Raw genomic sequence first — 60,948 nt, 5'->3', positions numbered from 1 at the left:
TGAAATCTGATTTCCTCAAGTGTGTCAGTGTCGGTCGGGGCTGAAGACTACGAGTTTGAAAATGATAAAAATCTGGAGGTGGAGGTTTGAGCTTCCCAGACCTCTGTAGCCCGCTCCACATCTCTGCTTGAGGCTAGGGGCTTGAGGCTACATTAGCCGCTAGTAGCATAACACACCTGAATCTGGGACCGAACTGTCTGTGGTCAAGTTGCATTGTGGGTAATGTAGGTTTGACAAGGAAGAAGAATGGGTGGAATCAAAAAAGACGATATCTCTGGTTCTCCTACATCAATTTTAATCATGTATTTTAACTGTCCATCAAGAGTCCGACTTCGATGAAGCAAAACTATTAATAAAGCCATTGATTACAGCTTGTATACCATTTAAAAAGGGTCTCCTAATTAGAAAATGGTACCAGAAAACACTTCATGAATACATTTAGATACATTTATACCTGAAAAACTTGTAACACCACTCCTTTCTCTGGTCCCTGTATCCCAAACCCTCTCTTTCCACCCCATCTATCCTTCAGGACAAGAGAAACAGAGACAAGGACACGGGGACGTACAGTTTCTCACGGAGGAAACTCGCCAACCAGTCTACTTCCTGAGATCACTACTGCAGCTGTCTATGAGCTGCACTGAGGCAGAGGAGTGGACTTTCCAACAATCCTGACACACGGAAAAATCCTGTTGAAGCTCCCAGCAGCAGCAGCAGCAGCAGCAGCAGCAGCACCATGTCCTCTCCTTCCCTCCCCATGCCCTCTCTCCCCCCCAGCCCTCTGGCCATGGAGTACCTAAACGACTTTGACCTCCTCAAGTTCGAGGTGAAACCTGACACTCCTCCTCTCCCTCCTCCGTGTTCATATCCCAAATCTGGCCTCCCCCACGACCCCTCCAGCTCCCCGTACACCAGCCATCCTCCGCAGGACTCCAGTTTGAGCTCCAGCCCTTACAACTCGCTGCCACCCTCGCCGACGCTCAGCGACGCCCACCCGCCACCTTCAGGATCCTCCTCCCTCTCTTCGTCATCCTCCTCCATCTCCTTCCCCCTCTCCATCTCCAACAGCTTCACCTCCTCCGGCATCAGCTCCGGCTCTCAGGGGAACGTGGAAGGCAGCCCGGCCCACGGCGGGCCTCAGGGTCCCACCCCGGCCTCGCTAGAGGACCTGATCTGGCTGGCAGCGCTGCAGCAACAGTTCGGAGGCGAGGTGACGGGCCCCGCCACTTTGCTGGGGGCCTTGGGAGGAGTGCCAGAGCGAGGGGACAGAGAGAGGGGGCCGGTTAACGGCTTTCTGGGTTGTGAGGATGCTGTGGAGGCTTTACTGAACTCAGCTGCTGCAGCTGTCAGCTCACAGGTAACACATCTGTGATTTATGATTCTTCTCTCTTACACAGAATGTATTCATGAAAGGTTTGACTTTTATCTTCTCCCCTCTCCTGCCTCTTCATCACCCTCCGTATCCGTTCCTCTCCACAGTTTCCAGGTCTTTCTCAGAGTTCGAGCAGCAACCTGGGAGACTCCAGCAGCGACAGCGGCGGTGACATCTCTTGCGCCAAAGGGACAGACATGTGCCATCGCCCGCTCGTCTTCCTCTCATCGGCCCCTCCCTCGCTACCCAACGCCGCCCCCGCCTCGGCTCCCTACCCGCAACCCCTCAGCCCCCAGGGCCGCCTTCATCACCACCAGCATCACCATCATCAGCACCACCCGCACCACCCCATGCATGGCAACCATCACCATCATCACCACCCACAAATGAATCAGGTACACACAGGGGCGTCACTCGAGATTCAGATTGGGTGAAATAGGTTGATGATGACGCTGGAAGTGGAAGAGTTCATCAATAAAACAATAGGAGAATTTTTCCTGGAGGTGAAAGACTTGATGTGAGAGAACAGTGACACTGGTCGCATTAGAGGGCTGAGCGGAAGGAGAGAGGGATCGTGCAGTGAAGGATTAGGATTAGGACATTAGAACATGGTTATTAATGTCGGCGTCTATCTGAAGTATCACTGTAAGGATCGCTCTCTACATGGCAACAATAAGTGAAGCTAAATCTGTCTTGGAGGGCGCAAAGAACACCCACTTAGCATTTATAAGCCCTATATAAACATTTAATACATGGTTTATAAAACACTATAATGTTGTTTAAAGTCTTAATGTACAGTATTTGTCAGCAATAGTAACGTCTCGTATGAAGACATATTTTATATTATTACAACTGTGTTTTACTATATTGTCATTCATTATCTGTTCATACACCTGCATCCAATTATAGGTTGCCCACAGGAGGAGTTGTTACAGTTAAAAAGATTTTTAAAAAATCTGTATTTCAATTTCATTTTATAACGAGCTTTTAACATTTACACAAGCCAGTTCTTAATCTTTCTTTCAGTTCTAAACCAATTAAATGGATAATTACCTAAAAAGTTTAAATGAAGAAACACTTTAAATGACCGAATGTGCTTGGAGGTGAAATCACTTAATCAAACCCAGGCTTGAATGCTACTTTCTGAATGTGATTTTAATTGGTAAACAAACCTTGTAATCTGGGTTCTGGTCGATCAAGATGTCTGGCCGGATCTCTATATGGAGCACAGTGCGAGCTTATGATAATATCTGCTATTATTGCTGTGCGTAATCCTGATAACTGTCACCCACACTTAGTCAGATTACATGACAGATTATGGACATGTGGTGTTGAAATGTGCCCCCTGACAGACACACACACACACACACAGGCATCACATGTCCACCAGTCACATCGCAGTTATATATTTAAGTCTGAATCTTGGATAAATCCGCTTCACACTCATCTAAATGTACACACTTCTCAGATCATTTCTCAAGCATGTGTCTCGTTGCCAATTAACATTGAGCATATTCTCCCTGTGTGCTTCCTCCATCTGTTCGGCAGTGTGGGGCGAACGAGCGCTTCTCTGATGAGCAGCTGGTGAGCCTGTCGGTGCGGGAGCTGAACCGACACCTGCGTGGCGTGAGCAAGGATGAGGTGGTGCGCTTGAAGCAGAAGCGCCGCACGCTAAAGAACCGCGGCTATGCCCAGTCCTGCCGCTACAAGCGCCTACAACACCGCCACGCTCTGGAGTCAGAGAAACATGTGCTCACACAACAGGTACACACACACACACACACACACACACACACGTTCAATGAGGTCATTCATTTCCTGGAGACTTAACCCTAACCACTACTTGCCTAACCCTAATGTTAACCACTGACCCAAAAATCAGCCGTTTCCCAATTGGGGACACGGCTTTTGTCCCCAGTTGGACAAGCCATCCCCGTTTGGTTTTTAGTCCACGATGTGTCCCTGAAGGTAGCCTAAGTCAGAAACACACACACTCTCACTGACAAGCTTGAGGTTTCCTCTCTCAGTGTATGCTCATCCAAGCCTTATCTGACCCCAAACTTAATCCTAAATCTAATTTAATTTTAAAGGAGGTGAGGACAGCAGAAACATCCAGTGTGTGACACTCTGACAGTCCTAAATTCCTTAAACTTCCTGACAGTATATGGCATGAATGATAAGTGGACATATTTGCACTGAGGCTCAGCAAAGCACAAAGAAATGTTAATCTCTTCTTTTTTTTTTTTTTGCCCTTCCTCAGTTGGAACAGCTACAGTGTGAGCTGACTCGAGTGCTGAGGGAGAGAGACGCCTACAAGGCTCGCTACGAGAAGCTCCTCAGCACGAACCACGGCATCGGCGGCGACGCCCCACCGACCCGCACCAGCAACCCACCTTCCCCACCCCCTGACTACTTCCTCTGAGTTTAACCCACAGGGAGAGGAAGAAGAAAAGAAAAACACAAAACACAGAGGAATGAGTAACAAGACCAGCCAACATGGCGCAATCAATGATGAGTAATCAGACTTGGGGAAGAAAACAAGGATGTGTATGTGTGTGTGTGTGTGTGTGTGTGCATGTGTGTGTGTGTGTGTGTGCATGTGTGTGTGTTTGTGTGTGAGAGAGAAAGTGAAAGAGAGACATTGGCAGGCAGTTTTGGGGCTATACAACTGTGAAATCCACCCTTGAATGATTAAAGGGGAATTGACTGTTAATTCATAGGGTTAGACTCAGCTCTAGGCGGCTTCACGGACTCAAGTTTTACTTCACTGTGAATGATGGTTGCACACAAACTCGCTGAGAGCTCTTTCGCTTGTGATATCGGTGCAACAGTGGACAAACAAGACTATGAAAGTGGAACGAAAAAAAGCTTTATCTCGCATTAAAACGTATCAATAGTCCCTGACACCGCTGACCATATTTATCTATGCAATATTATATAGCTGCAATGTACTCACCAAATGAGTGGTTGAGGCTCAAACTGTAGTTGTGTGTTTTTTTTATAATAAGCTGCTAAAGCTGCAGAGGTCTGAGTAGTGCAGTGGTGCTGGATGTGGAGTGGTCTGGGCTTGGATAAAGTATCCACGGCATGCAGTTGTATTTGCCAGCTAATATTTCACAGTTGCCTACCAAAGTGTTTAAGCTCACCAAGACTTGTTATTCTTTGTAAGATGAATAATCATAGATTAAAGAATGTACAAGGATACCTTTTCATGGGAATCTTCCAGTGATTGTGCTAAATGAATAGTGGGGATATTGCTCTTGTGTTTTTGCAAAGAAATCTACCTTTTTGCAAGTCGGAAATGGCGACTTATGGCCATTAACAGCGACAGAAAAGACTTGCTGCTTGCTCTCAAAGATGGGTTTTTACATGCGAGGAAGTGGAGCCGGTGGTGTGCTTGACTAAAGTGACCGTGCACGGCAAAAGAGAGAAAGAAACCCATAGCAGCAAGGCGAAAAAGAGTGTGGCATGATTTGTGTGGCTGTGTCCAGTTCTCCAGACGAGAGAAGCTATTTTTGGGCAAATTAAACACCTCTGTAACAGGGACTATCACCAAACTTACGCAACATGCGACACCACAGAGCTGGTCACTGTGGGCTCGGGTACTGTGGGCTACGGATGCAACAGAAAATTAACGGTGCAGGGATAAAAAAAAAAAGAAATGCAAAAAATCTCTTTGTGGAGACACCTTCTTAACTGTCCCATGAAATCATTGCCAGGGTTCATGCATTAGAGCTATTTATTTTGTTTGGGTGTAGGTTACATAAATTGTTCTTTTATTTATTCACTTATTTATTCAGTATTTATTGTTTATTTATGTACTGATTCCAATTATTTTACTTTACTGGTTTTATTCCATTAGCGTGTATTTTTACTTTCCTACAGTTTATTATTTTATCCAATTGTGATTAGACTTAACATTATTACAAAAATGATGGCCATTATCATGGTTTCCTGCTCCTGTTGTAGTGTGGTTTCATATGCATATGAAATAAACAAAGTACTTTACCATCCCTGTCACGCTGTGGTGTGTTTTTGTGCACCTCTCTTCCATTCACCTATCTGGGCATCTCCCACTTTCAGTCTTCCGCAGGCCTTTTTTCTCTACAGCTCGCCCTGCAGCCCCCATGCCCTGCTCCATCCCTCTCTTTATCTCTGTCCCTCTATAGTGAGGCAGTGACCCTGGGTGTGCACTGTTTGGGATGACCTCATCTTCAGCTCTACCTCCCTCTCTGTGTCTCTCGCTCTCTCTCTGGCCTGTATAATAGGAGCAGGATTAGGGCTATAATAGCGCCCTGGCTGCTCACTGCCGGAGTCTATTGTGGCTTTGTGTGGGAGGGACGCACCACCGCTCATGGCCACACTCACATTTTGACAGAAAACATGTCCAAATACACTCCTTGGATCAGGGACTAATAATGACTTGATTTCATAAAACGGAAATGAGCCAGTCGCTGAGAAGGTCATGTGTGTCTTCAGCAGGACACAAGGGACAAGAGGAGACAGACAGACTGGGAGACTTGGTAGGCAGGGAGTCATGGCCCTTTCTGTCAAAGGAATACCCAAATAACACATTTTAAACATATATCCCCCGAGGACACACACGTACACACTCACACAAACAAAGCCAATTAGTGAGGAGAAGACTTGTGTTATGCGGCCCCCTAGCGGCCACTTTCCATATCGCATCCATCTTCCAGGGGTCAATGAGAGCTTCGTGACACTGAGCATCTATCTTTCCACAGCACTGCTTCCTGCCTGCATCACCGCTCCACTCTACTTATTATTGAGCTGCGTGCACCTGCAGCAAACACTTGGAGCGCGTGAGCCCTCTGGGTGTAGCTGGTTTCAGTCTCTCCTCTCAGTGAGTCATACTCGGTTTGGAGAGCGGTGATGAATGACGGTGCTGACTGCAGAACTGGACCTGGGCCCTAACCTGAGGAGACGGAGTGATAGTAGAGAGAGATAGAGAGAGACATACGAGAGAGAGAGAGAGAGAGAGAGAGAGAGAGAGAGCGCGTGAGGCAGGGAAGGAAGAGAGAAAGAGAGAGAGACCGTGCTTACTTTATAGTTGCCGAGAGCCGCGTGACAGGTGAGAGATCATACAGTGCTGCTGGGGCTCATAAAGTGAGTGGGGTGAGGAGGAGGAGGGGGTTTCTTGTGTCTTTTGGAGTCCTCATTCCCGGTCGCTTGATTTCAGTTTGCAGATGCCGACAGATGTGCCCGAAGACAGGCTCAACAACGAGGAGAAAGCGACCAAGGTAGGATGCACGCACGGTGCTGCGCGAGCTCGGGACAAACAGCTCAGTATTTAATTAGCCAATCAGGTGAGGGGCAAAGTGGTGGTGTCTGATATTCTGGAGGGGTTTATTGAGCTGCCAGTGTGTGTGTGTGTGTGTGTGTGTGTGTGTGTTTTAGGTAGGTGGTGTCCTGCATTCCAGTCACTTTCTCATTGTAATCACTAAAACCAACTTTTGGCTACTTGGGGAATTATTTTTGCTCCTTGAGCGTCATTAAAGCAGCTTTATTCAGTATTTTTACAATAACACTGTATCAAAAGTGAAAATTGGCCTTACGTTCATCAGGTGGACTCAAACACGACTTCAAATGAATAACAATGTTGCTCTTCATCTGTGTAAATAACCGACTGTTTGTTCACAAACCCTGATGATGATGTTGTTAAGAGTCATTTTGAATCGGGCTTGAGACTTCAAATATTTGACAGAAAGCCTGTGTTATAGCCTAAACTGTGGGCGTGACGTTTGAAAGATGGAGGCATTTAAGAGGCAGGGAAAGTCTAATAAAAGACTCTAGTGAGTTGTACTATGGGAATTGTAGAATCCAGTGTTTGTGAAGCTTGACTCATAAAGGCAGAGTATCTCGGCCTCTGCGGCACATATTTTGGCCATTCAGTCTCTTGCAATTCCCCTGCCTGACTTTGTGGAGGTGCAATAGCAATACTAAATAGCTGGAGTATCACACCATCATGCAAACCGGGCTTTGGGGAAACACCATATCTGAATCCAAATGAGCTTTAAGTGTTAGGAAATGGAGAGAGTGTCCCTCCCTATTCCTCTCTCCTCCAGTGTGACAGTATGACACTGTCCAGCACCCCGACTGTGCGCAGAGGAAGCACTCCTCTGCCAATTAAGCACCAGCTGAGACGAGAAGAAGCTGTCCATGATGACTGCGATTGGACGTCAGGTGCAGCTGGACCTTCTGCTTCACCAATCAGCTTCAGCCCAGCCTTGGATGACACTCTGACTGTGGCTGTGGAGGGCAGACCCGATGGGCCTTTGAGAATCGCCCTGCTCGGCCAGAACGGCGTGGGGAAGTCTTCTCTGGCCATGGCCCTCGCTGGGGACATGGACAGGACTGCGTCTGTGGATTCTGAAGGTACAAAGCTTCGTGTTTGACACGACTAATGTGGCAGTATATTGCGTTGCAGTTGCTTTCACAGTGAGCAGCAGGTAAATAAATCACAGCACCCATCTCCCATCTGAGACCTAACTGCTGCTCTCCCTGTCCCTAGGGGAGGGTTATGTGCGCACAGTCACCGTGGATGACGAGGAGAGCACCATCATTATCTATGACAACTGGAGACAGGTGAGCCAAACAACACTTCCCCGTTCCCAGACTCCCTGCCCCTTGCTCCCTCATTAGGCCAGTGAGCCCTCTCTGCAGCTGTATACAGTGTGCTCAGCTGCTTTTTGGCATTTCACTGTGGTATATACATCTGCTCCTGTCAGAGGGCCTGAGGGCTGCCGAATCCTTTTCAGTTTGGATTCTTAATTTACTCTTCCTTTGTGTGCTACACATGGTAATAATGAGCTTTATCTGGAGATAAGCTGGGAAAATAATACCTGGATTTCTGGCAGAGAAAAACCTACAGCATCTATAAATCCATCCATTCATACATAAATTGGAACTTGAGCATATCCCAGCATGCACGGGGCAGAAGGTGGGGTACACCTTGGACAGATTGCTAGGACAACTAGCACGTAGCATAAGAAATTAAAGGGAAAATATATTGTTAAATGAAAGAGCTAAAACACCTAAATGAAAGGGACTACAACACATAAGCAGATGCTTCCTGCGTGTGTAGCATAATTTAGATGTGTTCACATTGTAGATCTGCAACACATTGCATTGTTTATTGTACTTGACAGCGCTATAACAAAAAATTGATGCCAAGCTCAGAGAACTGCTGTGGCAAAAAGAGGACAATAAATCTGCTGCATCTGCATCTGGCTGACTGAGGAAAGCTCATTATCAGGTTGTTTTGCACACTTTTTCCTCTTTTCCCTCGAGTGCAGTTCAGAGAGTGTATGGATGTGAGAGAGACAGTGAGAGAGAGAGAGAGAGAGAGAGAGAGTGTGAGCTGCCCACAGAGCAGATGTGCCAAATGACTGCTTAAATGTTCTTGATTTAGGTGGACGTGTTAAAAAAAAACTGAATGCAATCTGTCTTTTTTGATGTGGGAATTTGTATGTGTTACTCATTGTATAATGAGTTACATATGTTATGAGAGACACTGTAATGGTCGCCTTGTAAGGGAAACCCTTATATAATTGTAATAGTTCATCTATTTCTATCATGCAAAAGACTTTTAAATGAAATTAATGAAAATTAAATGAAAAGTCAATGGACCTTGGCGGCTCCAACTAAAGACAGGATGAGGTCAGTTTTCTACAGTATAAAGGATTCCACTCAGGAATATTTTATTCTTTGGGATTTTTGTGTCTCTCCTGCTTGGAGAGGATGAGTGTATGTGTGTGTCAGCAAAATGTGAGGTGCTATCTGCAGTAGTAATTTCTCACTAAACCACAGGGGATTTTAGATAGAGCACTCAATTGTCTGCTCTTTCTCCAGGCAGCACTTCCACTGTTATTCTGCACATAACGCTTTGACAACAATGTTCGTGAGAGCAATGGAAAGTCAAATGTCTCTGTCCAAAGAGTCATGATGGTGTCACCTGGTGTCATTTGACTGCTTTACAATGTGTCTCAGTATGTGCTAACTAAATTTTAGTCATTAGTGTATTAGTATATATTTAAATGGCAGCGACAGTATTGTAACATACTGTGTGTCTGCCTCTGTCTGTCCCTCAGGACCTGTCGGCTCTGCTGTGTGAGGTGTGTGTCCTGGTGTTTTCAGTGACTGACAGGCGTAGTTTCCACCGCACCGCTCAACTCCGACTTCTCCTGAGGGAGACTCAGCCCCAAACTCCCATCATCCTCGTCGGTAATAAGAGTGACCTCGTTCGCACGCGTGAGGTCACCTCTCAAGGTAAGACGAGACTCCATTTTCATCTTTACCATGTTAAAGATTAGTGACAGTACTGTAAAAAATTATAATTTCCCCCTGGGGATCAATAAAGTATTTCTGATTCTGATATTGCCCTTTTCCTCACCTGTTTTATTGTTTCCTTCCGTTGTGGCTTTTATCTTCACGGTTGGTGTTGACATTTTCTCTGACTTTATCTCTGTCAGTAAACACTAACGTAGGGTGAAATATGTGAAAATTTAAATGTCAGTGTCTCAGCTTCATCATGTGGGAGTGCGAAGGGAGTCACAATTACAGTAAAAGCAGGAGAGCATTCACTGCGAGTGCACTGCAGGTCCGCATTTTTAGTGCAGCTATATACAAAATACAGCCAGCATGTGGTGTACCTCCCAACTTAAAGCCCCTGAAAACTTGGTTTCAAACCTTAAGTATTTCTCTACAAAATTAAATATTCATGACTAAATAAGCAACAATCAAAGTTAAAGTTTGGAAAAAACATCCACAGTTGTTCTTTATAGAGTTGCTAAGTGGGAGGAGTTCCCATGGTTCTTTGATAAAAAGTCAAAGGTACAAGCATGTGTACATAAAAACTTCAGCGGAGTGCAGTTAATCTCTGCAAGAAACATTCAGTCACTAAGCTAAAGTTCTGTTATGTGCATCGCTAATGGCAGATGGAAACCAAAGATTGCGGTGTTGAGATAACTGAAAACACAATATGCATCTTAGGTCAATTCACTTTTGATTTGTGGATCTGGAAACTAAGGTGAAATATCCGCAGTTTGTGTAGATAAAACTGATGTAGCATCATCTCTAATATGCATTAGGGACTGCTAGCAATGAAAGTCCAACATTGCTGCAGTTAACACTCGTCACTGTCACCCTAAATATGAACTTTAAAGCCGTGACAGCTGCCTTTATTCATCTTGTCCCCTCTTGTCCCTCTCTTCCCTCAGAGGCCATGTCCAGCGCCGCCCTCTTCAACTGTCTCTATCTGGAGATCTCTGCCTCTCTGGACCACCGCACCCCGGAGCTCCTAGAGTGCGTGGTGCGGCTAGCCAGGGGCCAGTCCCCCTGGCCCCCAGGTACCAGCGTGGAGGACATGAGCGGCGGAGGCCAACGCGAGAGCATCACCTCCCGCGCCAAACGTTTCCTGTCCAGCCTGGTGCCCCGGTACCCGCGAGAGCGAGAGGTGGGCAAGTTCCTGAGGCAGAAGTCCCGCTCGTGCCACGACCTGGGGGCGCTGTGATCAGGCGCCGCAGGGAGTTTGATGTGTAGATTGTTAACAGAAGTAGCTGGAAGTGATGTAGTATACCAACAGAGAAAGGAAGAGGGAGTGATACAGCAAAGTAACAGAGGAGGTGTGAAGGTGCCAGAGTGATGGCAGGACAATGAGTGATCGTCAACAGGGAGAATGACAACAATGTTAGTGATGTTTATCCATAGGATGACATAGAGATTTTGTACACAGGACCAAACAGCAAAGAGAAGATAAAATACTGTTGTAGAACACATGTAAATATACTATAGTAGTAATACATAACTGCCACCCTCATAGCTTTGAGCTAAATAAATTGCTTTTTTTGAGTCTTGAAAAAGTCACCGCATGTTGTTATTAAACAAGTTGTCACATTCTGCCGATTTCAATGAAGAGAAACGTAGTAATCACTTTTGACAATAGTTCAAGACCAGGATAAAGTCATGACCACACACATTCAGAACTCATTAGTGGGTTAGACTTTGCTGATGATTCATGTTGTGCTCATTTACTCTCAGCCTTTGTGGTATCCATGGGGACGGTAAGCAGTAAAATAGTGAAATGCCAGCGAGGATGGAAGGGAATTAAGGCGATAAAAAACTGGACTTACAGAGCTCAGCATGGCAATAAGAGAAGGAGCAGAGAAGGAAAGCCAGATTATTGTATATAGAGAGATTGTTGCCATGTTACGGTTGTCAAGGAGACCTGGAATCACTGAGACATACACATTATGTCCATTTCAGCTCTGTGGCTATACCTCTACTCTTTATGCTGCATACAGATTTAGAGATGAGAGGGCTGATTCCCATGCAGCAAATTGTATTTTTAAACCTGAAATTTCGATTCCAAATTAAAATGCAGAGGATTTTGTCAGATATCAGCTTTTCTGCACTCATCTGTATCACTCTCTACCCTCAGCACTTCCATCCTCCCACTCCCACCCACACACGAACAAAGATTTAGCACATCATAGGTTGTTATACCCATCATTTGTTATCAAAGGGAGAGCTGGCCTATAATAGAAGTAAAAAATAAAATGGTGGCATGATATTCTGACTCATTCACTTGGCTGCAAACTACTGGAACAGATTGAAAGGTTAAGATTTTGGATTGTGCACATGAGATGCAAGCTCCCTCTTGTGGCTGAGTTGAGGTCCCACAACTGAGCGGACGATGAAGATGCATGAATATGGTTGAATTGGCAAATATAAAAAGGGAAAGGAGCTCTGATAGTCGTCTGAATTTCTAAAACAGTGCAGTTGTTGGTATCAAGAGTCATCAAGAGTATGCATGTAAAAATGCAGACGAAATGGGACGCTGTGAACGTTTTGCTGATTTTCCTCTTGATCCCTGCTTTGACAGCTAAATGAAGTCCATATTCCACAAGACATGTCAACAGTATCTCATCAGCTCAAATTCACGATGATAAAATCACAGGCTGACCACTAGCAGGAAAAATCCCAAATCTGGGCCATAGACAAGGTTTCATAAATACTGAGGTCCAAATTCCTACGCTGCAATCCACCTCCGCAAACCTTACTTGAAATTAAATCCTCTATTTTTTTTTCAGTTTCCAGTCCTTATGCTTAACTATGCTAAGTGGCTGTTGCTTCAAATTTTACAAATAGGAGAGCGATATCAATCTTCTCATCTAACGCTCTACCAGAAAGAAAATAAGAGTAAATCCCACAATGTCTAACTATTGCTTTAAATGAAATCAAAGTTGGTGTGCAAAAATATACCTTTTTCATGGCATTTTGACTCATCATAGCAGGGAAAGCAAAGATGAAACTAATTTTGTTAACGTTTTTTACCGTTATCAAATTACACCTGCACTTTTCTTGCGGTGACATGTCAAAATGTCTGACGTGAAAAAGGCCTGAACCTCCTAAGACCCAAGCTCTATCTTAATTTCTCTTTGCTATTTGGGCTTATTGGGACCTGATAAGTATAAAAAGTAAGCATCATCTGTTGACATGATGTGGTTCCGCATACGGGGACAATTTTGAATTTCCATATAAGCAGAATTAAGTATTATGGTATAACCCAAAATGTGATGTCCATGCATGTGGATGCCAGGTCTTAAGAGGTTAAATGGGATTAAACAACCACAGAAGCCTTTAATTAAGAAGCTTTTATTCGTTTTCTTTTGTAATGGAATGATTTACGTGTTAGAAAGTACATATTAGTGGGTTTTCATGGGAAACAAAGACATTGACGGACAGTGGAGCCCTAAAAGAGCACCCTAGGCTCAAAAGGGGTCTTGAGCCACTTCAGAGGCTGCAGGCCTGTAACTTCTTGTCAGCCAGCTTGAGAGACACCCAGGTGTTGAGCATGGAGGCCCTCAGTTTGCACCACACCAGGTGATCGGTCAACCCGAAGATTTGCGCTGCAAACTGAGCGGCGGCCTCAGGGGAGAGGATTGTGGAGCAGCCAAGACCTGCAGGGGGGAGGGTGGGGGGCAGAAGGAAGGCTCAGTTACTATGATGCATAAACTCACATGTGACCCCATGTGAAGTTAAGACGTAACACAGGAAGCTTTATGCTTACCGCTTGGCATACGGAGGGATGACCAAACATCTTGAGCACCCCAGTCTGGAGTGAGAGGCGGGCAGTTGATGACGGGATACGCCGTGTTTCCAGACATCACCGGACCGAGGCCGTTACTCCTGCCGGCGACAGCCACAAACACAGTGGGCACGCCGTCACCTGAGGAAAAGCATATAGATATTATGACATGATAGATAATAAAATCCTCACAACAAATCCGCTCAGGTTGAAAACAAATACACACCTTCATATTCTGCTTTGATGCGGAGTGTCTCATCTGGACCTTTGTGCGCCGAGGTGACCCTCAGGATGCAGGGGATCCCGTATGAGGTACAGGCCTTCCTGATTTTTTCACAGTGAGCCATGTCCGAGATGGAGCCCATCAAAACCACCACCCTGCCGCTGGCCTTGGCCTCCAGCAGCAGCTAGAGACACAACACGGCACTCATCAGGCTCCGCGTCCCAGTCCCAGTTTGCATGTCCACTTAAAGCGAGCCTATGTAACTTTAGCTGACCAGTGGCCCCTGTGGCTACATGTGACAATGATAAATGCTAAAACCTAACCCTAACCGCGAACTGACTCTCTAATGTCCGTTACATAGCAACATCGAGCAAAACTTTGCTAACATAAGCTTCTGTAAACTACTGGTCCTTCCAGACCAAATAAGGCTGTAGCAGTAAAACTACTGAGTGTAATGAATTGAGAGAGTATGTTTAATTGTTCATGAATTCGACTTTTCATTTTTAAGAGAAAAAAATGTTCCATTTATTCTTTCAAAACAACAAAGAGTCACTTTAATGTATGTTTGTTGAAACAATCTTGAATGTAAAAACTATTCCTGCATCCAGCTCTTTTAAGAGTTTAAGATTTGAAAATGATAAAACTGGAGAGCAACAAAGCCCAGATAACTAGTTTATAATGAACTGTGTGTGTCCGTTATAACATGTTGATTAAAAGCCCGTCCTGACAAAGAGTAGATTGGGAAAATAAGTTCAGTGTACCTTGACCCTTTCAGAGACCCACTCAAAGTTCCTCTTCACCATCTGCATTGCCTCAGGGGTAACTTCTTTAAGGTCTCGGTACACCTAGAAAAGAGGGGCAAACAAGTTATTTCTTTCATCTTGATTCTTAAAAAAAGCATCAAAATGAAATAGCGAGACCAAAAGAGAAGTCCTGACCTGCTTATCCTTCTGCTGGCTTCGATCTCCAGCTGGCCACAGCCTCCATGAATCGTTGTCGATCACATCAGCAAGGACGATCTCTTGAGTCTTCACGTTCACGCCAAACTCGATCTATAAGCAAAGAAAGATCACCCTCCTAAATTGTGAAGCAGTCGGAGAGGCGGTCACACTAGGGTGCCAGATTTACCAGCAGAGGGCAGCGCTGCACCGCATACCTTCATATCCACCAGCGTGCAGTTCTGAGTGGCCCAGGCCTTTTCCAGAATCTCAAAGATGGCCACGGTGCTGCGATTCATGATGTCCACCTCGCACTGGCCGATGGTGAGCCCAGCCAGAGAGAATTTGGACTCCAGCAGCTGCTCCTCTGACCACTGAGGATCATTGTTGGCATCATCCTACATCAGAAAGCCACAGATTACATAAAGATGGATGTGATTTGACCACTTTGAGTCAAGTTGCAGCACTTAAAAAAAAAAAAGACTGAGAACACATTGGAGGCGGCCGAGGATGACGTCTCAGACTCACTTTAAAGAACATCTCCATCTTCAGAGGGGTGAAGCGGTAGCCTTCTTTGACGCCTGGATTCCTCTTGAGGAATGAGCCAGTCGCCACTCTCCGACACACCCACTCAATGGGAATCATGTCACAATGGGCTGCGATGAACGCTGTGTCCGAGTGCTGCTTCACAAAGGCAGTCTTAATGCCTGGAAGAAAGGGTAGATGTTAAAAAAAATGATAACACCCCCCCCCCCCCCCCCCAGTGCTCCAAAACCTCTTGATTATGTCAAAGTAGAGTAACATCTGAAGCTCATTATTATAGTTTTATACGTCAGTGGATTACAGATAGATGTTGAAACACACCATTACTGTGAGGGGGGTGAGGTTGGCCACAATGTGAATTATATGCGTCAAAGTTTTAAGTCACAAGGCAGCCATTACCACAGCTTGCCACACTCATGAGTGGCGTGTGGGTTACAGTTACCCAATTACTTTTAAATGAAAGCATGGTGGAGAGTCATGTTGGTAATCTTTTTTTTGGACCTAATGTCGAACATGCATGCACCTACACACGTCGATATCACTGGACTAGTTCTGGGCATGCATGTATGCATTGGGTCAGGTCAAAAGAGTTGAAGAGATCATGTGCACTTGAAAAAAAAGATCTAGAAACAAACAAACAAAAAAAGTGATATGACTAAATTTTAAATCGTTTTGTCATAAAGACTCAACATTATCATGTGTTCTCAGTAGAGCTGAGAATTAGTCAATTGTTACCAACAAAACCTCTGGTCCCAGTTAAAAAAAAAAAGTGAGTATTTGCTTATTATCTTTGACTTCAATGATATTCATTTAGACAAAACAAGCAATTTGAATATGTTAATGTAGGCTTTAAAGAATTGTGCGTGGCATTTTCTTTTTACCATTTCCTGAATTTGAATGGACAAATTATCAATAAATAATGTTAATAACTAACTACGGCTGGGAACTAGGGGTGCAACTACAAACATATTTTAAAAACGCTGCAACTGGTAAAAAGGTCTAGTTTCCCAACAGCTAACAAATAAAATAAATAGACCAAAGGTGGTCTTTCTGTCTGAATATAATAACCTCACTGACCTCTTATCTCACTCACAAAAGCCTACAAACAAACAAAAACTAGAGGGATAAAGTTGTGTGCGAGGGAGTGCTCATAAAAACGCCTTCATTCTACAGTAATTACACCGCTCTGGTTTTAATCCACAAACAAAAGACAGTTTTCCATCATGTTGGAAAGTTGCCTGAGGCTGAGTGTGACACACATCACCTGGCAGAGTGCACACTGACTATAACAACCTCACAGGCTCCTCACCAGACTCCTGGAGAAGCTTGAACACGCAGCTCGTCGTTTTGTTGGCGATGGCAGCCTTGCCCTCCATCTGGTCTTTCCTCACCGCATTCCCAGCGGTGATCTGGTCTTTGGACTGGACCAGAACCAGTCCGGGCTGGTCCGCGAGCTCATAAATCTGCTTCGTCTTTCCCTCGTTTAGCTTCTGACCGATCTTCAACTCTAAAAAAAACCCCGAAAAAAATTAAAAACGCACACACACACAAAATGAAATCCCCCAAAATGACACGCTGCACATGTATGTTATGTATTGTTGTACTGTACCTGGTGTGGAGGCCATGTTGGTGTTCTTTAACAACCTGCAGTCCTGAAAGACAAAACACAAAATGGACTGAACGCCACTTTTTGAAAGTTGTAAGTTGCAGAAGAGCAGAAGAGGGAAGTGGAGTCGGTCTTACGTGCTCTGATAACCAATCACACCCCTCAGCTCATTCACAAACCCAATCACAGAAGCGCGTTGGTCACCACGTGGGGGGAAGATGCTCCAACACCAACACCAACATTTGCAAGGCGAAGAACTTTTTGGAGTTTATCCACCAAACTACCCCCATTTTCTCTCTGACAAAGACGATTGATTTGGCTAAACTTCATCAAGAAAAATCAATTCACCGCTTGACCTAATCGATTAGTCTGATTGAGAGTAGCTGTTGCCCTCCTCATCGCAAAATCACCACGTGGTGTTTGATTATTTAATGTTAGAACAGTGATGGTGGCCTGTTTCTCCTGTAAAAGCTGCACTAAGTGAGTTTTTTTCGTGTCACTAAGTTTGTTTATTTATTTATTTATTTATTTATTGTGATTTAACGGCCACTTGATCAGTTTCAGTCGAGTTTATGTTGTTTTAAAGAGCCACGTTGTACGTTGCAGTCAACCCTCGCCGCACGTGTTCGGCCTCTACTATCTGAGCGCGCACAGGCACGCACGCGCTGATTGTTGAGGCAACCAGGCACGCGACTGTCAGTCGGGTTAACCGAGGACCGTCCGGGGACAGACCGCGGCCGAGATGGAGTTTGAGGCGTCCGGTATCGGGGAGGAGTGCGGGGTTTTCGGGTGTGTGGCAGCCGGAGAGTGGCCCACACAGCTGGAGGTGGCTCAGGTCTTAACTCTGGGACTCGTGGCGTTACAGCACAGGTAAGTAACGGAAAGGTGTGTGTGTACGCTGGTAACGTGAGGGGGTGTTTATCAAAATAACGGATAAAGATAAACGGGTCAGTTTGGGAGCCATTTCTACAGCTGCACAAGGGGGGTGTTCAGGAACAACTGTGCCACCAAAACCTACTTTTGAGTCAAGTCCAAAAAGTTACTATTAATATTGGCTAAAAACAGATTAGCGCATCTCCTGATTCAAGTAGAAGAGGAAACATTAGTTGACATTTTTTAACTCAACAAGTCACTCTTGGATACTACAGGAAAACAAATAGTGTTGCATATTTGAAGAAAATATTTGCAGCCGTGTTTTTCAGGCGTTGCGTAGAGGGTGAAAACAAATACTGTACAGCTACAGATTCGCTATATGAGCAAGAAAAAACAAACTAATAACGAGTTCCCCCAAATTAAGTGTGATAAATGTCAACATAAACTCAATATTGAGTAACAAATTCACTCTCAAATGTTAAAAGATGTAGAGGTGCAAGTAACTGTTGTTTTCATTATCAATTAATCTGCTGATTATTTTCTGAATGAATCAGTTGATTCTTGGACTTATTCAACTTGCTTGTTTAATTCGGCCAATAGTCCAAAACCCAAAGATATTTATCTTATTATCATATAGGACGAAGAAAAGCATCAAATGATCATATTTGAAAAGTTGACTAAAATGATTACTCAGTTGTCAAAAGATCATGCTACATGATCAACTAATCATTGCAGATCTTAAAGATGGTGTACAGACTATCCTGAAAGACAGAAAAGGGCTGTATAATTTGTGAGTTTACAGCATTTCCTCATGTGTTTTCTGGACTCTTACAGCCTGTAGTAAGAATCATTGATTGAGTTTATCTTGGTTGTGTAATGTTTGTGCTATTTGTCACATGAGATTAGTAGATATTACCTGTCTCGGTGGGGATGGATTAGGGGAGGCCATTGAACGGACTGAGTTGATCTTTATTATCGGGATGTGATCCTGCTCTTCTTTACACCGTGCCTTCACGTTATTGGCAAAGTTGGAGCCAGAGTCCAGTTTTTTTACTGGTGTCTGGAGTGTGGGGTCTGAAAAAAGGGAACAAAGGCAGGTTTAAATTCAGATCATTATTTTTAAGTAAAAAGTAATGGTAATACAACATTTCAGATCTTCACGGGCAAGCAAAGTGTCTTTTTCTCTTGGTCTGACAGTGGATTTCATCATGAGTTGTGCCTGCTGTTAGCGGTTATAGCCAAACCCTTCTCCGTAATTTCATTATGAGGCAAATCATGGGACTGAGTCAGAAATTGCAAAGGCTTCAGTCAATTCATGTGACACACAAAGTGATTACAGAGGGAGGCAAATTTCAAACCTTGATCCACGGCTTTCCTCTTCACTCTTCTGTTTGATGAATAGGTGTCCTCTTTTTCTGCCCTAGTTTCAGAAGAGCCTGCAAACAATATAAAACGGTTACAAGACAGCATGTTTTCACTTGTTGTTTGAATTGATTTGGACGGACAGACTTGTGACTTCTTCAAACTAAACGACATTTTTTTAGAGCTGCTTCACTGCCAAGGAATAACTTGCAGACCTAGAAGTTGTTACCCAGTTTTAGTTGGGCATTTTTATTATTGTTATACAATTATTTTATTATAAAACTGTGTTAAATCTAATTTTACCTCTAGTGCTTACTTACTTCACTGAATGGAAATGTTTCTAAAATTAGTTCTGAATTACTAGTACTTTCTTAAACTAAGATGGGGGGTCCAAATTACAAACCATTAAAAACACCATTAAAAAACATTAAAAATGTTTTAACATTTGTTTACATTTCTTTGTCCTTGTCACTCAGGATAATCCACGTTGGAACTTCTTTCCACGGAAACAAAAAGTCCCTATAGAAACAGTTGACAGCGAGGTTTCTTGGCAATTTGGGTGAACTGACGCTTTAAAAAAATGCCCTTATTGGTTGAAGTTTGGGAGATCATGAATTGGATTTAAGGGATGTAACATTCGAGTTTTGTGAGTCAATGACAGCACTTCTGAAGACATGAGAGATGAATGTTTTTTGAATCTCTGTTTCTGTAGGTTTCATTAATTAATTAATAAATAATGATATTGGGCTCACTCATTGATCTGTGCTGTTGATCCAAGCGAAGCTCCTGGACTGCGTTCAGCCTCAGTTCTTCATCGTTTGGTGCAACATCGAGGCTTATAGACAAGACCGAATCAGGACTGCAAGTCCTGTCCACCGTCGCTCCCGCCAGTGTGGTCACTGTGTTCATCTTTTTCAAATAGACCTCTACGTGATCGTTCTCCTCACAGTCCTCCAACATCGCGAGCCTGCCTGAATCTGCTTGGTGGTCTGCAGCTCCTGTGTCCTGTGGTGAGCCGTTAGTTGTGCGATTCATAATGGCGTCCACCTCATCGTAGAATCTCATGAGGCGTCTTGGGTCGGCTTCATCGGTCTTTCCTCTTTGTAGGGAACGGTAAAGGTACTTGAGGTTTTTGTACTTGGTATGGCACTGCTTCCAGTCGCGTTCAATGCCCTGCTGCATTAACCGGTTGGAGATCTGGACAAAGATGTCCCTCTTTCTGGTCGAGCTCTCCAACTGCCTGCACACACGCTCATCGGACCAGACTTGGACCAACGCTCGCACCTCCTGGTCGCTCCAGTTTCGACCCGTGTCCGACACCGTGACCACATGGAACTGTTCAGAGCTGGATGGGTCTGAGAGTGTTAGTTGAGCATCTGGAGCGAAGAACAATAAGTTAAGGAAAGAAAAAAGATTTTGTATACTGTGAACTTCACAGGTTATTGATGTAGCAGGGTTAGGGTTACCTGATCCTCTCCATTTAACTTCCATGTCTCCGTCCATATCGTAATCGTCACTGTTGTCATCTGAAAATAAAAAAAGTAGAAGAAACATGGATTGTTTTTTTAACCTTGAATATGAAACCACTATGGTCGCTGCAGACTGAATACATACCATCATCAATTTCAATGACGACCTCACTTTCTGAGGCTGATGTCTGTGCTGGTGTTTGTAGCCTCCCTGCTCCCATCTCTCCATCATACAACTTCTGCTGCATCTCCATGGTCCCGTTTTCCAGTCCCCGGTCCAGCAGAATGGCTTCCACCTCGTCGAAGAACTTCATGTACTTGCCCGGGCCCCCTGCGCTGCTGCCCCCAGCGGCGTGAGCGCTCTTAGCGGTCTTGTAGTCGTATTTCAAGTTCTTGTACTTTGTCCGACATTGTTTCCAGTTGCGCACCACCCCAAAGTTCCTCTGCATCTGACGGGCCATCTCTTGGAAGATGGATTTGTTGCGTAGCGTGCACTTTAAGCGCTCTCGAATCCGCCGGTCGGCCCAGACGCACAGCAGAGCCCGCACCTCGTCGTCCGTCCAGTGGCGGCCCCCCTCCTCAGCCACGCTCGGAGTGTAAGGAAGAGCCCGGTGGATTCGACTCCTGATGCCTGCACAGACAAGCACACACTGTGGCTCAGTTTTGATTTTTTTTAAAATAAGATCGAGCTTGTGTGAAAATGTTTTAAAATGTGTAAAAAAAAAAAAAAAAGTTTAAAATGAGCAGTCAGACGTCAAAATTTTCTACTTTAGGTTAAAATTAGTTTGACTTATCTTCTGATCTGTCAGTTGAGAAAATACTACAAAGTGTTGAGCGTTGTCGTATGTCGTGATGATCGGCACTACAGTTGGGGTTGAACCTACATTTACCTTCCTGCATTGGGATAGTGACTGAGGAAGGGTAGATTCCTCTTTGATTACCCACATCTTCCACCTCTTCCTCCCAGCCCTCCACCGGCCCTCCATCCACTCCTGGGCTGTAGTCTGCTGAAGGGCCTGCTGCTGCGTCAGGCTTCCTGCTCTGAAGTCCCAGGCTCCTGCACTTGGCCTGACACTCCCACCAGCTGCGCACAACGCTGAGCCTCCTCAGACGCTCTGAGATCAACTCAAACGTGGTTCTGCTCTCAGCTACGTGCTGAGCTCCCACCTCGTCCCACACTGACATGAGAGCCAGCACCTCTGCCTCCCCCCACTGCCTCTCCACCGAGCCTTTTTCCTCTGCCACCTCCCTATCACCTCCTCTTTGTCTCTCTGCTCCTCTCTCCATGTTTGAGCTGACCTGGAAACGCTTTCTTTTCCCCAATCCGTCTCTCTCTGCTGCCCGGTTCCCTAGGCAACCAGGCGGCTAAGCCTGAAAGCAACGCCTCCATGCAGAAAAGCAGCCTCACCACTGGCTTAAGCTGTGTGCTGAGGGGGCGGGACCAACTGTAATCCGAGAAGCAGCTTGGTAAATAGGCTGAAACCGCAGCAAGACGACTCTCCATATATGGCAGCCGAGAGGCACACGCTTCTGTTTCTTTTGCTCCTCATTCCTGCTTTATTTTGCCCGTATCAAACCAGTTTGGTTTGCCTCGAGGCTCATAGCAAGCTTTTACAGCTGAACAAGTTTATTCACGTTTAGTCTCGAAGAGACTGAGAGATCAGTCATTCTAAAACTGCCCCTGAAATATTTTAATTTGACATGTGATTGTTTGTGTCTGCTCAGGGGTCAGGAAAGTGCCGGGGTGGTCACAAGTAATGGAGCCAGTCCGCCCACATACACAGCCCACAAGGTAACACCGATCATGGCTAGAAGCCCCTGGTGTCATTATAGACAGAAGCATAGTTTAACTCACGCTGTCACACAGTATTCAAATATAGGAAACATTTGAGCTGAGGTGCTTCATACATAAAAAAATCATTACAGCCACACACACACACATGTATACACAAACACACAGTTTGACACAGTTATTGTGATATAATTGTTATTTAGGACTATGCTGCTTCAGAGCTCACTCTCAGATTGTGGCCATGTTTTCCTCTCTACAAAAACATGATAGCAGGATATTACTATTTACTCTGTCATTATTTGTGCAGATTGTGTAACGTCTCTCACTGATTCCTCTTGCCATATTTTTTTTTTTTTTTTTTTTTTTTTAGGGAATGGGATTAGTGAGCGCTGCTTTCCCACCCGAGGCTCTTCTGAAGCTGCGCTATGGTAACCTCGGTATTTGTCACACGCGCTATTCAACTACTGGGATCTCAGAGCTGCAGAACTGCCAGCCCTTTGTGGTGGACACACTGCACGGCAAGATTGCTGTAGCACACAATGGAGAGCTTGTTAATGCTCATGCCCTGCGGAAAAAGGTGAAGATGCCCGCTAACTCGTTCTCACTGAACCTGTTGCATATCAGTGGCCCTCCCTGGGTACTCTCACCACAAACAGACATAACCAAATGACAAACCAGGCCTCTATATACATGTATGCATAGATTCTTTAATTGGAGTTATGCTTATGTGTGTGTCTTCTCTAAGATATAAATAAACGTGTGCAAGGAAATGTACATTAGCCTGCATGAATGACAGTTCTGTATAAATGCTGAATCAATCATTGTAAACGTGCCATGCAGGTAATGCGCCATGGTGTAGGCCTCTCCACCAGCTCAGACAGCGAGCTCATCACCCAACTGCTGGCGTTTACGCCACCTATGGAGGAGCTGGACGCACCAAACTGGGTTGCCAGGTCAGGGTTAGGACTTGATGCTGCATAAATATTAACATATTTTCTCTCAACTATTTAAATACCCGTTTTTATTGTTTTGTAGAATAAAGAATCTGATGACCGAGACCCCTACGTCGTACTCCCTGTTGGTGATGTTCAAAGATGTTATCTATGCGGTGCGTGACCCTTATGGAAATCGTCCCCTCTGCATTGGACGGCTTGTTCCCATCTCTAAACTGCACAGTTCAGGTATTCTCAACATGTTTCTAACACATGACAGACATGTTTGTCCTTTAAAAGAAAGAAACTTCTGCTGCTGATAAGGACGACATCTCAGGAGAGGTTATCAGTGCTCAAGCCAGAGCAGTTTTAATGTCACAGGCCGGACTTTGACTTGGTCAGAGGTCAGAGGTGCAAGCTGGTGGATGATTAACGTCTTTCTTTGTCCCTTTGGTCAGGTGCTGGAGAGGAGGACACTGAGGGGTGGGTTGTGTCATCAGAGTCCTGCAGCTTCCAGTCCATCGGTGCCAGGTGAGTTTTACCACCAATGTATTATCTTTTTGGATTATAATGGAAGAATTGTGGGTAATGACCATTTTCATGTCCTTTCTGGCTCTCAGGTATTACAGAGAGGTCTTGCCGGGAGAGATAGTCCAGATATCCAAGCACGGAGTCAAGTCTCTGAGTGTTGTCCCTCGTCCTGAGGGAGATCTTCCTGCCTTCTGCATATTTGAATATGTTTACTTCGCCAGACCAGACTCTATTTTTGAAGGTTTGAATATTTATCATGGATCATCCTTTTATACAAATCTTAACTGTTTGGATTTCTTGTAGAAGTATTGAAATACTTCTCCCAAGTGAACGTGTGTTGCATGTTCAGTATTTTATACATCTACACTGCAGGGCAGATGGTCTATACTGTCAGGCAGCGCTGTGGTCGGCAGTTAGCCATCGAGGCTCCAACAGACGCAGACGTGGTCAGCACTGTGCCAGAGTCTGCGACGCCTGCTGCACTGGGCTACGCTCAGCAGGTCTGTCTGCAAGCTGTCTGCTTCGTCTCTGTAAAGACACGCTGTGATACACTCACCTCCTGATGGACCTCTGTCCTCACGAGCTTTCCTCTTCCTGTCCTCCTCTCACAGTCTGGGCTGCCATATATTGAGGTTCTGTGTAAGAACCGCTACGTTGGGAGAACATTTATTCAACCTAATACCCGCTTGAGGCAGCTCGGAGTTGCCAAGAAGTTTGGGGCTTTGACTGACAACTTTGCCGGGAAGCGAGTGGTGCTAATTGATGACTCCATCGTCAGAGGCAACACCATCTCCCCCATTATCAAACTGCTGAAGGAGGCTGGTGCAACGGAGGTTTGTTGACTAAGGATGTTACATACTATATGTGGTGACATGATACAGACATTGTTTAAATACTGATACTTAAAAGGGTCTCAAAATCATTTTGAGGGGTCCCGAAATGACAGGACAGGAAAGCAGAAACAAAACATTCATGCGACACAAAATTACATTTATATATACTTTTTGACATTTCTATAATCTTGCTTTTGTCTCTCCTAAAAATGATTCAGAATTAACCGGTGTTTCCTGCAGCGTCACCTTTCCTGCAATTAAGAGCAACTCCACTAATGTCAGAAGACATTATTACACTTTTAATTAAATAAAATTTCAGGCTTATTAACAATCAGTGAAGACATTTGCTCAATAAAGGCAGTGTATTTAATGAGTGAGCCATTACATAACATTTAGTAACTATATTGATAACGAGATGAGTAGTGACAGGATCTGATCGATCACAGTCAACGTTCACTTTGTAGTAATAAATCCGAGCAGCACATTGCAGTGCCATGGGTAAAAAGAAACTCTAAATGTTTACCAACTGGGAAAAGTCAAGACAAACAGCCCAGTCAGTCACAAGCCCATAACCCACACACATAAGGAACCAGTGATGGTGGCTCACAGGTAGACACTGCTTTATTTTAAGGGGTCACAAGCCAAAACTGTTGGGAACTACTGTTTTAATACATGAACAAATGCATGTAATTCTAGGTGATGTTTTTCTGTGGTGTAAAAAATTATATCTGCAGTGAAACAGGGCCTATATTTAAAGACTGATCAGACTCAATATTGCAATTTCTGTGAATACAACAACATTACTTACTAATATTACAGATGATGATGAACATATTTTAAATTTGCTGATACTGTGTTCCTGCTGTTTGTTCTCATCATTGTCCTGTATTGTTTTTAACGGCATGTGGTGGAGCCAAAAACAATTTTCTACAACGTGGACAGTAACGTTCCTAACTAACTGGGTAAAATACTGTATTTTCTCCTTGACAGGTCCATATCAGGGTGGCCTCTCCACCGATCAGGTTCCCTTGCTACATGGGGATCAATATTCCAACAAAGGAGGAGCTCATCGCCAACAAGCCGGAGTTTCAGGACATCGCTGGATACATTGGTAAGCACTAATATAGTACGCCATCGTAAGATTCTTTGACAAACCCATATATCAGAACAAAGTGATGTGTGCCACCTTCACTGCCTTATTGTGGCGTCATAATCGGTTTGTTGCATCTCAGTTAACACTTGAACTGTCGTGCAGGTGCCGACAGTGTTCAGTATCTGACCGTGGAGGGCCTGGTGTCAGCTGTCCAGGAGGGGATCGCCTCCCTCCAGGAGAAGGACAAGATGATCAGCTCCAGTAACAAGTCCAGCAAGAGAGTGGGCCACTGCACTGCCTGCCTGACTGGGAAATATCCAGTGGAGCTGGAGTGGTAACTGGAGTACCAACACCACAACCAACCAGCAGCAGCACTGGATTTAGCTCCCAGTTAAATATGTTGTCTGTGGACTGGAAAATGGTCTTTCACCTCAACATCAGCCATCTGGGACACTAAGAGACTATTAAATACTCAACCACAGCATATGTTCTCAAAACACAGGATTGTCATCCTGCTCAGATCCTTTCACTTGAGTTGAAAATGTTACATGTAATGATCTCCAGTGGTTACAGTCTCACCTTACTGCAATTATGTTGTTAAGTCTACGTTGTTTACTATATCTTGATGTCACTAAAGTAGGATTACAGGTGCACATCTGACTGACTGCACAACACTGATGTAAATGTTTTTTTCAAAAAAGTCTTAGTTTCACACGTTTTCATATTCCAAGCATTAGGCGGAATTTGCCGTGTCAGACGCGCACAAGGCTAGTGACCAAAAAGTGAAAGTCTTTATTTTCCTTGTTTACTTTTCTATCTTTTGCCTAAAATTAACCGTTATGCTTCTTTGTCTTTGGTCTAACTGTTGGATATTTAGTTTACTTTACTTGAAAACATTACATGAATATAATGAAAGAGTAAAATAATAAACAGATTAACTGCAATGAGAACATGTACTTCATCCCCCCCCAGAAAATTCATTTTCACATTGACGCAATTTTATTTTAATAATGAACAGATATTACAAGAAACAATCATGACGCTGTATTAACTAATAAAACATTTAGCAAGAGAACATACAGGAGTGAACCATAATCACTCAAATAGATAGTTTTAACAGTTGAAACATCCAAACAGGAACACAGGATGGAAAGCAACTGGACGGACGATCATTCAGAGCTTCAACATGTAACAGTTGCAGTTCAGTGATACAATTGCCTGAGCTCACGCTGTACCAGCTGGGTGAAATACATGTATCCAGTGTCACCCCTTTGGTTATCATGTTTACTTTGCTGTCCAATTTTCACCAGTATTTGTATGGGAAACCTCACTGCTACACATGACAATAGTTTCCCACAGAGATGTTTGTTTGAGGACTTCTGTGGGCAGGCCGCTGTAATCTCTGTTCACCACCATTTTCTGCACATGTTGGGGAAGAAGAGAGGCTGAATACAAGAACATGGGAACGCTGGGAGGCCAGAAAACAAATACTCTACTTAGGAATTCATCATAGTTACCTGGGGGAGTATCCATTGGCCATTTTGCTCTCGAGTGAACCTCCTGTTGAATGAAGCATAATAATGACTTAAGGAATCAGTGATAACAGGATTCATCGCTGACACAAACTGCTTCATTTAACAGCAGAAAGGACAATAATCAATGAGAACATCTGGAGCATAATACAGTGTTAGAGGAGGCTCACCCAGGCCAGAATACTCAGCTGCAGATACGTGGCGGCCCCGACTCATCCAGGTTTCCTGCTGTGCCTCTGCTGAGCGCTGCTGAAAGCTGAATCTGTGAAACATGCTGTGTTTACTGGGGCTATAGGAGGCGCCAGCATGAGACCGCTCATATTCAGACGAAGAGAGACGGCGCCTCAGCATCTCGTTCCCATGGCGTTTGGACCCTGGGGAGGATGCACCGTACTCGTCCCTGAAGCGCTTGGACTGGGGGTGGCTGTCCCAGCTTAGTTCCCTGTGGCGTTTCCTCAGGACAGAGCGGTGGGGCGACAAGGCGAGAGCTGCCAGAGCTGAGGAAGAGGGGCTTCTGCTGGCCTCAGAGCTTCTGGCACAGAAACGGCAGGGAGGCCCATTAAAGAACGATGATTTGTTCTGGCACACAAACTTGTGATAGAGTTTTATAAAGTCCTCGTCAAGCTTCTTTGGCGAGCAAGAGACGAGGATCGGCGGCAGGGACGAGTCGAAGGAAAGATGCCGTCGGAGCCTGTGGCGACCTTCTGCTGCTGTGGCTGACTGAGGTGAGCGCAGCTGTGGCTGGAAGGAATGATGGGAGTCTTGAGGGTAAAGCATCCTCAGTGACGCAGTCGGCTTTTGTGGAGGGGAGGACAGAGAAGTGGACGTTGATCTGGGCCTCATAGACTCTCTGGAAAAGCTCTCCACAGAATGTGCTTTGGGGCTTCTGGAAAAGGCAAAAGGTGATCTACTGAGGCTGGTCATCATCCTCGCTTTTAATGGACTCTGCCTGACTGGGGAACCGTAGATGTCTGGGCGGTCTTTAACAGCAGTGGTTTCTGATGCATACACAGAGCACCCACCAGTCTGTGGAGAGTGTGCAGCGAGGGAAAGCCTTTTAGACCTGAGAGACAGGTCCAAGGATGGTTTTGCAGTGGGAAAGCCATGTCGTGAAGGACTGACCACGTAAGAGGGTTGTTCTCCCAGATGGGATACTTCAGGAGGAGATAGTTGTGACACAGTGAAGGTCTCGTTCAGTGAGATCTCTTTAGAGGTCTCAGAGGGACCAGAGAAGTCCATCACGAGGACAGGCTGTTCTCTCCTCAGCAAGCCTCTAACCCCCCCAGGAGACTGCTGCGGTGCTTGCCAGTCCTGCAGATTGGTAACTTTATGCAAGGGAGACCGAGGGGTCATTTCAGTCCTCACGAACTGGCTTTTCGCAGGGCTGACGGAGTTCTCCTTGAGCAGCATCCTGCTGGTCAGGTTTCTGGGGTGGCTTTTGTTGTGTCTCAGCGTGACAATGAAGGTGTTGTTGAGATAGCCTTTGTTTGACTGCTGTCGCCATCTGCGGTATCTCCTCAGCACCGAGTCGGCGGCCTCAGAGACATGCTGCCGATGCCAGGCCCTCTCTATTCGACAGATCATGCTGGGGTAGAGCTCCACCCAAGAGCTACCGTGACTTCTCAGAGTCATTTCCAGTTCCTCATCTTGGTCCTCGGGCTGGAGCTCCGTCTCAGAGAGGTTTCTCTGACTCTCATCCAACGAGCTCACAGTCAGCTGAGTCGTGTCACTCCTAGCCATCCCTGTGGGACACAAAAGGGGGGAAAAGAAACATCACCTAAAATTCCTACAATAGCTTGTCCTGCCATGTTGTGTTTAAAATGTTCTTACCATCATCCTGTACAGACAATTGGGTAGTAGAAACGCTGGAAACACTACAAACACTAGTTTCATCAGCTCCACTATATTGATGCATGAAATCCAACTGTTGGAAAAAAAACCCCGTAATGAATTCAAAATATACTAGATATTTAAGACAGAACTGTTGAAATTAATACAGTTCATTTACCTGAGAGTCTCTCGTAATGTCCTGGGCTGTGGTGAAAGAAAGTAAACACGTGCATAAATATACAATTTATAAACATCTCTGTAAATTGCTATTCTCGTTTCAGGTTATGGATACTTACCTCTTAATGACTCCTCTCTCACATCTGTCAGGCTCTGAGGAGAGGACAAGTGTTTGATTATATTAGTTATATGTTTCATATCTGAATTCATTGAAGACTCACAGTCTGACAGCAGTCCATAAAACGCTTCCTAAATCAGGTCACTGTATTTTGTGTCTTATGTGGCAGCAAAATATGTTCATAGTGACCCAAACCTTTGATTCCAGCTTGTTCAGCTCCGTTTTTGACAGTTTCATGTAGTGTTCAAGTGCTTCATCGTAGGAAAGACAAAAGAAAAGACACAATGACATCAGGCCACATGATAACTACTGCACTGCTGAGACAGAAACAAATAAACGGGTTAGTTAAATGGAGTGAATACAAACAAAAACAAAAAAATAGTGCAACTGACAATTATTTTCGTTATTGATTAATCTGTCAAATTTCTTCATTAATAATTTAGTCTACAAAACGTCATAAAGTGGTGAAATTGCCCACAAATCCTCAGAGCTTAAGGTGACATTAAACCAAATCCAAAAACCAAGTCTAAAACCCAACGACATTTTATTTTTGTGTCGATTGCAAGGATATGAAACACAGAAAACCTCGATACGTGATTTGAACGATAAACAGTTATTAAAAGTGTTGGTAATTGATATTGTGTTGGTCGACTAATCGATGGATCGCATAATTATTGCAGCACAAAAAAAAAAAAAATAAATAACATTTTACACCAAATATACTCACATATTGCTCATTTACACTAGCTTGTCAGTAACTTAACGTTGGGTGACGCGCTGTCAAAGGCAATATTGACTAACCTTAACGTTATATGCAAAATAATTGAGTGGTAACGTTAACCTACAGTTATAGCTCACGTTATTCATCGTATTCATCTTCAAAGACCCGTCACTGTTTATTTTATTTCTGTACACTAAACACCCGCGTGACTGTACCGTAACGCTGTCTCTTAATGTTAATGTTATATTACAGCGACAGTCTCACGCATTAAACTATTGGCAGAATGTTATAATAGGTTTTGAAAGTTAGCTAGTTAACTTACTTTGGGTTTTTGTACAGTCGAGGTCCACCTCTATCCCCCCGTCTTGGTGTTGAAGCTTTGAATACTGTTGAAAACAATTGCAAAGGTCAGTAAACTCATATCTTCATAGGTTATCTTTAAAGTTAACGCTAACTTTAGCGAACGTTAGCTACTTCACTTAATGCTAACAGTTACGCTACGGTGGCCTCATCAACGCACCTTGTCTATGATTCGAGCCAGTGACCTTTTGTAGTTAAGGATATTATCACCCAGTTGTTTCTGTAAAACATTGTCCATATCGCATATAAAAGTATGTTTTCTTGATGATAAAAGTAGCCGGCTAGCTGAACTAAAACAAAAGGCGCTTTTAGGTTCAAAATTCTTTCGCCACAAAATAGAGACAGATGATTGGACAGGGTGCATGTGGTCTCTTCAGAGATGCTAGGAAATCGTGATTTCCAAAGTGGCCATTTTAAATATTTCAATCGAAAGTCAAAACGTATTTAAAAAACAAATGCCAATGTTTTATTTTTTGATGGCAGGGTTACACATGTGTGTCATTAACATGATGGTGAGACCGTGTCCCATGTCAACATGATGATGTGCAACGACATTTAGTAGACATCATTTATTTGACGGATAAAACATCAAACACAAGCCCGAAACACACAACGTGTCGTCCCGCCAATCTGTTTCAACAAATTGCTAAACAGAATACCCCCAAAAGGCTATGTTTTTGGTTTGTATATTGTTGTTATGACTCAATATCCTTAGTCAGATTTCCGGATGTCGGGGTGATCGAGTATAACGGGAAGTACTTGAAATGGCCATTTGTGGGACGTAGTGGTTTTTTTCGACACGTCATCTTAAAGCGACAAACAGTAACAACTTTCCAACGTGAGTCTGCTTCGTACATCATCTATATATATATATATAGATATATATAAACAAATGCTCCTCCGTCTGAATTAAACACTATATCAATCAAATTATGATTTGTAAGTTTTTGTCCCGAATTGGCACGCGCGGAGAATGAGCGGGTGGTCCGTGAACGGCTCATCAGCATGGATGCTCGGACCCTGCAGGATCTTGTAGCCGCCGCAGCCTCTCTGCACTCTGACAGAGCAGCTGTGACATTTGACGGCGGGTCAGAGTCAGTGAGCCCGGTGTCTCTGCTGTACAGAGATTTGGCTGAACTGGCAGTGGAACTGTCTCATATCCTACGAAAGAACTGCTTCCCCAATAACGGCGTGATTGGACTGTATTGTAGTGATGATTTGTTCACCCCTGTCTGGATTCTGGGGTGAGTTCACTGTTGTCACTCAAAGTGTACCACTCCATGTCAAAACCCAGAATCTGACAAATGTATATGTGAGTGTGTGGCCTAAATAATTTAGGATTTCCGTGCTGTATCACATGAGTAATGTCTTGGGTGAGTGGCTGTGTAATATGGAGGATAATGAACTGCCCTGTGTTGTCTGCCAGGATCCTGCAGTCACCTGCTGCCTATGTCCCACTGGACCCAGAAGCTCCAGGATTCCTCTCTGCCAGAGTCATGAGCCAGTGTGGCCTTAAGTACTGTGCTGTGAAGACTGACATCCTGCAGGTTGAGTATCATATTTAATTAATGTAAATACGACAATAATCATAATGGCTAATTGTGCAACATTTGATAATAATCTCAGGGTCAAATTCAAACTTTAAGAAATACAGTTAGATTAAATATTGTGTCTCTCAGGATTGTCTGAAAAACAATAAAACATAAGACAAAATAATGGCCAGATTAAAACCTGTTAGGGACACCCCCAACCACATCCACCACCTCCTGCTCTCCGTGCTTCATGTATACCCTGTCGCCTCCAAGTTCCCATTATGTCCAGAGTGCACAGCAGACTAAACAACTTTATTACAGCCCAGAGACCCAGAACCCAACCACTGCTATGCCGGAATATCTGTCTGTGGTTATTTGTACTTTATTTCGGAATAAGAGCACAATACAAACTCAAATAATAAACAGATTAAAAATAGATTTTTAAATACTAAAGCAGGGCCACCCAATTAGCTAATAATCCAGGACCCACTATAGCTGTTATTGTACTTTAATAGTGTCAATAAACCTCTAAAGTTTATGGGAGCATCAAAAGCCTGAGGGCAATCTAAGATCTGAGTTTGTTCAAATAAACTGCATACAGGAGAATAGAAAAGTTAAGATATTATACTGTCATATACACTTTATTTACCCTTTTATTTGTATTTATGTATCCACTAGAACAGATAGATGTAGATACATTTACATTACAGTTGACTCTGTTCTATATTAGCATTTTCTTTTACAGTATTAACATGAATTTGTGATCTGTTGAAGTCTTCCCTCTTTGTCTTCGCTTTGTATGAATATTTACATCGATTTTCTTTCCTCCTCCCATCCAGCGATTCCAGGCAGCTCTCGTCAAACACATCTCTGTGGAGGTTTGTGTGGCGCTGCCCAAGTTCAAACTAACCCTGATACAAATCAAGCTGCTCCCTGCCGCTGAGCACAAACCAGGAACCGAACCGACCAGAACTCAGACAGCAGATGGCGCTGGTCTCTGTGATGCAGCCGCACACAGAGACTTGGCATACGTGCTGCACACGTCTGGAACAACCGGCCAGCCAAAGATTGTGAGGGTGCCACACAAGTGTATACTCCCCAATATACTGCATCTGAGGTGAGTGTTGATACATTTTTGTCTTTATTGGTCTCTATGTGTTTTTATTTTTTGATACATATTCAGGAGTGCACTTCTCTCTGCTCAGATCTTTGTTTCAGATGAGTGCAGGTGATGTGGTTTTCCTCGCCTCGCCCTTAACCTTTGACCCCTCTGTGGTGGATTTGTTCCTGGCCTTGTCATCCGGGGCTCAGCTCCTCATTATCCCCACTGTGGTCAAGAAAATGCCCAGTCGGCTGGCTCGGCTGCTGTTCAAGGATCACAAGACGACTGTCCTGCAGGCAAGTTGTCAAGAAGCTGTGTTTTGCTTGGAAGACGTTTCGGTCACTATAACGCGGTATTTTGTTGTTTCTGCAGGTCACGCCGACGCTGCTCGTCAGCTTTGGGCACCGTATACTAACACAGGAGGTGTTGTCGTCTGGCTCCTCGTTGCGGGTGTTGGCTCTGGGTGGAGAGGCCTGCCCCTCGCCGGCCCTGCTGAGGAGCTGGAGGCACCGGGACAACAAAACCCACATCTACAATATCTACGGTATCACTGAGGTGTCCTGCTGGGCCTGTGCCTACAAAATACCAGAATCTGTACTGCAGCCTAGCAACCCGTGAGTGTACCCTGTTTAAAATGATTCATTAAATCTGCAGTCAGTACAACTTTATTTAACACTGCATGCCTTTCAGCATGGCATCCTTTGTGCCTCTTGGGACTCCTCTGATGGACACGTTGGTGGAAGTAAGAGATGAACATGGCCGCGTTGTTACAGAGGGTGAAGGGCAGGTGTTCATAGGTGAGAAAGATCTCATTGACATACACATACATACAAATGTTATTTTGGTGAACAAAATCTGCATAAATCCATACGATCCTTGCCACAGGTGGAGAGGACAGAGTGTGTCTCCTGGATGATGAGGAGACTTTTATCCCCGGGACGATGAGAGCTACTGGAGACTGGGTGGATGTTATAGACACACAGCTGTGCTACCTGGGACGGAGAGACAGGCTGATTAAACGCCACGGGAAACGGGTGAACTTGGACAGCCTGCAGCAAGTAAGATGTTTTTATGTATATACTGTACTGTGCCAAATCTCAACGGTATAGAAATATAATTCATGTTTAGTGTCATACACACTGAAATGTAATAAATCCTATTTTCAACGTCAAAATGACACATATCAAAGGTAATAAAAAGGTATTGGTGGTACTTCATGACCTACTTAGGGCAGTGCTAATGTAGCATATGCTGTAGGTATCGCTGTTGTTATGTGAAAACCTTGTCTCCAAGGGTTCCATGCTTGTAGATGTGTCTCAGTCTAGAGAGAGATGTGCAGTCCTCAATCGAAGTTAAAGAAGTAATGATTTATTTTTTGGCCACTTGGGGGCAGCACAATAAACTGTAAACTCAACATTATATCTGGCTGTTTAGCTGCTAAATGCTCCACAATGTCCACCAGCTAGTTGTTAAATGTGTCTGTCTGTCATTTGGGTTGAGAAGATGGTGTGTTTGTCAGAGCTTTTTCACTGAAAACAGCTGTCTGCTGCTGAACATATAAGCAAATTACTGGTGGTACAGTCTTTCCAGACCTTACTTTAATGTGTGGTTTATATTTTAAGGCAGATATCTCATGTTAGGGGATCCTACCTAGGGTTATTTTTCAATAAGTACATGAATGAACTTGTAATTCATTGTAATTGTAATTGCAATTATTGTTTTTTCTATATAAAGAAAGAAAGTTAGTTCTTTCAAATACTGGATAAGAACTGTTTTTCGTAGGTTGAAGTCAAGAGGTTTTAACTGACTGTAAACATAGCAAGCTTTACATTTTTTCAGAAGAAGGGGAAGGTGATATATTAATGTTTGATCTCCTCCAGCTCATACTGGGTCTGCCTCAGGTGGAGGCCTGTGCCGTGGGTCTGTATGAAGGCTTTCGACTGCTCGCCTTTGTTGTGGCGTCCACATCTGGAGACCATAAAGCGGCTTCTCCTCTGACATCTGTGGAACAGACACCCTCGGCCTCGTCCGAGCAGCAGGAGGACCTCCCCTCTTTTGTGGGCGATGCAGATGGAAACCTGAGCAGACTCATCCTGAACCGGCTGTCTCTGCTGCTGCCGTCTTACAGTGTTCCTGACACGCTGGTGCTGGTCCCGGCCTTATGCCTGACTCCTCACGGTGAGCATCAGACAAACAGTCGACCCCACAGAGAGACGCATTCATTCACTGTCTCAGTTATCTTTACGTTTGTTTTACGGCAGGCAAAATAAACATGGAGGCACTCATGAAAATATACCAAAAACAGAGACAGAGTTTAGAGTCTGATTCTCCACGGGGAGATGTCACCAAACTAAAGCAAACTCTTCAGTCCTTGTGGCAGGTATGGCCAGCTTTTGACAACATTTAAATGCTTCCTGGTTTCATTTGTTTGTCTGAAAATGTTTATACTGTACTGAACTACCTATCGACAGGAAACTCTAGGTCTTCCCGAAGATGCGCCCATCGACGAGGAGTCCAACTTCCTGTTGAGCGGAGGAGATTCTCTGAAGGCACTACACCTCTGTGAAGACATCCTCACTGCCGTGGGAGTGTCCTCACCAGAGCTTTTGGAGGTTATACTCGACGGGGCCTTCACTGACATACTGCGCCATGTTGCGGGAGTAACACTGATGCTGCCACTTGAGAACAGCCCGTCATCGCAGTCTGAGGCCAAGAAACGGCACGTCGACGCTCCCTCTGCAGTGACAGCTAAGAGGGAACGCAAACAGTCCTCAGCAGACGGGCTGCAGGGGGGGAAACGGGCTGTTAAAGTTACAAGACGAGCAGGCGAGGTGATGGAAATGAAACTCAGAAATACAGAGACAAATACAAACTTCCAGGCTGATGCACTTAGAGAAAAGGATTCCAGTGAGGAACATAAGGATGATGTTCTGGGCCTCAGTCTGAGCTGGTCCTCAGATACAGGCAGATGTGTGGACGCCTCGCCAGTGCTTCTAGTACAAGACAGAACTGATCAGAGGTCAGATGAGGGGGAAACAACGGTGTTCATTGGCTCCCACTCTCACAGGATCCAGGCTTTAGACCTGACCACCGGGAGCCTTCTGTGGGAGCGGGTACTCGGGGACAGAATCGAAGCGTCGGCCGCAGTGTCTCCCTGCGGGACCCTCGTGGTTATAGGTCAGTGTCAGCTCTCCCTATACTGTGTTAAAATGTTTGGCTGTATGTTACCTGCCTTATTTATTTCTGGATCGTTCCAGGTTGCTATGATGGCTGTGTGTATTTCTTGTACGCCACATCTGGAAAGACGCGGTGGATATTTGAGACGGGAGACGCTGTGAAGAGCTGTCCTGCTGTGGACCCCCTCACAGGTCTGGTGACAGTGGGCTCACATGATGGGCATGTCTATGCCCTGAACCCAGAGGTGAGTATGTTTAACATGAAGGGACACTAAGGCTCTAATGATTCAGAAAACTCACAGATTCATACGTTACGCTGGTGTAACGTTCAGGTACTGCCTTTAATTTCCACTTTCATTTTGTTAAAACTTTTATTTTGGAATTAAACAACAGAGGCCTGTGTAACCTGGTGGGTTCTCATCACTGCACTTATGGGAATCATCACCACATATATTAAATGAGAATAAACATCTGTTTTGCAATGTTGTTAGCCTAATATTTCATTCTACTGAAAAATGTATGTTGTCACCTCTACCACACGATGATCCATGTTCAGGTGGTCAAGATGTATGGTGTTGTAGATATTGTTTTGATGTAATTAAATAAATAGATAGGACAGGTTTATAGGTTTTTTTGGGGTTGGGTTGAATCTTCATTCATTAGAAAAGGTTTTACAGGAAAGAACCAGGAGGAGCGTTCAAACCATGCTTCAGTTTGAAGGTCATCCCGTGTGTGGTGTTTTGAGAGTCTAAAAAGTGTGTTGACTAGTTCAGGATGCTGTGAAACCTGAATGATGTGTGGTATTTGTTTGTTGTGTCCTGTTCAGCCTTTTATTTATTATTTGATTGATTGTATTAAACACATTTTTTTTGGCTCCTGAGCTACACTAATGTACTAGACTGATTTCTGTTTTTTGTCACTGTGCATGAGAGATTAAAACAGTTTTCTCTGTGTTACGTTATCTAAAGTAGTAAATGTGGTAGAGATAAATCAAAGTATACATTTGTGTTCTATGTTTTTAGGTTCAGCAGTGTGTTTGGAGGCGTCACTGTGGGGGTGGAGCTGTGTTTTCCTCCCCCTACCTCCACACCTCACTCAGGCAGCTGTTCGTGGCTTCACTGGGAGGTCACTTACTCTGTCTCAACCCTGTGAGTAAAGAAAATACCAAACTTCAGTTAACAAGTTTGTCATTTTGTTCACTGAGGGACATTTTGGCACACGGTGCACTTGGATATCTGATATGTGATTTTCCCGTCCCAGGACAGTGGAGAGGTCCTGTGGTCTTACTGTAGAGACATCCCGTTCTTCTCATCACCAAACGGCTCCTCTGGTCACGTGGTGATCGGCTCAGTGGATGGAAACATCTGCTGTTTCAGCAACACAGGGAAACTGGTGAGAAGCAGAACTTAGACTGGTGTAGTTCTCCATTATATACCATGTTACAGTATTTTACACATGCTTGGGCTCAAAGGGCTAAACTGATGCTATGCTTACATACAAAGGGTGGTTTACTGTTGTATGCTTAGCTTACTATATTTCAGATTATTAAATAATGAAAATATTTAAGGGCTGGTGTTTTAAATATGAACAAACTTATAATATAGGATTTAGACTCTAGACGTTGTTATCGTCGTTATTATTGCTCATTTCTATTAGTATAATGTTGAGGAAATAACCATTGTATACTCTGATTTGATGATAATTAGTTACTGTTAAAAATGACTAATAAACATATGAATTGTTGTGATGCTCTAAGAATGCTTCCGCGTGTTATATTACCTAATTTGATACAGATGGTTTCATTTTGTGTGTTATGTGAGATTTTTTAGGCCATTCAATATAGCTGCATTCTGTAATTACCTTTCTATATAATAGTTTTAATTGTTAGTGGCGGAGTCTGCCATTCCTGTGCTGGGTTCACATTGCCTTCACACACAAGAGATTAACAGGAAGTGATGCAGCATGTAGCGTTACTGTTAGTAATTTAATATTTCAATTTTATGGCTAACTCTCCTAATACAGCTAATACAGTTACTGCTAATGCTAACTGAACATTTCCAACTCCTCTTCTGTTCTTCGTTCTCTCACTATTGTTTGTCTATGCAGGTTTGGGAGTTCTTAACTAAAGGACCCGTCTTCTCCTCTCCGTGTGTCACACCAGACCAGCAGAGGGTCCTGTGTGGATCACATGACGGCTGCCTGTACTGTTTGAACTGTGCCGACGGCTCTTTAGTTTGGACCTTCCAGACCACAGGGAAAGTGTACTCCAGCCCATGCGTGTTTGATGGCTCTGTTGTGGGCAGGAGGGGGGTTCTGGTGGCCCTGGCCTCCACAGACGGCACAGTGTGGATCCTGGATGGAAAAGATGGACGAATGCTGGCCTCATTCACTCTACCTGGGGAGCTGTTTTCATCCCCAGTGGTGTGGGAACAGTCTCTCGTAGTCGGGTGCCGCAATGACTTTGTGTATCGTTTAAAGCTGACTGTCAAAGAAGAAACGTAGAGGGATAAAATGTATTTCTGCACTGATTTTATAATAAACACCGATGACTTTTATGCTGTATCTGTGTCAGGGTGGAGAGGCTGCTTTGGGAAACACACTTTAATTAAAGTTCAGGGAAATAATGAGTCTACGGTCGTTCAGTTCAGACATCAGTATTTAATTTACATTATTCATAACATTTTGTATCTCTTTAAGAATTTTCTCATGAATATCTCTAAGTGGGACAAAAAAGTGCAAATAATACCAAACATTTTTCTTGTTACATATAACACTGCGTACACTACTGTACACTATTGTGCACGACCAACGTTAGAAACCAAATGACAAAGTGACTCTTTCTGACCAAAGCTCCGGTAACGCCCTTTGACCTCCATACAGTACATACTTACATACATACAGATCATCAAGTGAGTGGCAGGAAATGAGAATGTTTTTTTTCTTGTTTTGTTTTTTTTTCATCGAGGAAATGCTTACATTATTCTGTAAGATCATATCACATTGACGAGGAAGTGATGGCGTAAGCCTACAAACACAAATGTGTTAAAGGAGGACAGCTACAAAAACAATGTTATGTTACAGCAAGCAGGTGTTGTGTCTGTCCCCATTAGCAAAGCAAAAAAAAAAAAAAAGTCTAAATTACGTCATCACACAGCTATGAGGGTAATGTGCAGTTCACTGTAAATGCCCAGTAACACTTATGGTCTTCAGTGCTGTGTTTAGGTGCACCCACCGTGTGAGTTTGACAGATTCTGGTTACTTCATAATGGCGAAATTGTACAATAGCGTCTTTGAGAGCTATCACAGTCATCACGGACACAGTGAGAATTGTTATGCTAAGAATGAGTATGAGTAAAAAGAAAAAAGGCTTCTTTTGTACATGACAAACAAGGCTCAGAGAGGAGATACCGCATTGCTTCAACGTGGATAAATCCGCTGCTTCACATAAATAATACCAACGAGGGCGGAGAAGGCGTCTGTAACACTTCCATTAGCCGTCCAGAAGCAGATTCAACAGCTCGACTTATTGTTACTGGTAGCCCTTAAAACACGATTCAGACAGTTACCCTCTGTTGATTAAACACTGTCACATGTCAGAGCTTCACCTCCCTAATATAGAAGTGTCCCACCTTTTATTGTGTCGAGCGAATGATTTATTTACAACCATGGTGACACAGTTGGCTACAAAAAAAAAAAGAAATTGGGGTTGGCTATTGCAATGGCCAGCCATGGTTGTGATTGGCTGCTGAGGACTCCCCCTATCTCCTCTCCATCTATCTGTGTCCTTTTGGGACATATACTTTTGTGTGTGTTTGTATACAGTATGTGCATGCGCGCAACAATTGTTTACATATAACTGTGCGACTGTATTGGAATATTTGAATGTGAAGCGCACTTTAATAATAGTACCAGCCAGTGTGCGGGGATTACGAGGTGATGGATGGAGGGCTTTACTTGTTTCACAGTCAGGAGGGTTTTCATGGTGACTTCTGGGAGGGAAGGGACAGGTGATGGTGATTCTTGAGGTGATTCAGAGTCTGTGGGCAGTGTGCAGTTTCGATGCAGGCCAGGACCCAGTGTGAAGCTGGGGTGAGGTGTTATTTGATGATCTGAGGACAGTCGCTCCAGGCTTTGGCCTTTCGCTTGGCCAGGGCCAGCCAGGCCGGCTCCGTGGACACCTGCGGAGAGTCACTGGAGGGGAAGCGCTTTGACACCTCCTTGACAGCAGGTGGCGACGGTGTAGAGTCTGCAATCTCAACTGAAAAACAAATCAAGGACAAAAATTGGTTACAAGCCTATTTGTTTCACCATACAGCCATTTTTAGGCTCATTTTATAAAAGAATGTAGCTGATTTAGCTGCGACGAACTATTAATGTAATTATCAATTTGTCCTTAGTTTTTTTCTATATATATGGCTTTTAAAAATCAGAAAACAGTGAACAGTTAAAATCACTCAATCAAATAATTATTTCTGCAATATTTGGCTATATTATTTTTCTCACCGGTGACAGAGCTGGGTAAAGTGTTGGCTTTTTTCAGGTGATCTCTGCGCTCAAATCGTCCCAGGAGGCTGTCGGGTCTCTTGGGCTCCTCTGGTGTCTGAGGTTTAGAAGAAGGACTGGTGCTCCCGCTTCCTTTGCTCTCTGTGGGACTCACCAGTGTAACCTGCAAAAGAAATTTGTGAATGTAGCAGGAAAACTTCCAGATTATGTGAATGTCAGAAGAATTATTAGAAAGTGTATAAAGAGGCAAACTGGGGCACATACGCTGTCTCTATCTCTAGCTTGTTTTTCAGCTAGTTTGGCCTCTCTTTGGCTTCGTCGGTCCTCTCGATTCTGCTGCTGCTCCCTGAAGCCCTTCTGCTTCTGCAGAGCCAGCGTGATCCATAAGGGCCCAGCCTCCTTCTCCTGGACCTTTGCACTGTCCAGTGAGTGCCTGCTCTGTAATGACGGTTTTTCTGCAGGTGGACACATGCGTATTGGCATATTACTAAGGCAAGATACTGTTTGAAAGTTTTTGATTTTCGGTACCAATAGTTTTTCGGCAAAACCCCAACAAAAGCCAAATATTAAATGTAGTCTAGACGCAAGCAGTTGTACAAACACTTTACTTGAGTAAAATACAGCCTAAAACTGGCAAGATTTTGATTTAAATAAGGTAATTAAATAATATGAGATCAAAGAATAAGTAAATAAGATTAATGTGATCAGACATAGATGCCAGCTTTCGATACTCTGTGCAGATATGGATACATTTTGGTTGGTTCCAAAAAAGTATTGAGGTTTGATACCCAGCACAACATAATACCCCTATTACACTCAAGGTCACGTTAAAGGAACAGTTCAGCATTTTGGGAAATGCATATTTGCTTTCTTGCCAAAAGTGAGATGAGAAGATCGATACTACCGTCGTGTCTGTACGGTAAATATGTAGCTACAGCCAGCAGCCGGATAGCTTAGCGTAAGAACCGGAAATTAGGAAACAGCTAGCCTGGCTCTGTCCGAAGGTAACAATCAGTACCTCTAAAGTTAACCTGCACAAAAAAAAGTTGCGGCCAAGAATCGTGAAGTAGATTACGAGACATGAGAGTGGTATTGATCTTCACACCTAACTCCCGACAAGAAAATGAATAAGCGTATTGGCCAAAATCCTGATTAGCACTACCAGCACAGAGCTTGATCAAAGTAATACTGACCTCTCCTGATGAGTTCTGTCTTCCTGTCCGCCTTCTCTCTCCAGGGGATGTTAATGGAGGGGAAGAAGGACCTCTTCTCCTTCGGTTCCTCATCCCCTTGGACCTGGCCTTGGCTGCTCCGGTGCAACTGTGCCACCGCTGAAGGTTCCTCGCTCCTGTTCGTCTGTTCCTGGCTGGATGACTCTGCAGCCCCTGTCCTCTGGATCACGGCATCACTGGAAGGCCCATGGGCCACTTTAGGTAGCGGCGATGGGGGAGGTGTGGGGACTGCTCCAGCAGGTTTGGGTGACGTGGTTGGTCTGCGGTAGAGGGGTGGCTTGGAAAGCACTTTCTCACCTTCGCTGTGCGTGGTGGGGCTGGTAGACTTACCCGGTTTAGCCCGAGGGACAGCGGGAGAGGCAGATGCATGTAAGTACTTGCCAACCGCGCCTTCTTTCTGAGGCGAAGTGGGAGTTGATTTGTCAGAAAAGACAGAGGAAGCGTCAGAGTCTGGCTCAATGGGGGTGAGAGGTGAAGGGACGCCGTCAAAGCTGTCCCCGGCACTGTATCGTTTCTTCCTTTTCTCAGTGGACTCTCCGCTGTGAAAGCGAAGGGAGTAATTGGTCCTCCTCAGCTTTATGCCAAAAGGTGAGGGCTTGTCCTCGCTGTCCTGGCCTCGGTCCTCGCCCTCCTCTCTACTCTCAGACACCTCCGTCTCACTCTGAGCCCTGCTCTTGAACTCTGACCCCTCAGGTTTGGCTCCAGGGCTGGGAACCAGGAAGGAGGGGAGGTCTTTGGCAAACATACATTCCTCTGACCCTCTTTCTACGATGCGGACAGTTTTACTTGTCCTGCTCTGGGGTTTACAGGTTGGAGCTGGGGAGACTGGAGTGGGGCTGTCAGACGGAGTAGCTTCCTCTCCTGCTTCCTTATCATCTACAGCGAACACTTCAGAGTTCCTGTTTGAATCTCCAAACTTCTTCTTTGCAGGGGTGATGGAAAACTTGGCGCTGGCAGACATGGTCTTCCTGAGGTTTGTGTGGGAGAATGCAAGCTGGTCTTCACTGCTGGGTTGAGGCTGGATTCTGCTCGGGTCTGGGTACTCTTCGTACTTCCCCTCCTCTACCCCCTTGAATATCTTTGATCTGATGCTTGCCCATTCTGCCAGAACGGACTGGTCTGTAGAGAGCGAGGACTCGTTAAGTGATTTGGTTTTGCCAGACTTGCGGTCCGGTGAAGTCTTGCTCTTGGTTGGCGGTGTTCCCTGGGCCTTTCTATCCTCTCCTAAACCCAACAGAGACTTGCAGGCGGTGTCTTTGATCTGGTCTAAATTGACGGCGGTCCCACAGAGCTGGGCACCTGTCACTAAGATGGCTGTGTGGGGGACATATGGAGACGTTGGCAGGTTTGGGGAGTCTGGTCCTTCAGAGGAGGAAGCCTTGGCGCCCTCTCTTTGCTCGGCTGCAGCACCGCTCTGGTGGCTGGAGGCCGGCGTTACAGGCGTCAGGTTGACCTTCTGGAACAAAATCTGTTTTTCTCCAGAGGAAACTTTGAAAGAGAAAGGCCTCTGTCTCTCCTCCATCTCCCTCCAGCGTAGCTCCTCCGCCCTCCTCTTCCTCTCCTGTGGATCTGAGCAGCCATCAGCCTCCTCTAATGACAGCCTCCTCTGCTCCTCCTCCTCCTTTCTCATCCTCTCCTCCGCTTCCACTTTTTTCCTTTCTTCAATCTCCTGCAACCTCAGCTTCTCCGCTTCCTCCTTTTTCTTTCTTTCTTCTTCTTCCTCTCTTTGCTTCCTCTTCGTCTCAGCCTCAAGCTCCTGCTGCCTCCTCGCTTCTTCCTCCTCCTCTCGCTTTCTTCTTTCCTCCTCCTTTTTCCTCCTCTGCTCTTCCAGTTGTCTCCTCTCCTCCTCCCGCTGTCGGCGTTCCTGCTCCTCTCGCATCCTCCTTTCCTCCTCCTCCCGCTGCATCCGCTCTTCCTCCTCTCGCCACCTCCTTTCTTCTTCCTCTCTGACCCTTCTCTCCTCTTCCTCCCTCCTCCTTCTCTCTGCCTCCTCTCGAAGCCTTTGTTCTTCCTCCACCTGCTGTTTGCGACACCTCTCCTCTGCTAGTTCACGCAGCCTCTTCTCCTCTTCCTCCAGTTTGAGCCTCTGTTCCTCCAGCTCCCTCTTCCTCCTTGTCTCCTGTCTCTCCTCCTCATGGAGTCTCTGTTTCTTGAAGTTATCTAGGGACTCAACAGATGCCCTGCGGTCTGTGGAGACGCCTGCTGCCTCGAGGTCCTCTCGCACCACACCAGGAATAGACACCTCTTGGAGGTCCTGACAATGTGGAAATTTGATTAGTTACAATTTTATAACCACAACAAAGGGAGGAAAATGCCACAAAATAAACCAACAACATGACCCATTTGAGGCAACTGAGAGCTTGACTCTAACACTGGCTCACCTGTGTAAACCGCCGGTGCTTGCGGGAAACCCTCTGGTTTTTCGGTTTGACGGCCAGTTTATGCTTGGCAGCGGTGTTGTCTAAGCGAGGAACCGACTGTGGAACAGCATCCAGATTGATGGACTCGATGGTACCAGTTGGTGGAAGAACTCGCTTGGACCTCGGGGACTTCACTGGAGTGCTGTGTTGGGTTTCAGCTTGTTGAGCCCCTTGGACCTGCTTTTGTCACAATAACAGAGCATTTATTAAAGACTTCAACACATCTGATCTTATGCCTTAAAAGAGTATTCCACCGATTCAACATTGCACTCCTATAACAATGTCAGATCAAAATGAATGTAGCAGAACCAGATATACTATACTATGTTTTGCCACTAGCGGCTAAAGTAGCTTTCAATCCGCAGAGATGAGGAGCGGGCTACAGAGGTCTGATACATCTTTCTGACTCCGCACCCCCAGATTGTTTTCGTTTTCAAACTTGTAGTCTTCAGTTGATACTGACTCAAGTGACATCACATGAGGTAATTTATCATTTACCCAGCTCCCTCTGGGACCACAAACCTTTTTTTATGTCTTCAGTAGTACACCCCAAGACCTGTAAACAGACTTTGATGCGTAAAATTGGTGGAATCCCCCTTTAAAAATAGAATGAAATAAGTTGTTACCTTTGGCTCTGTGTTTTCTGGCTCTGCTTCTACCTGGGCCAAAACCTTCAGAGGACTGCGGGGAACCTCTTCCTCATCTGAACTTCCCTCATCTCCTTCACTTCTCCTCAGAGAAGGAGGCCTCTGGCCAAACTTTATACCTTGTGCTATCTGCCTCTGTTGGATCAACAAGAAAGGTTACACATTATGTATGTAGACAGAGGATAGCTGTTCAGCAACCGAGCACACGTCGCTACGAGGCCCACCTGCAGATTCCTAACTTTATCCGAGACGTTTTCCTGGGACATGCTGTGATCTAGACCGGCCTCAGCCACCGGCTCCTCTGGGATGAAGATGCTGTCGTGTGAGAGAGCTCGAGATCCGATGGGATTCAACTCCCTGCAGAAGAATGACAGCATCTTCAGTGTTGCAGCGTGACATTACTGTCAGTCATTCATTAATTTATCGTGAGCGGGTTGCAGCGTCCCTTCGTAAATCATTTTGCACAAAGAAATGAATGACCTCTTTACACACCAGCAGTTTCAGCACATCAATTAAAGCCTCAAACCGTGTTGAGACTTTCAGAAGCTGTATTTGAGCAGAGCCTCACCCTTTTGTCTACATATTGTGTAACCACAACTTGCTGTTTTAACACTTTTCTGAAAGTGAAAGTGAAAACAAAATCTGAAGTCAAGTTGTTTCTTGGATAAATTCTCCCCTCGCTGTCTGGATAAAGGTGGAGAGAAATTTGCAAACGTCCTGCAGAGGCCCTAATTTGTAGGTGAGACCTGTGGGTGCAGCTTTTATCATCACTAATAAAATGACAAGAGGAAAAACTCATTCATTTAATTATGTATAACTCAAACAAATGTGTGTAAAAATGAAACTTCATCAATGTCGTTACCTCAGACTTTGGTTGGACTCCTCATCGTCAGACACAACTCCATTGCACACTTCCCCAGTAGAAAAACTCGCCTTTAGCTCTGCTCCATCAAAGCCCCCCTTCGCCTCCCTCTTCTTCTTCTTCCCAAAGAGTCGTCTGAAGGGCTGGAATTTGCCCTGTCGCCTTCTCTCTGTTGGGAAAATAAAATAAATGATAACTACGGCTACATGCAATCAGATCATCAATCTTTATATCTCGCCCTCGGGCCAGACAACGAGCAGGGCGGTGGCTATGGGCCTGTTTTTATAAGCGTGTGTGTAGATAATGAAATGCAATTGATTGAATTAAAAGAAAATAAATCAAAAGAGCAGATGGAATGAGAAGAAAACCTTGGCTCTTTGGTTCATACTCACTCTTATTTACAGGAAGTGGGAAAGATAAACAACACGCAGAAAAAGGGAGCACCCACAGCCAGAGCAGCTTTAGAAAAATGGTGAACAAAATCCCTGAATTATTGACTGAAAACAGACAAATCCATAATCGGTCCTGAGAGAAAGAAAAGCAGTATAAGCCCACAATGACATCCAGGCTATCCACGTGGCTTCAATGTCAAATGTAAGACACATATCACATTTGACCTGCAACACTGCACAACCCTCCAAGATTTAAACGTGTGTTATCTACTGATACTGTTAATGACACATATCACAGCGAATCACTCTGGCAGGCTCCCTGATCCGGCAGCCAGCGAGGCAACCCTTCCCACCACGTCGAATCAGTATGGAGCAATAAAGGAGCAATGTGCTACCAGAATATAAAACAGGTTGACAACTGACCTACACAATAAAACAGAGCAGTTATGATAAACCCTGTTAGTGCTGGTAAGATCTGACTTTGGACTTTTGGTTGTTTCATGCCAGGATGTTATAAACTCTTACACATAAGCTAAACTTTCCCATGTGTAAAAAGGGAAAAACATGGCTCTGTTCTCTTTTTGTTGACATGATGTCAATGGAAAATGTAAACAGATATCTTTTAGCTTAATTTATAAAATGTAATAAAGAGTGTTTCCTCAGCACTGCTTTGTGTGTCGTTTGGCGTGTAAAGTCCGGCTGTGTGTTTTGTTTTTGTCTGTGTATCTGTGTGTGTGTGTGTGTGTGTGTGTGTGTGTGTGTACTTGTGGAGGTCCACTGGATGAATTAAGTGGGTGAGATTACAGAGCTACGAAGCCACTCTACACCACTGTGCAGACAGGCGTTCTCAGGGCTCTGTGGGTATCCCTTTCAGAGCTATAAGTAGCAACTGGTGTGGGATTTCACTTCGTATGCTGCTCACTATACCAGAGGCATCATGGGAAATGATACAGTAAACTAATTTCCCCACTTAGATCCTCGACTCTGAAGTGTGTCTTTATTTCTGTGTGGGAGAGTTTAAATGCTGTGTATGTATTTATATACTGACAAAGGTAGTTATAAGTATTTGATATAATTCTGTCTTTGCACTGCTGTATATAAACTAAAACACTGCCCAGGTTTAACTAAAAGGAAATGCTTTTATCCTGAATGAATGTGTCATGACCATGTAAATCACATCAAACAATCAATGGAAGTCAATTGTCTCACTGAGTCAGTCTTAACCATATCATCACACAGAAACCCTGTATCTCCACTGAACAGGACAAATGCAGTTGTGACAGATGCCACAACTCATTATGTGTCCAGTCAACAACTGGCGAAAATATAATTTTCTCTTACATGTTTTTTTCTACATGGCACCACTTCGCCACTGATATTAACAATTTATGAACCCTTCCTTCCAGCTAAAATGTATTTATATCTTCTTTACTCCCCAGCCCTCCTTTTCTCTTTATTTTACTGTAAAGCCATAGTTTGACATTTTATGGGAAACACATTTATTTGCTTTCTTGCCAAGAGTTAGATGAGAAGATTGATACCACTCATGGTCATGTTTGTACGGTAAATATGAAGCTACAGCCAGCAGCCGGTTAGCTTAGCTTAGCATAAAGATAAGAAATAAGTTGAAACAGCTAGCCTGGCTCTTTTGCAAGTAGTGTGTCTACCAGCATCTCTAAAGCTCACTAATTAACACGTTATATCTTGTTTGTTTAATCCGTTCAAGTGTAAACACAAGTTGCGGTTTTACTGGGGGGTTACATGCTGTGCTGAACCAGCGGAGAGTCCAGGAAATCACTGCTCCTGGCCAAGAAATAGTCCAGAGACAGAGCCAGACTAGCTGTTTAGCTGTGTGCTGGCTGTAGCTTCATATTTGACTGAACAGACTGGAGAGCGGTATCTTCACATCTAACTCTCGACAAGAAAACAAATAAGTGCCACTTAATTACTTATAGATTTGTCCATGGTTTTGCTTATCATCCATTTTCTAAACAGAGATGTGTTTTTACAGAGCTCTGATGAAATCGATGATATGCATATTACTCTGTCAGACCCATTGTCTCTTTCTCTGTCTTAGTGCAGTGAGTGATATTTATGGTGGTGACACTGATGTGCTGCTTCCCTGCAGCATGCTCTTCCAGCATCAGGGCCTGTGCAGTGTTTCTACTCTGGTACAAAGCCCATAATGCACTGCCACGGGCAGGCTCACACACTCACGCGTGAAACAAGAAAGGACACTTTTTTTTTTCTGCAGTGGAGACTACTCCACAGAGCAGCACCCAACCTACAGCTGGGGTTAACTCTTGCTTCCTGTGTCCTTGTGGTACAGTGTGTTTTGACCCTGGTCCTCTGGACTCAGACCCCTGCTGTTTTTTTCATTCGAGCCATCTGAACAGGGAATATTTCCCATCTGGTGAAGGCAAATTAACTAGCTGGCAGCAGAAAAAAACCCCAGCAGGAGGCTGTTTCCAGTCTAAGCTAAGCTAAGCGGCTGCTGTCTGTAGCCTTATATTTAGTGTACAAATATGAGAGCGGTATCAATCTTCTCATCTAACTCCTCACAAGAAGAGAATAAGCACACCTCCCAAAATTTCAAACTATTCCTTTGACATTGAATTTGGGGCTTTTATCTACTGTACACAAATGTGGCTCTTTGACATTTTTATATTGTGTTATTTTTCTTTTCTTTACACTCTAATCTTTGCTACGTGGGTTCCTGATGGCCCCTGATCAGGTTATGTCTTGCATGACTGCTTGAAGGGATCAAACAAAAGCTAGTAAAAAGGTGATCAAAGTCAGAAAAGTGGACACAGCACAGCCTATATAAAGGCTCAAGTCAAACCCATCACCACACCATGCAGTTCTTAGAGAGACGGTGAAAAAAAGCATTAAACTGAGGCTAACAGAGGTTGTTTCATCCTCATGATGTGATCATAGAATCTGCTGTAAAACACTGTCTCTTTAAGATGGCGCTAAAAGCACACGTTTTTTTTTCCTATTTACCTGGGCCTTTGGATTCGGTTACCTCTAAAAGCATGTCATGCTTAGTTTCCGTGGCGTCCGTCGCCATGGTCACTGCACACCTTGGCTGTGGTGGGAGAAGAAGGAAGTGAGCGCTGGGATTGCTGTTATCTTTTACTGCAGAGTGGGTAAAAAGAGCAAGTGTGAGCTTTTAATGGAGGGAAAAGAGAGGAGAGACACATGAGAGATCAGGAGAGGGGCACTGAACATTTACAGTGCTCGAGCAGAGCTGCAGTCGGACTTCATGTCTTGGCTTTATATTTTGCTCTCCATCGCCTCTAGCATTATCATCAAAAAGCTCCGCTTTGTTAGCTCTGGCAGCATGGCCTCTTGGTGATTGGCTTGTCTGGGGCACGATAAAGCCTCCGCTGTTTTAAAAGCAAAATGAGCCCTCTGAGGCCACTCTGTTGTGGCTTGTTGGGGTAGAAATGGTGGCACTAAAAACTCAGCAGTACATCTGAAATGAAAACACACAGCTAAGTGGTTGGGGAATGCAGATAGTGCCAAAAGACTCTTACAGCAACTGAGTTGTTCACTTTCAGCAGGATGACCATTTACCTCGTCTAATGATTAGAGCTCCACAGCAGAAATAATCACACAGACCACATGAACCACTTCTTCGTTGCATCTCATAAACTGACAGGAACCAACAAACCACAGACTGCTTCCTGAACCCTGAACCCGGCGCCCCCGAACACCTGTCTGCAGCACGTCAGCTGAGCCAGAGGTTTTCTGATGTACTGCGGGAATGTGTGTGCAAAACCACAAGCACCCTGGCCGGCAGTATATAACCAGAGAGTGTGTGTGAGACAGTACTGAGAGAGCCGGAGAGGAGCCCGCTGTCTCCAGTGGGATCAGCATGCCGTGGGCTTCCTTCCTCAGGGTCACAGTGCCGGACAGACTCTCTCAGAAATGTCTCGCCTCAGAAAGGCTCTTTGTTCCAGCGCAGAACAAGGAGCAAACAAGCATGTTTGGTAGTATTGGTGTGTGAGCGCAGACAGACAGTGTGTGTGTGTGTGTGTGGTAAGGAGAGAGACTGTATGTGATTGTGTCTGCTGGTGTAAAGAGAGATATTGTGGATCCTTTTTGTTTATTTTTGTTTGTTGACTGGACTTGGCTGCAAGTCCTAATGTTGAGCAAGCGTCTGTGTGCTAAGAAGCAAGTGTGTGACAAAAAGTGTTTTCTTTTCTGTTTTTTTGTCATATTGCTGCAGAGGACAGACTTGGGGAGCAGCTAGAGATGGGATGAGCGAAGCACGAGGAGCAGCCATGTGCTCTACAGAAGCAGAGAAATGCCTTTGACAAGGATGCAGCCGCATCATAGTATGGCGGTGGCATAATACGATGCTGCGTCTCAGCGCTCTCCAGCGACCCAGCAGCTCAACATCATTTGATGGTGACACCAGCTCTGCACCAGAGCGGCCCAGACAACTACCAAAGTCCAATAGCATGGCTTAGTGTTGTAGCGGCTAAGTGCCATAACCTTTCAGCACGAGTAGCTTGCTGACAAAGCAGACAGACGAACGTGGAACGGTTTACCTATTTCAGCTGCACAGCTCGAGATGGCTGCGCACCACTGCAGTAAAACCTTAGGGAACATCGATCTGCCCTTTTGCACAAAGCTTGTTTTACCCAGATGAGTGTCGCTGCTGCCTCCGCCGGGGCTTTGGGAGAAAACGGTGGAATAAATACAGAACAGAGAAAAAAAACAGCAGGATTCGGTTTGTTAGGTCTGTTAGCATCAGGTGCACAGAGGGGAAAACACGAGCATGGCATGGAGGGCGGAGGGCATGGGAAGGATGATGAAGCACTTCTAAACAGAAGAACATGATCTATCAGGATGTATGAGGTGGCGACGAGAAGCCTGATGAATCTATATTGTCATCTTCGGGTCTAGACTTACACAACGTCTCATCAACACTACACTCTTTGTCCCGATCTCATTCTCTACCATTCTCCGAAGTTTGAGCGGCCTCTCGTTTCCATGGCAACGAGACAGACGCAACACAGAATCAACTCACACAACAAACCCTTATCACTACAAGCAGACTGAAATAGTTCACTGGGCACACGCCCGCATGTGCCCAAACACTTCTCCTGATGTGGCTGTTTCAACAGAGTGCCAAGTCGTGTGCACAAGGACGACGAGGGAGTGTCCAAGTGCGCTTGTTATTGAGCACACCCTACGTGCAGAAGGGTTGGGTAATTGCAAATATGGAAAATGAATATCAGAGGTGTGTGGTGACTTCATCGTTATCTTCTCAGCCAGTCACACTACTGCTGCAAACACAGCTGTGAGTAAAGCACGTCATGACATGGCACAAACTGAATATTCCCCACAGTAATCCTGTTTACGTTCCAATCAAGAGGGCTGTTTTTATCCTGAAATACTATATTAACCAAAACCGTCTTACTGTGTCACACATCATATTGCAATTACAAATGCAATGCTACTCTCCGAGACAGGTTGGAAAGAAGGCCATGATGCTGGCAGCTGCTGCCCCGGGTAAGCCATCATTTTTGGATGAGAATATAAAAAGATCATCTTCGGGAAAGGGGGAGGGTTCTCATGACGTTTACTGACATTAGAAATCCTTCTTTTTGAATGTCTCTTTTTATTAATCCACGGTTCATTACAGACTGCTTTGCTGGCATTTGCTGTCCCAATAAACTTGCAGTTTGGATGTGAACCTAAATGGTTGCAAAGCATCTAATCAAAGTGTTTATTCACATTATATTGCATTATTATGTCATTGCTGCACATTTCCATTTTGAATTTCACTTGCACAGATAGAATAACAAAATGATCAACTCAATGATGTTAAGCTGACCACCAACTTGGTCCATAGGCATCTATTTTAAGCTCATCATGCAACTCTCAACTCCTCCCACCTTAGCGCCACACAGATTGGTACCAAACAAATGGATACATAGATACCAAACAAATGGGCAAAGCACCAACATATGGTGACACTGTTAGTGCTAATGTTCATGCCGACATGAAAACAGAGCCCCGTATGTGTTTGCGAACAAGCTCAGTTCAGCATGTCAGATCCAAACCCACGTCAATTTCACTTAGAGCTGAGGCATAATGTATTAACAAGGTTAAAGCTTCCAGCACACTTCTTCAGAACTGCTTGTTGGATGGTTGAATAGCTTCAGAAATGCCCTCCCTCCTCTTACTGCCGTCAGAATCGGAAAGACCATGTATGGGCATTTCTGTTAACTTTCCAAAACAGAAAATCCAACGTTCACACCCATCTCTCGCTGTGATTGGCCAGTTGTGCTGAGGCAGGAAAGTGAGCTGAGTTTTAATTTCTCACTCAGCTTTCTCATTTTTCATCCATGACACAACTACTTCTGTCTTGCCTGGGTCCAGACCTTTGAATCCGCCCACTCCACCGAGTTGACTGCTTCTGCTCTGGCATAGTGACATGAGACAGCGGTTTCTCAGTTGAAAAGCGAATGATCCAAAGAGCGGACAGGGGGACTAAAGAATCGCCAATCATCGCCACGGGCGCATGTCAAGATTCAGGCGGATACACTGGTCTCTAGTGATTGGTTAGGGCCTAATTGGAAGTCAACAGTCATGCTAGCAGCTGTGAGGCTGTACTTGGGCACAGTGGTGCTTTGAGCTAGATGCTAACATTGGCATGCTAACATTTTCACAATGACAATGCTAACGAGCTGATGCTAAGCAGGTATATTATTTGTTCACCATCTTAGTTTCATTTGTTTACATGCTGACATTCACAAATTAGCACTAAACACAAAATGGCACTAACGAAGTAAAATGTCAGGGGATCACCAAAGTCAGTAGGATTCTCCTTCTGGGGACTATGTCTGTCTGTACAAAATTTCACGGCAATCCATCCACTAATTGTTGAGATATTTCAGTCTGGACAAAGGAGGTGGTCCACCTGACTAACTGACAAATCCATCCACAGAGCCACGCCGCTAGCATGGCTGAAAACCTGGTTAGAGGTACTAAATAAACACTAGTAGTAGCTATCAGCGCATCACTGGACAAAATACAATCCCCTCTAACAGGCCTGCAATAAACACTGCCTTTATGAATTATATAATGTCCAGTTTCTGTTCAGACATTGTGCTGTAAGGTGTTCTTGGCATTTGTCTACTCCCTATATATCCACAGGGATGTGGACACGCGACAAGTATCACATGACCGTGGTTACATTTTCCACATTAGCCAGTGAACAGTGAACTGACAAATGCTCCAAGTGTGCAAACAAACAAACAACAGAAAGGCCTTCTCCTCCTGCCTGAGCATCTCAAACACAAACTGCCACTTGTGATATTCACAGTTGACATACACCAAATATTCAGTACAGTAATATTTTTACACTTCACTGAATCACCCTGTGCAACATGGGCTGCTCGTACTGGTTTTGCACAGAGAGTCAGAAAACACACAGAGAGAAACATAGTCAACCTACAAACTATGCGCGAGGCCTTAACTTAACATTTCATCAACTTTCTGTAAAAGAATGCCTTCTTACCGTCCTGCAGTCGCTCTGTGTGCGAGGGTATCTATGAGTGTGTGGCCGTTCCACCTGCCTGCTGTCACTGTGGATCTAGGGCATTACCTGGAGTCAGGTGTCAGATGCAGTGAGGGCTTAGCTGTGTGTCTGTGTGTGTGTGTGTGTGTGTGTGTGTGTGTGTGTGTGTGCCTGCGTGGGCGTACAAGAGAGCAATGAAGTAAACATCCCTTGATATATATTGATATAAATTTGATTGCTGTTCTAAGGCGCAGCCACGGACGCGGGAATGAAACTCGTGCCGGGGTGGGTTCACAAGTGCAGATGCATGTACAGAGCACATGTACAGTCTGAGGAGGAGGAGGTGTGTCAGCGGGGATCGGGGCAGAGTGAGCTCCGAGCGAGGAGAGATGGGCGTTCTCCTGTGTCTGTCAGTGCTGCTGTGCTGAGGAGGCACAAAGTGACACTTTGTTGCTGCGCCAGATAGCCAGTGCAGGAGAACAGAGTGGCATTCATCACTTCAACTGGCTGATGCCCACAAAGGCTTTCATTGTGGGTTAACAGTAGCCGTGTATGCACATGTGGGATTAGAATGGTTTGTAATGCGGTGCACCATAACTGCTTAATAATATTATGGTCACTAATGTCTGTTATAGTCTAATCTGTGGAGCTCACCTCCACACACACACACACAGGTGGACTGCTCAAACTGCTCCGTGGTTTCATTTACATTCATTTTTAAAGGAAAATTAGTTCATAAGATGCTAATGTTATGGTCATATTAGTCTGATCTATAATCATGATGTCTGTGTGCATCAGCACAGTGTTAGTGTGTAATAAGGCCAGCTCCCCCCACTCTCCAGCTGTGGCAGCATCACACTGCAGTCTCACAGGGATATGGTAATGATGAGGGCTTTACCAACCTGGATGCCGCCTATATTACAGCAGAGAAAGCACTTCAAAGACAGTAAAGCCCCCAGTAAAGCAGTGCAAACATGCTTTCACACGGATATTCACATCCACATGTGTTCACACACAGGATGAGCAGAGAGTCTCAATGACTCCACCGTGTGTGTAAAGAGGCCAGGATGATACTCTACATGTAGTAAACCAGTTAGTCAGAGTTTTCAAGGACATGAGAGCTTAGAACAAATGCCTGAATGTTTTTTTTATACCATAAAAATCAGAATTGCATGTTAAGAAAATATGTTAATGTATGTCTTGATATTTCAAAGGCTTAGGCTTCGTCTTAGTGGCAATCTATACATCATCCCTCTGATGCTGTCTTCATCTACAGCCTGCTGCATTTCCTTGTTGTTGTGTTTGATTATACACTGATATTTCCGAGGCGACCTAAATGTCTCAAACATGTCATTATAATAAACCTTGATATCAGCAGCAATCTAAACAGAATACATACTAAGTAGTATAATATCAAGAGCAGAGATGTGCTGCATAAACATGTAGAAGCTTATCTGGGGACCACATCTCGGAAGAGTTGCTGATAGCTTGCACCACACTGAATAATTAGGACAGACCTCATAAGACATTGAGTAGACTGTAATTACAGTGTAGAAAAGAGCAGCACTGACATTAATACTCTGTATAATAGTGTACATACTATTGATGTTGAGAAATATTGTTTTTATGAGGAGACTATAACATATTAGACGAGCTGTAGTGGCTAGTTTCTTTGCAAAAGTACAGTTTTAGAGGCAAAACATGCAGGAACATGTGATGCACTACAAACTACACTTGTGCACTCAGACCGCCAGCAGGAAAACACTTTGATTAGGTGCAATGCATCCCAGAATTAACGTTTTAGCGAGTTCACTTTGAGTGCTGGACTTTTATTTTTAAACATGCTGGGTGTTTCCAGTTCTGTTTGTCAAATGAGCGGCTGTGTGACTGCAAATCAACTGGCAGAAAAAACAATGAGTCAGGCGGTCTTTGTCTGCCTTACCGTGATTCAAATCAAATCTGTAGTTGCAGTTTAATCTGGGGTCAAAGAGTGATAGATGACTCAAATAAAATGGATGCTGTCTGGCATTGTAGAGGCACTCCACAGATGTCTCCAGAAAAGATGCTCATTAGTCACTACATTTGGGTGGCGGTGACATGACAATTTAGTCAAATCTGTGTTTACTGTGCAGCTCAGTGCAGCTGACAATCCAAACCTGAACACATACACTGCAGTACTTTATAAAAACACTACTCTTGAATCAGTGACGTAGTCGTTACTATGAGTCTTTCCTCAACACAAGACACACAGCTCACATTCAACCATCAGTCCATATACCAATGTATTGACAGATCATGACTAAGACAACCTACACTTGCCTGTCAATCAGGTGCTGAAGCAGCCAACCAAAAAACAGAGCAGTTTAACTCAAACCAGCACCATAAATCCAACAGCTGTGAATTCACTTCTGGCACACTGCCATCGTTCACCCTGACAGTGACAGTAATGCAGCCTTTAAAAGACGTGTGGAAAAATAAATCCATAATTTCATTTTTTTTTTTTTGCCCGCACATGTAGGCCCGCATCATATGGCCTGTGCGTGGTTTTTCCAGCTGACTCAAGCATCCCGACATTTCAAAGGCTGTTTTGTGTGTATCGTTTGGACAGAGACACAAATCGCGGTGGTGAAAGACCTAAAGGCGCGGATCAATACGTAACCGTTAATGGCAGATTAGCGGATGCTGCCGCACAGGGATTACAGTCTATTAATTGCAGACTAAAAGGCGCACGGAGAACAAAGAATCTGGCGTTTGCTTTTCTCACATATTGTCACGGATGAAACCCAAATAGCGTCAAATTGATTAGCATTATTTTTGGATTCTAAAAAATAAAGCTTGATTACAACTTGGCCTGTTGACATCGGCGTTTGCGCATTTCAAGTCAGATCAAATTGCAAGCCCCAGCCCATTTACAGCGCGCGCGCGCACACACACACACACACACACACACACACACAAATCTGCGAAGGATGGAGCAGAAGATCTGAGCAGGTCAATGAGAAATGAGAGGTGGGATACAGTGACAAGGTCATCAGCGTCGTGAAAATGGAAAGCAATCAGCGAAAACACAAACAATATTCAAGAAAAGAGGAGAAAAAAAATCCCACCACCTTCTTTTTCCTCAACGCGATGCCTCCCTCTGATCGGTGCGGAGGTAACCCCAGCTCCGGCTGCTCCGACCCTTTTGTGTTGCTGATGCTGCGGGTGCCCGACAGGGAGACGCACGCACAGCCAGCCCCGCACAGCTGCACGCGTGCGAGATGGAGATGGGAGGGTGTGGCTGCGAGAGAAAGGCGAGCGGCGGCGGCGGAGGCAGCACACAGTGCAGCGCCAACATGAGCACGATGCGAGCACGTTACTGTAACGTAAGCGCGTGCTTGTCGGAAGTAATTAAAGCAGCTAGGAGCTGAATGGAAACGCTGTAACCGCCCTAAAGAAAAAACACACACGCCGTGTGTTCCCGAAGGTGTTAGATACTGATGTATTGTGTCTGCGGTTTACTGTAGTGCGGTGACCTAATCCCACAGCCTGTTTACAACCATCACTGCTGCGTCTTAGTCACTCTGCTTCACATTTATGATCCAGCCTACAGTAGGTACATTGTCTCATGTAATGCTGTATAATAATAAAAATTATAATAATTCACACGTACAGTAAACCATGGCTGACACACGTGTGTATTGTCTGGAACACATCGAAAGTTTCTTTGTAGAGCACAATAGAAGTTAAGTGAGGATCCCAATGAAACAATTATAAGCCTGTAGGCATAGTTACTATATACTATAATATATACTAGAATTATATATATATAGAATTACTGGAGAAGAGTCTCTTTAATTCAACATGTCTTCATCATACCTAGAGATTTTATATTATCTATCTACAGATATTATATCTATCTACAGGCAACTATTTTGATCACCAATTAACCTTTTTCAAGCAAAAATGCCAAAACTAACCTAGTTACAGCTTATCATTTGTGAGGATTTTCTGATTTTCTCTATTTTTCTGTTTCTCAGTTGCCTTGGGTTTCTGGAGTATTGTGAGAGGCCTTTTTTTTCACTATTTTATGGAAATAATTGGCAGATTAATTGACCGTAACCTCATAACCGTGAGTTGCAGCCCTGAAGATAAGTTCTCTAATAAAATGTTGCCCAAAACTGAACATATATAGTCATCATTTAAAAGGTCTCTCCATGAAAGGACAGACTCAGTGAGCTGGAAGATCAGACTATGTCCTGTCTCTATCAGTATATTGAGGATCATCTCCAAACCTGAGAGCTCGATTTAGCTGTTAAGTCTCAAGCCATGAACTAAGATTTATGTTTTAATCCTTTAGCCCTGTATTACAGGCATGAAAACATTTTAACACTGAGGAGACCATTTTAACACATGCCAAGAACAATTGTCGAACAGATTAAGATAAACCAACTGTTCCAGGAAGTGTGCAAAGGATTAATATCAGAATCTGCCATTTTTTCCGGGTTTATGGTAATAGGCTTTACAAACTCAAGGCTAAATACAACCCCAAATGTAGCTCGTGTGATTAGCTAGCACTAGTGATGCTGTAAAACTGATATAGCCTAGATCTATATATTGATAGCTTTTCAGAGTTACATGTCTAGTATTTCCATTCATAAGTAATTATGCAAAAATGTATTTCTTGTGTATTATCATGAATGAGAGCCTGAGCCCTGGTCATACTGCACATAGTTTTTAAAATTTGCATTTAACTATGTTTGTTAAAGATTGTGTCAGCCTGAGCGGGAAAAGGTGGAGAGGTTCAGGTATCTTAGCATCTTAATAGAGTGTGAAGACATGAGACTAACTGCACTAATTAGGTTTTGAACCAGACAAAAGGTGATGTGACTGGCTGGATGGGTGGGTGGGTGGATGAGACAGAGTCAAGCCCCACGCTGAGAGGAGTCTCTTACTTCCCTGTATGCCTTTAACAAATTACTTTAATACTTATTCAGTGGTCTACACTATCTCTTAACATCTGAATACCAAATTGACTTTTCAACACACTGCGATGGCAACTGACAGGATTCATACCTGCTTCACTTCATCTGTAGCTTGACTAGAATACACATCATTTGGATGTAATTGTATCTACAAAAGGTAAAATATGAAACATGCCAATAATATTTTTAGACTGAGGCACCAAAGGTCCATTCTTCCTCTGATTTGTGGCAGAGAACTGCTAGAAAGAAGGGTAAACAAAGGAAGTGTGTGATCAGTGCTAAAAAATAAAATGGACCATTATAACTTAAGTGTTGCGAGCTAAAGATGCTGTGTGAGTGCTACTGTACTGAAAGGATGTCTTTGCCTGAAAATACTTTGTTTGCCCTTTAGAGAGCATTGGAGCACAGGACAGTGAACTGAAAGCTTATAAAACTATCGTGAAGTGAAGGAGAATAAAAGTAAAATTTTGAAAAACTTTGAAAGTTAGGACCAAGGAACCCCCTGAACTATGGCTGATTTATGACGCCAGCTCAGAATACACCAGCTGAACTACATCCCCCAGCTGGCACGGGGGCACTTCAGGATCCCCAAGGAGGAGGTACTGAGGACAAGCCTGCTCACAGCACCTCCTTCTGCATGGCCCTGCTGTAAACACAATGCTCACACACATAGCCGAAAACCTTTCTGGTTGCAAATGTGCCTACATTAAGATATTTTGACAAAATAGAACTTTACTACATATTACTCTGTAGAATACATCAGGGAGGATTTTATTTTGAAAACGTTAACCGGATGTCTTTTTATTATTATTCTAGTTAGCGAGACATTATCTATTGAAAATAGTCCTGTGAGAGGAAATATTCACAGGCAGCAGACACTAAATGTACTCCAGACGAATTCTTTCAAAACGCTTTTATTTTGACAGTTCACACAGGAAATCGCTTTATTGACGCTTGCAGACTTAACGTACTTTTGAAGTTAACTATGGGTACGTGGTAGGTAACCAACGGTTTTTTTTTCTCACGTAGTTAGTAACGTTACTTAGCTGTGAACTTTAAAAAGCGAATAGACGTTGAATAGACACGCCTGACACAAAGCATGCTTCCTCGCAGGCAGGACTACGGGATGAAAAGGACCGGAGGAGTGCGAAGCGGCTCGTTAATGAACTTTAGGACGGCGGTGAGCTCGGGCTCTGTCCGCCGCAGTTCCGCGGTGCTGCCGTCGGTGCTAACGTTCCTGGTGATCGTAGCATCCGGAGGCCTGCTGCTCATGATAGAGAAAGGAATGCTGAACAGCATGGAGACGCCTCCACCCCGGGGTAGCGGCAAACGGCTGGACCTCATGCGGCACGTTGGGAAACACAGCCCCGCTGTTGTGGACGTGGAGTCCCAGGTATAGTAAGCTCTGCTTGAGTTTTCGGAGTGGTTTTTACAAAGCGAAAAGGTCCAACGAGGATTTAGATTTTTCTCGTGACCACGTACATTTCGCAATATTACAAGATCTGTGTCATAAACTGAAGGATTTAAGGCTCCACAGCCGTTTAGTTAGTGATGTATGTAGTGGGCAAAGAATGTGATGAAAGGGCAATTCACCAACAACCAAAAATATTTTCTAAAAAGTCCTGCAAGGCTTAAAAGTTGGATCAAATGGCAACCAGGTGGTCCGATGCCATCTCTTATTGTAAATGCATAAAGCTGTGTAAAGAAGTGTGTATATTGTTTAACTCTCTGGCTTTTTCCAAACATCTGCTCACTTTAAGAGGGCCTCTCCAGCAGTTTAGCATTGCACTTCCATGAAGTTGGGGGACTCTCACGGTTTAAAAAAAAGAGTGATCAAAATTGAAGCAGGAGAGATCCTTTAGTTCCTATGAGTCAGTTTTCCCATAATGCAAATTGATAGTCTTTTCATTAGACCCTCTCTGCCTGGTGAATACAGGATTTCCTGCTTTCACAGGGTGAGTAATACAACTGATCACTGATTTGTGTTCAAATTTAGATCCTCCAGGAGATCCGTAACCGGACCATCAGGACCATGTGCAGCCAGAAGAACATGCCCCACAGCATCTGGTCCCTGAGCCCCCTGCAGAGGAAGACGCTGCTGCAGCACGTCCTGGTGAACGATCAATACCACTTCCTCTACTGCTATGTCCCCAAAGTGGCCTGC

General features: G+C 44.4%; 8 protein-coding genes and 1 long non-coding RNA gene across 9 annotated transcripts in view; 5 read left to right on the top strand and 4 right to left on the bottom strand.

The window, feature by feature from the left end:
- Positions 1-736: 736 nt before the first annotated feature.
- Positions 737-3,794, top strand: nrl (neural retina leucine zipper). The gene is made up of 4 exons (XM_070908872.1): positions 737-1,357; positions 1,480-1,767; positions 2,921-3,136; positions 3,633-3,794. Exons 1-4 carry the CDS (start codon positions 737-739, stop codon positions 3,792-3,794), a joined length of 1,287 nt encoding a protein of 428 aa, XP_070764973.1.
- A 2,785-nt stretch (positions 3,795-6,579) lies between these two features.
- On the top strand, positions 6,580-10,904 carry LOC139288233 (GTP-binding protein REM 2-like). The gene is made up of 5 exons (XM_070909502.1): positions 6,580-6,633; positions 7,459-7,768; positions 7,905-7,978; positions 9,484-9,661; positions 10,612-10,904. Exons 1-5 carry the CDS (start codon positions 6,580-6,582, stop codon positions 10,902-10,904), a joined length of 909 nt encoding a protein of 302 aa, XP_070765603.1.
- Positions 10,905-13,030: 2,126 nt separating this feature from the next.
- Positions 13,031-18,630, bottom strand: LOC139287518 (multifunctional protein ADE2-like). Its single transcript, XM_070908575.1, has 10 exons — positions 18,581-18,630; positions 16,795-16,837; positions 16,495-16,692; positions 15,171-15,349; positions 14,861-15,040; positions 14,643-14,756; positions 14,466-14,549; positions 13,708-13,888; positions 13,464-13,622; positions 13,031-13,353 (listed from the first exon to the last, which is right to left on the bottom strand). Exons 1-10 carry the CDS (start codon positions 18,611-18,613, stop codon positions 13,187-13,189), a joined length of 1,338 nt encoding a protein of 445 aa, XP_070764676.1. The 5' UTR covers positions 18,614-18,630; the 3' UTR covers positions 13,031-13,186.
- On the top strand, positions 17,534-26,588 carry ppat (phosphoribosyl pyrophosphate amidotransferase). The gene is made up of 11 exons (XM_070908574.1): positions 17,534-17,661; positions 22,221-22,287; positions 22,658-22,864; positions 23,128-23,240; positions 23,323-23,468; positions 23,678-23,750; positions 23,840-23,991; positions 24,123-24,250; positions 24,362-24,583; positions 25,574-25,694; positions 25,839-26,588. Exons 1-11 carry the CDS (start codon positions 17,534-17,536, stop codon positions 26,012-26,014), a joined length of 1,533 nt encoding a protein of 510 aa, XP_070764675.1. The 3' UTR covers positions 26,015-26,588.
- LOC139287672 (zinc finger protein with KRAB and SCAN domains 2-like) lies at positions 19,753-21,782 on the bottom strand. The gene is made up of 4 exons (XM_070908833.1): positions 21,386-21,782; positions 20,641-21,126; positions 20,493-20,552; positions 19,753-20,402 (listed from the first exon to the last, which is right to left on the bottom strand). Exons 1-4 carry the CDS (start codon positions 21,780-21,782, stop codon positions 19,753-19,755), a joined length of 1,593 nt encoding a protein of 530 aa, XP_070764934.1.
- A 160-nt stretch (positions 26,589-26,748) lies between the features above and the next one.
- Positions 26,749-27,527, bottom strand: LOC139287259 (uncharacterized). Its single transcript, XR_011597415.1, has 3 exons — positions 27,379-27,527; positions 27,194-27,236; positions 26,749-27,095 (listed from the first exon to the last, which is right to left on the bottom strand). It is a non-coding gene; the product is annotated as an uncharacterized lncRNA (long non-coding RNA).
- A 3,892-nt stretch (positions 27,528-31,419) lies between these two features.
- Positions 31,420-38,726, top strand: aasdh (aminoadipate-semialdehyde dehydrogenase). Its single transcript, XM_070909229.1, has 14 exons — positions 31,420-31,658; positions 31,841-31,961; positions 32,786-33,063; positions 33,152-33,344; positions 33,421-33,662; positions 33,739-33,845; positions 33,934-34,106; positions 34,929-35,226; positions 35,310-35,428; positions 35,520-36,225; positions 36,306-36,469; positions 37,247-37,372; positions 37,485-37,616; positions 38,331-38,726. The coding sequence occupies exons 1-14, from the start codon at positions 31,420-31,422 to the stop codon at positions 38,724-38,726; spliced, it is 3,294 nt and encodes a 1,097-aa protein (XP_070765330.1).
- A 1,595-nt stretch (positions 38,727-40,321) lies between these two features.
- On the bottom strand, positions 40,322-49,350 carry cracd (capping protein inhibiting regulator of actin dynamics). Its single transcript, XM_070909493.1, has 9 exons — positions 49,284-49,350; positions 45,889-46,057; positions 45,251-45,383; positions 45,006-45,161; positions 44,341-44,556; positions 41,921-44,213; positions 40,992-41,182; positions 40,728-40,890; positions 40,322-40,482 (listed from the first exon to the last, which is right to left on the bottom strand). Exons 1-9 carry the CDS (start codon positions 49,348-49,350, stop codon positions 40,322-40,324), a joined length of 3,549 nt encoding a protein of 1,182 aa, XP_070765594.1.
- Positions 49,351-59,883: 10,533 nt separating this feature from the next.
- chst14 (carbohydrate (N-acetylgalactosamine 4-0) sulfotransferase 14) overlaps positions 59,884-60,948 on the top strand; it is a 2,233-nt gene continuing 1,168 nt past the window's right edge. The window contains exons 1-2 of the mRNA XM_070909412.1: positions 59,884-60,177; positions 60,781-60,948. The exon at positions 60,781-60,948 is cut by the window's right edge and continues 1,168 nt beyond it. Of these exons, the coding sequence (XP_070765513.1) occupies positions 59,884-60,177; positions 60,781-60,948 (462 nt within the window). The remainder of the gene's footprint in view (positions 60,178-60,780) is intronic.

Source organism: Enoplosus armatus, chromosome 7, assembly GCF_043641665.1.
Source record: "Enoplosus armatus isolate fEnoArm2 chromosome 7, fEnoArm2.hap1, whole genome shotgun sequence".
Lineage (NCBI taxonomy): Eukaryota > Metazoa > Chordata > Actinopteri > Centrarchiformes > Enoplosidae > Enoplosus > Enoplosus armatus.
The sequence above is the reverse complement of the archived record's forward strand: the minus strand, read 5'-3'. Positions and strand labels throughout refer to the sequence as shown.

What these genes read in the sequence shown, in the direction of transcription:
- aasdh (XM_070909229.1), top strand. Translation starts at nt 31,420, where the DNA reads ATGGATGCTCGGACCCTGCAGGATCTTGTAGCCGCCGCAGCCTCTCTG. An exon ending in ACAAGACGACTGTCCTGCAG is followed by an intron (nt 33,345 to 33,420) that starts GCAAGTTGTCAA and finishes TTGTTTCTGCAG; the next exon opens with GTCACGCCGACGCTGCTCGT. An exon ending in ACTTACTCTGTCTCAACCCT is followed by an intron (nt 37,373 to 37,484) that starts GTGAGTAAAGAA and finishes TTCCCGTCCCAG; the next exon opens with GACAGTGGAGAGGTCCTGTG.
- LOC139287518 (XM_070908575.1), bottom strand. Translation starts at nt 18,613, where the DNA reads ATGGCCTCCCCTAATCCATCCCCACCGAGACAG. An exon ending in CAACATGGCCTCCACACCAG is followed by an intron (nt 16,693 to 16,794) that starts GTACAGTACAAC and finishes GGTTTTTTTTAG; the next exon opens with AGTTGAAGATCGGTCAGAAG. An exon ending in CAAGCTTCTCCAGGAGTCTG is followed by an intron (nt 15,350 to 16,494) that starts GTGAGGAGCCTG and finishes CCTTTCTTCCAG; the next exon opens with GCATTAAGACTGCCTTTGTG.
- LOC139288233 (XM_070909502.1), top strand. Translation starts at nt 6,580, where the DNA reads ATGCCGACAGATGTGCCCGAAGACAGGCTCAACAACGAGGAGAAAGCG. An exon ending in TGCGTCTGTGGATTCTGAAG is followed by an intron (nt 7,769 to 7,904) that starts GTACAAAGCTTC and finishes CCCTGTCCCTAG; the next exon opens with GGGAGGGTTATGTGCGCACA. An exon ending in GCGTGAGGTCACCTCTCAAG is followed by an intron (nt 9,662 to 10,611) that starts GTAAGACGAGAC and finishes CTCTTCCCTCAG; the next exon opens with AGGCCATGTCCAGCGCCGCC.
- LOC139287672 (XM_070908833.1), bottom strand. Translation starts at nt 21,782, where the DNA reads ATGGAGAGAGGAGCAGAGAGACAAAGAGGAGGTGATAGGGAGGTGGCA. An exon ending in CACTATCCCAATGCAGGAAG is followed by an intron (nt 21,127 to 21,385) that starts GTAAATGTAGGT and finishes TTGTCTGTGCAG; the next exon opens with GCATCAGGAGTCGAATCCAC. An exon ending in AGTTAAATGGAGAGGATCAG is followed by an intron (nt 20,403 to 20,492) that starts GTAACCCTAACC and finishes TCTTCGCTCCAG; the next exon opens with ATGCTCAACTAACACTCTCA.
- cracd (XM_070909493.1), bottom strand. Translation starts at nt 49,350, where the DNA reads ATGGCGACGGACGCCACGGAAACTAAGCATGACATGCTTTTAGAGGTA. An exon ending in GAGTCCAACCAAAGTCTGAG is followed by an intron (nt 45,384 to 45,888) that starts GTAACGACATTG and finishes ATTCTTCTGCAG; the next exon opens with GGAGTTGAATCCCATCGGAT. An exon ending in GACAGAACTCATCAGGAGAG is followed by an intron (nt 41,183 to 41,920) that starts GTCAGTATTACT and finishes GTCCACCTGCAG; the next exon opens with AAAAACCGTCATTACAGAGC.
- ppat (XM_070908574.1), top strand. Translation starts at nt 17,534, where the DNA reads ATGGAGTTTGAGGCGTCCGGTATCGGGGAGGAGTGCGGGGTTTTCGGG. An exon ending in CTCTAAACTGCACAGTTCAG is followed by an intron (nt 23,469 to 23,677) that starts GTATTCTCAACA and finishes CCCTTTGGTCAG; the next exon opens with GTGCTGGAGAGGAGGACACT. An exon ending in GGACATCGCTGGATACATTG is followed by an intron (nt 25,695 to 25,838) that starts GTAAGCACTAAT and finishes ACTGTCGTGCAG; the next exon opens with GTGCCGACAGTGTTCAGTAT.
- nrl (XM_070908872.1), top strand. Translation starts at nt 737, where the DNA reads ATGTCCTCTCCTTCCCTCCCCATGCCCTCTCTCCCCCCCAGCCCTCTG. An exon ending in CTGCAGCTGTCAGCTCACAG is followed by an intron (nt 1,358 to 1,479) that starts GTAACACATCTG and finishes TCCTCTCCACAG; the next exon opens with TTTCCAGGTCTTTCTCAGAG. An exon ending in AACATGTGCTCACACAACAG is followed by an intron (nt 3,137 to 3,632) that starts GTACACACACAC and finishes GCCCTTCCTCAG; the next exon opens with TTGGAACAGCTACAGTGTGA.